Genomic DNA, 72089 nt, shown 5'->3' with positions numbered 1-72089 from the left:
TGCCTCCCAGAGTGCTGGAATTAAAGGTGTTCGTCACCACTGCCCGGCTAAACATATTAAAAATAATTTACTGACAATCAACAGCCAATACCAAATTAAATGGAGACATAATTGAGGCAATCCAAATTAAATCATGGACAAGACAAGGATGCCTACTCTCTTATCTATTAAATATAAGTATATTTATTAAATATAAGTATTCAAAATTCTAGCTAGAAAAATAAGACAACAAAAAGAGATGAAGGGGATAGAAATTGCCAAAGGAAAAAAACAAAGGTATCACTGTTCACACATGATATGATAGTATAAACAAGAAACCCCAAAAATTACACTAGAGAACATCTCCAGCTGATAAACAACTTCAGCCAAGTCGCTGGATTTAAAATGTGACTCAAACCAAACAAGTGAAAAACCTGTGTGACAAGAACTTCAAGTCTCTCATGAAAGAAATTGAAGAATATTTCAGCAAATGGAGAGATCTTCAATGATCTTGGATTGGCCGAATTAACATAGTACAAATGGCCATAACATGAAAGTCAATCTATATATTCAATGAAATCTCCATAAAATCATAACACGATTCTTCAAATACATGGAAAGATTAATTCTCAAATTGATATGGAAAGGCAAAAACTCAGAATAGTGAAAACAATTCTTAACAATAAAAGAACTTCAGGGGGAATCACCATCCCTGACATTACTACAGAACAATAGTGATAAAAACTACATGGCATTGGTATAGAGACAGACACAAACCACACACTTACAGACATTTGATCTTTGAAAAAATGCCGAAACTATACATTGGAAAACAAAAGCAGCTTCAATAAATGGTTCTGGTCTATCTCATTGTTTATATAAAAATGAAAATAGACCCATATCTGTCAGTTTGCACAAAGGTCAAGTCCAAGTTGATCAAGGACCTCACCATGAATCCAGATACACTGAATCAAATAGAATAGACAGTAAGAAAGAGCTTTGAACTCATTGGCATGGGAGAATATTCCTGAACAGAAATTTAATGGCTCAGGCTCTAATACAAAAAAAATGAAAAATGGGACCTAATGAAATTGGAATTTTTCTGTAAGCTAAAAGACATAATCAATAAGACAAATCAGCAACCTATAGATTGGGGAAAAAATCTTCACCCACCCCACATCCAATAGAGTGCTATTATCCAAAATATATAAAGAACACAAGAAACTAATCACCAAAAAACAAACAACCCAACCAAAAAGTGGTGCATAGCACTAAATCGAAATTTCACAACTGAGGAACCTCGAATGGCTGAGAAGTACCTAAAGAAATGTTCAAAATCCTTAGTCATAATGAAAATTCAAATCAAATCAAGCCCGAGATTCCACTTTTCACCAATCATAATTGCTAAGATCAAAACCACAGGTTACACAAATATTGGAGACGGTGTGGAGAAAAAGGAACACTCCTCCATTGCTGGTGGGATTGCAAGCATTATATTACTCAGTTACAATCTATAATATATGTGTAGAGTGAGAATCTTTTCCTTAAATCTTGAAGAGAATTTCTCTCTGACCTTAACAAAATTGCAAAGCACATGGTGATAAAGATGCACACTCTCAGGTGTGCATTCAATCCCAATATGTTGAAGACCTCAACTGCCTCCATGTCCTTGACTTGCGTCCTACGGTGGATATTAAGGAATATGCCCAATCAACTGCTGAACGCCAACATGCTTAATGCCATGAAAGTGACTTAATTGAATATGTCATGCAGGTTCCTAGCCTAGAATGCCACAGTGTACATCACTAAGGCAAAGTGGACCTGGTATCCCAAAACATAGACAAGTGCAATAAACTTGGTGCTCACAATTAAAAGTGTACATCAATATCAACAGAGACAATGGAAATCCCTAGCCTGATTGCATAGATAATAATAGTAATGAGGGATAAATGGGTATGATAGAGTTGCGTATCAGTAAAACCAATGTGTGCTTCATTTTTGTTCTAGTGCCTATGATATTGAAAAACATATACTAATTGTTTTGGCCAGCAAAATCTAAACAACAAGAGGATGCATAACACAAAATTATATTTGCTTCAGGCTCCAGTAGCATGAATTTGAATAGACAATTAAAAGTAAGGAGAACAAAACAAATAAAATTTTATTTACATGAGGATGAAATAGCTTAATGAATAGTAATCTTTAATTCACAAGTACCTTGCTGTGGTAATGAAAAAGACCTCGAGACCAAATTGTAAATTTAGACAAAACACAGGTTAATTAAGATAAAGCCATCTCTAAAATATTTTCATGAGTGTGATAGACCACAGTTTTCTGAATGCATATTTCTGCTCTATGTTGTCATACTTATCCACTGGTCACTTCACACACTAACACATATGTGATGTAGAAAGGAAAGTATTGCTAATTCAGGTTTAGCTTGACAGTCCATGGTACATTAGTGTGTTGAAGAAGCCTTCATATATATTGTATACACATTTATATATACTCAGAAACACATATGTAACATATATAAGCATATGTATACCATTCATATATTCAGATATTAAACTATCAGACAAGTATGTAATACAAAGACACAGCAAGGATCAAGTTTCCTGATGCTCATCATCTTCATATTTAATCAAATGAATCCATGATTTCTTTGTCTATTCCACTGTATTTTGATGATGACATCACTCATTATGTTTCAGAAATGAAATATTTTAGTACATTAATGAAGCTACTATGAATTTTCCTAGATTGGCAATCTCACAGGATCTAATATCATGCTTAATGTATTTTAATGTTACAGTTTATGTGCATTCAATGCCTCCAAAGTTATTCAATTTTTTTTATGAATGCTATCCCTATGAGAGTTGTAAATTCTGTATTTTAGTGGGACAAATACGAATAGGTTGCACAATCTGAATTCATGTACCCAAACACACTGACATATAAGGTAATACTAAATGGAATCTGAAGGGTTTGTGTATGTGTGTGTGTGTGTGTGTGTGTGTGTGTGTGTATGTGTGTGTGTGTGTATGTGTATGCATGTGTGTTTCTATCTATGCATGTAAATGTAATAAAAGTGATCATAAATTAGGGAGATTAGGGAGTTATCGTGGTTTATGTGTACAGGATGAGTACAGAGTGAGAGATGAATATTGTAAAATTAAGTATTAGTATTTAAAGACTTCAAAATCTAGAAATAATATGCACTCGGCTACATCTTCATGTGACAGGAGGGACACAGAACTCTTGAGTAGTTTTAATAAGTAGCAGTAACCCTATCTCTAAATTTAGAAAATTCGGTTCCATTTATTCTTTCTTTTTTATTGATTATTTTGCTTATTTACATTTCACATATTATTCCCCTTGCAGGTTACTCCTCAAAGCACCCATTTCACGCCCACCCATCCCCTCCACCTCACAGGTACTCCCCCATCCACCAACACACCCACCCAATTTTACCTTAGAAAACCCTACATTCTGATTCCACTGGTTTTAGAATTAGTCATGTACTTTTTCGTTCACAAATTCGAATCTCTGTGAGACCTAAATTTTACTGCAGAAAAGTAAAGGCATTAATAAATAAGCACATCAAGAAAAACCAACAACAAGCCATCAAGAGTGCTAAAATGGAATGTATGTATTCAGGAATCTAACCCCATTTCTTAGATGTAATCATCACTGTAACAAGTTTAAGAAATGTTCCAAAAGACCCAGCAAGCAGCTGAAAGAGTCAGATGCAGATATTTACACCCAACAAATGGACAGAAACTGCTGACTCCGGTGGTTGAATTAGGTAAAAGCTGGAAAAAGCTGATGAGACCGCTCATCCTGTAGTAGGACCAGCATTCTCAAGTAATCTGGAAACCCAATATCTCTCAGGCACGGGACCACCAAACAAGCAGCATACACCAGCTGATATGAGACCCCCATCAAACATACAGCAGAGGCCTGTCTGGTCTGACTCAGTCAGAGAAGATATACCTAGCCCTCAAGAGACTAGAGGCCACAGGGAGTGGAGAAGTCTGGTGGGCTACTAGGTGTGAAAGGTGGAGCCAACATCATGTGGACAGGGGAGTAGGTATGGGATGTAGAAGAGTAGATGGTGGGACAGGAAGGGAATAAAATCTAGACTGTAAATATAGGTTAAATAAAAAATTTAAACAATATTAAAAAAGAAAATAAAACATTATTGCAGTTGCAGTGATTTATGCAATATTTACAGAGTGTGATGATGTGCTTCCAGGATTTCACTTACTTTTATCTATAACAATGCAATTATGGAAAGCAATTATTAGTTAATGTTTTTGTAAGCCTGGGAATTTGGGTCAACAATGAAGAGAATGTACTGGCCATGTTGAATATTGGAGTTCTGTTTCTCTATCCATATCTGGTTTTCACAGGTATCTCTGTGTTTAACTCTAGGGTCACTGGAGGCCTTTTACTTTCAGCTGCACTTGTATTTGCAGGCAAGCACCTGCGTACCTACTGCACACACATATACATAAGTAAAATAATAAAAATGATTTAGCTTTTATTGCATGTATTGTTTTAAGTAAGGTTGGTTCATATTTGTTTTATTAGAAATAGTTTTATAATACTTTGTATAATAATTTTGAGTATGAGGGGAGAATATATGTATTTTTAACACACCTTCTAGGATTAGGCTGTATCATTTTATTAAATAATATTGTGGATGAACTCATTTGGTCATATTTAGTTTTAGGGGATTTATCTGCTTTGATATCATACAGGCCACAAAGGTCTTTAAGGCATTCATTTCCTTATAAGTGTTTAAAAGCTAAAGCTACATGTCTCACATTTATGTGTAGCAAACACTAAACAAATAATCTTTTGAGTAATTTGGGTTCTGTATTTGATAGCACAATTTGAATAATTGTGGCTACGTGTGCAATAACATTTTTAACCCATAATATTGCAGTAAAATATACTGGGTGTTTATAAAAATTTAAAATACAAGATTCCTCATATACTATACATTATGAATCAAAAAGTTGGTAGATATAAGATCATGTGAATTTTTGAAATGGGAGTGTCTAGATCATGAATAAAGATAATTTTCTTAGCAATTTTTTGAATGTTAAAAGTAATCATTTGTCTTCTTCATTAATGTGACAGAGACTTTGAACTTTGAATACCAACATCCAACTAGTACAGTCCAGTTGTCCTTTTGCCATTTTCTGTTCTCCACTGGCTCTTGCAATTGCATGGTGACCAAAAACAGAGGGATACATAATTAAATATAAAAAGAATAAGTAAATATTATTAAAATTCATGAATGGAATATAATATAAATGCAATTTTAGAGAACAGTTATTCTAATAAATTTGTGTAGAATTCCCTTAAACCAGTTTTAATATATTTTTTTTTCCTTTGGGAAATGATATTTTCCAAGAATTTTCAATGAATACAATGTGGATGTTCATGAAGAATGTGTTCCTTAAAGGGACATTGTTAATGATCATATATATATGAAGACTTTCTTAGGAAAGGGATAGTTATTGTTAGTGTTGATACATTTTAGACCCATTCTGTATCCCATTAGTGGAGGAGAATTAGTGAAAGTGATGAATTTACTACAGTCACAAACACTCAATTGTCTTTTTGGAAATATCATTTTTTTTGGAAGCAGCATAGTAAAAGCATCTGGCTCCAATTCCATCCTTAGAACTTTTTGAGTCAAGGACCTCAGTCAGAACTCCATACCAAGGGCAGACTCTGAGAAAAGTTAGCTACATGCCTGTATCAGTAGTTTTACCCATTGATTTTGTAACTAACTTATAATAGTATGTGCACACACACACACACACACACACACACAGATATGTATATAAACACCTTTATTTTATTCTGCTTATTAAATTCTTTAATCTTTATTTTTTTATACTTACATAGATCTGCCCCTCCCCATCTTCCCCCTGACTCTTCCTCTTCCCATAAATCCTCCCCCATCTCCAAGAGGATATACACACCTCCCAAATCCCAGACCTTCCCAATCCCTGGGGCCTCACATCTCTTAGGGACTTAGCTATGTCTTCTCCCACTGAGGCCACACCAGGCCATCCTATACCATATATGTGTTGAGGGCCTCATATCAGTTAGTGGCATAGTGTCTGATGGAAATTGGTTGTCCAGGGTAGTTGAGACTGTTGGCCTTCCTATTGGTCACCATCTTCCTCAGCTTATTAAAACTATTCCCTAATTCAAATACTGGCTTCCACAGCCTCTACCCATTGTTGGATATAGTGTTTTTGTATTTAAGAACAGAAAAAGATCATTTCTACCTCGGACTACTGGCCAATATATTGAAGATTAGGTGAAAAACAGGCAGTACTCTGACATAAATGTGCTTCTACAGGAAATAAGAAAATACGATCTGATTTCGTCTTTGTAAATTGCTTAGTTAATTTGTTTGACTTGATAGATGGTTTCTATGTGTAGCCATGTCTGTTCAGGAACTCACTTCTATGTGAGGTCATAGATTCAACTGTCTTATCAAATTTTGTTGGAAGTTACCAGGAGAGAAATGTCCACAAAAGCAAAATGATGAATACATTTTTAATAAGGATTTGAGAAATTTATTTCCTCCAGAGTAAACAAAGCAAGTGAATGAGTTAAGATTTTATGCAGAAAATTCACAAGATGGGCAGATATGATACTTCTAGCCACCACTAAAGGAGCCAGTGAGAGTGATTTCAAAACTACCTACATACACTGTAATCAAGAATTGACAGATATGTGCCAACGTTTGACAGAAATCTTTAAATATTTCTTCAGAAATATGATTTCTCCCTCATCTTTTGGATGTAATTTCTGTCTGGTCTTAATAAAATGATGTAGATCTTGGGCAAAAAGATGCATCCAAGCATCCCTGCACTGGATGCTAAGATGGAGAAGATCTCCACAGCAACCATGACCTTGCCCTTGGTGCTATGGTAGACATGGAAGAAGGTGACCCAGACACTGCAGAACACTAGCATGCTGAAAGTTAAGAACTTGGCTTCATTGAATGTGTCTGGCATATTATTTGCAAAGAATGCAACAGTGACTCTTCCAGTGGCCAGGCAGGCTAAGTATACAAGGACAGTGTAGAATGCAGTAACTTAGCCCTTGTTGCACACAATGATGATGTGGCCATGCTCAGAGTGTTCATCTATATCAACAAAGGGAGGAGAAACAGCTAGCCATATTGCACACAGAATACATTGGAATAGAGAACATATGGGGATAATGTAGTTGGCTGTCCCAGATACTAGGAAGTTTCTCTGCTTTCTTCCTGGGTCTGTGACTTTGAAAGCCAGAACCACAGTGATTGTTTTAGTCAGAACTGTGGAAACAGACACAGTGAACACAATTCCAAATGCGATTTACTGTTAGATACAAGTTACTTTGTTCAGATGGCCAATGAAGAAAAAGGATCACAGAAAACAGAACATAAGTGACACGAGTAATAGGTAGCTGAGGATTCTGTTATTGGCCTTCACAATAGGAGTGTCATGGTGCTTGACAAAGACACAGAGTACCATAGCTGTGAATGTAGAGAAACAGAAGGCTTTTAAGGCAAGAGCCATACCCAAGGGGTCTTCATAGCTTGGAAACATCACACCTTTGTGAATGAATTTGTTGTGTTCTTTGTTGGCATACTGGTATTTTGTCCTACCACAATGTCCCACTGTCCCATCACTGTGCTCCACTGTCCAATCACAATGTCCCACTGTCCTATCACAATGCCTCACTGTCCCATCACAATGCCCCATGGTCCCATCACAATGTCCCACTCTCTGATCTTCGTGCCCCACTATCCCATCACAATGTGCCACTGTCCCATCACAGTGCCTCAATGTCCCATCGCAATGCCACGCTATCCCATCACAGGGCCCCACTGTCCTATCACAATTATCCACTGTCCCATCACAGTGACCTACTGTCCCATCATAATGCCCCATTGTCCCATCACAATGACACACTGTCACATCACAATGCCCCATTGTCCCATCACAATGACACACTCTCCCATCACAATGCCCCATTATCCCAGCACAATGCCCCATTGTCCCAGCACAGTGCCCCATTGATTCATCACAGTGACCCACTGTCCCATCACAATGCCCCATTTTCCCATCACAGTGCCCCATTGTCCAATCACAATGCCCCATTGTCCCATCACAATGCCCCATTGTTCCATCACAATGCCCCATTGTCACATCACAGTGCCCCACTCTCCTATCACAATGCCCCATTGTCACATCACAGTGCCCCACTCTCCCATCACAATGCCCCATTGTCCCATCACAATGACACATTGTCACATCACTATGCCCCACTGTCCCATCACAATGACAATGTGATGTGCTCAATGTGCTCAATTTCCACTAAGACGGAATAGCAGGCTAAGACCTGTCTTTAAAATGGAAAATGGTTGGATTGATGCAATGATGATAGAGCATTGGTCCAATATTCAAAACATACGGTTCACAATAAGGGCCCGACAAAGGCTCCAAACAACATTCCTAACTGACAATAAAACTGGTAGGGCAGCTTGCACAGCAGCCTGGTCCTGTTACTGTGCCTTCTATGTTTAGACCACAACAGAAAGCTAGAAGCTTTCTGGGCTCCTTGGTATACTGGCAGGGGTAACAAATCCAAGTGAGGAGTGTGGTGTCTCCAGAGTCCTGATAAGCACACTACCTGTTGTGCTTCTTTCATTGGGGTTGGAGTGGCCAAGTGCAATGACTTATCTTTCACCTTCTAATTAATGTTCCTGTGTACCCTACACCACTATATTCTTAAGCATTTTACTCAATTAGAAGATTGCTAAATTTTAGTTGGATTTTTTTTTTTTACTTTTGATGCACTTATTCATTTCCAATGAATCCAAATTAATCAACACCTCATGCTCGCTAGGTAATTTCTACTTTAGATCACTAATATATTTATTGGAAGGAATAGATGATCAAGATCCCTCTTACCTTAGTTATGACTCAGGGCTGCAAACATAATATATCTTCAAGACAAAACTGTAAAGTTATTCTAATGGCAATGCCATATAAAGCAAATTGTTTCTGGTGATGTTAATGGGGATATAGTGGCAAAAAGGCATTTACTAGATGAGTAACTGCATACCAAGTATCAAGAGATGTGTTCATCTTCAAAAGTAAGGATGGCACTAAGTCACCTTTTTACCTAGTTGCCTCCTCTCTTAACTATTCACCACCTTGCTGGCATCTCATCTATGAACTGCTGTACAGGCTTCTAATGCCTTTCTCATATTCAGATGTTTTTGTTCCAGCTCTCAATCTCTGCTTTCACCTTACTAAGCTTTTCTTCTGAGAAGCAAAGTCAGTGTCTTGTTCTGAAGCAGGCTTTGCTGCTGCTTAATGAGAAAACTAAAATTCTCCTGGTGGCCATTGTGTGATTTATCTTTTATAATGCAGATTTTCTTGGCATTCTCCTACTAGAGACCCTCCAGATCCATGTGTGACTTCTGCAGCTGGACCACAAATGTGTATTTAGTAAATATTGTTTTAAAAATCCATAGGGATAAAAATGAAATTATAACACACTCTAGGCCACTCAGGTTGTGTAGACTATTTGTCACAGTTTGTGCCTTTGATTAAACTGTACAAGGAATCCATGCTTGATACAGAAAATGAATAAATACAGATCAAAAAGCGAAAACACAAAAGGAAAACTTAAATTCTCCCATTGAAATTTATTTTAATATTCTGTTATTGATTATAATTATTTTTCCAATGGTGTTATACAAATAGAAAAACAAATGGTAGAAAGGGATATGTTTGAATGTATGTATTCATGTGACATTTTTTCTATCTACTCTTGGTGAAAATATTTGAGGTGGAAGTGAGACATAGTTTAATTTATCTTAGGCTAGCCTCAAATTCATAAGATAGCTGAGCTGGTTCTTTGCCTTATGATCTTCTTGCCTTATCTGTAGAGTTCTGAGGATTTAGGCATGCACCACCACAGGGAGCAGCAGGCTGCCTTTCAAATTCCACATCTAATAATGGGTTACAGAAACAATCCCTCCCCTTTGTCTTCTTAAGAAAAAGTTGTGTGAAAGCATAATGTGACATTTTCTAGAAAGAACAAGAGCAGGACTACTGTGCATCCTCTGATATCTTATTTTTCAATCCATTTCAATCATTTGACAGAAACACTAACTAAAGCCACTTTTGTGGTAAATATTATATTTTATTTATTTTTTTACCACAATTGAATCATAAAGGTACCCCACAAAAGACTTGGTATTTATCATAAGACTTAAAAACTAGAGTTGGACAGGCTATTTTGTATACTTCCTGCTAATGACTGTGAGATATCACTTGCCATGTTCTACCTAGGCTGCTCATACACCCAGGCCAGTCCTCTTGGCTAATCCACCTACTCCATGGTCCATTCTTCTTTCTTCCTCTACTCTCTCCTTCACAGCCTCAACCCCAGACACCAAGCCTGGGATCTGAAGCACCATCTACTTTTCTTCTTCCCTGCATTAGGCTTTATTAAGTAATCATGAAAGGCAGGAAAGAAATGATGTAACTATATTCCCAATATCACTGTAAATTATTCCAGGCTTCATGGCCATTTGTCCAGAGTCTATGATCATGTATTAGGGCACATAAATTTTGCTTGGAATTTTTCTCTCAGGCTGCACAATTTAAATCTAGAAAATAATAGTTTTAGATAGGGCCACATCATGATAACCGGATTTCCTATTTTTGTTTTACTAGTGTAACCACAGAATTTGGTTTAACATAAGTTCAGGTTTGTGTGTGTGTGTGTGTGTGTTGCTTTTATTTTTATCCAGATTCTTGATTTCCTAGTGTGTGGATCAAAGAAATGTCCAGTCAGGACATTTATTGATCAGCGAAAATTGATTTCCTCTCAACTCCTTGCTAATACCAATTACAGTCAAAGCAGGGAAGCTATTACCATTTTTGCAACCCTTTTCTACTGTGATTAACCCTGCTTCACAGCTGGTATTAGAAATTGATTCTTGTACAGGCACCTCTACATTTTAAGCCCCAAGAAAAGCCAGAGAGGTTGGAGGAAATCCACTTGATGTTTTATTTTTTATTTTTACTGAACTGTCAAGGAACACTCTGGAAGAGTTGCAAGACACAAGTTCAAGCACTGAGCAGCAGAGAAATGATGACCTGCTTAAAGCAATTCTCAGTTACCTAAAAAGAGGAAGCCTCAGCTACAGGCAATATTTCTGTGTACAGAAATAAATAATCAATAGAACTTGAAAAAATATGAAGGAATTCTTAATGATCTGTAACTGAGGGGAATAAATTCAAACAAGAGATTAGAGCAGTGATACATTGGAAATCAATAATTGACTTTTTAAACAAATAAAGATAGAACGAATTAGGTAGTTTTCATTCTGTTTCTATCATGGTTCCTTAGGTGGGACCCAAAATAAATTCCATTGTATGGAAACAAACTATAGTAAATCAAGTTCGTTCCCATGAAACTGAGATTCTCACTTCAAAAAGTCATAACAGAATTCAATTTCATGATATTTACACTCATTGGAGTCTGTTAATTACTGAAAGGCTTGAACACAAGTATTGTAGAAATTACAGATGCCCAGAATTTTGTATGTAAAAAAAAATTAATCAACACAAATGGAAAAGTAAGATAGTCCATGACAAAATCAAATTTGGATAATATCTGTCTACAAATAAATTAGATGATGTATTTAGTGAGCCCATCATTTCTCAAATATCCAGTTAAAAAAGACTAAGTAACAAAAGAGATATATAGGTCAATATTGCAAAAACACAAATGCAAAAAAAGTAATAAAACAAAAAACCCAAATAAAATGAAATTAAATAAAATAGAAAATTCATCAAAAGGTCATTCACCATGATTAATGAGGTGATTAAAGAGATGCCGCAATGCTTCAAAATAATGTGCTTAAAGTGTAACGAGTAAATAAGTGATCATCTCATTAGGTGATGAAAATTCTCTGACACTATCCCACTCCTGTTTATGAAAAAAATCTTGGAGCAAATAAGAACACAAGGATATACCTAAATACACTAACATCACAATACAGCAAGCCTATAGCCAACATTAAATTAAATGGGGAGATTTTCCAATCAATACCACTAATTTACAAACAAGAAAAGGTGGTTCATTCTCTATATATATATATTCAAAGTTCTATCTAAAATTGTAACTGGAACAATATAATGAAGGGGATGGAAACAATATGAAATAGAAAGAAGTAAAATTACATTTATTTGAAGATGACATGGTTGTATGCATAAGTGAACCAAATTTTTCCAAAGGCAATTCCTGAGCTGATAAACACTTTCAGAAATGTTGTTCCACACATGACTAACAAAAAATACATATAAAAATCAATTGCTAAGCTTCTCAGTATATTTTTGTGGTCCTGATTAATGAGTAGAAAGTTGACTACAAAAAAAATCTTGTCATTTGAAGTGTCCTGGTGTTTGTTTCGTGTTGGAACTCAGGGATGCCATAACATAAAGTCTTAACCACATTGCTAACATTCACAAAGTTTCTCTCCAGTATGAATAGTTTCATAATGATGAAGAGTATAGAGGTTTGCAAAGGCTTCATTATACAAAACCCATTCATAAGGATTTTATCCAGCATGTATTCTTTCATGAACATGAAGACTAAAGAATTGTTTTGTTGTCTTCATATTACATGTATTAGTCAAGGATACCTGGAGATGCTTCCTTCTTATGGAGAGTTGAGTATACCTTTTTTTTAATGGTCTGGAAATGAACTTATTTTTCTATTTTCTTGGTCTTCATGGATTCCTGTGGTGTGAATGTGTTCTTACAACTCAACCATCCCTTTACCTGATCATTTTATCCAAGGAATTTTACAAGCTCTTAATCTAAATATATGTTCTTCATAAAATATATCTATATATTCATATATATATATATATATATATATATATATATATATGAATGAATGATGGAAATCTTGGTAGGTCTTGTGAGGAGACTGGGACTAGAGTGAATTAAGTCGCTATGCATACAGTCCTTTCTGAAAGGTCTTGGAGTAGGATTGAACCTAGGGCATTGTACATGACATCCAAATAGTCTACCAATGACTTGCAGGTCTGGAATCTCATTTATCTTCTACAAATTTACAGGGCAGATTCAATGAAGGCATGTAGCTTGGAATTTTACCATCCATAGATTTGTCATCATAGAGGATGGCTGAAACTATGCTGTCAAGATTGGCTATGATTAGCTACCTCATAGCGATGCTAGACTCCACAGTGTGTAATAAGGACATTTCAGTCGGGGAAAGTCTGATCTGATATGAAACTATTCTATACTAGTTTAACTAGAGAAATATAACTGAAGGGATGAAAGCAATATGAATTAGGAAGGAGTAAGTAAAATTACATTTATTTGAAGATGACATGGTTGTATGCATAAGTGAATCAATATTTCCCAAAGGCAATTCCTGAACTAATAAACACTTTTAAGCATGGGTGATTTTATGTCTTTGGAGTTGACTGGGTCTTGAAAAGGCTTTAATACATTGATTTCACTCATAGATTTTCTCTCCATTATGACTTCTTACATGCATGCAAAGATAATTAGCTTATGTGAAATCATTACCACATTCATTACTCTGATCAATCAGGTAATCAGTTTGAATTAAGTTTATAATTTTATCTAATAGTAAAGAAGGAACAGATCTTAATGTTTTATCATTTTGTATGTTCATGGTGTTCTCTCTCATTATGATTTGCTCAAGACACCTGTGATGGTTATTACATAGCTCATACTTATGACATCCCCTTTTAATTGGGATTTTTATATGATATATCTCAGCTATCTGAAGAAAGGTTGAACAATTCTGATTTTTATTACACTGATTGCATTCATAATTTTTCCTGTATTGTGAATACAAGATTTTTGACTTTGAACCAGGATACACTGAAGAATTTCCAATGTTCTAGTACCCATAAAGATATTCTACACTATGAGTTTGGGAACATTACCCATAAAATTAGAAAGCCAATTAATTGCAAATGTCTATCATATTCCTAATGTCTACCAATGGCATAATACTACATATCTTCTCATCATTTCAGAACAAAAATTTTCTGTTGTTTCTTTCATATCCCTATGCTTATATGGCTTTTATCCATTGTGACACATGATATACCTAATAAAAAATGAAAGACAAGTGAAAGGAGTACACATTGCATTCATACTGTTTGAATATTTTTCTCATAACATATGCAATATAGATTAATGTTTCTCCACAACAATATACTTGATTCTCATAAAAAGCCCTCTCACCAAACTGAACAATATTACTACAAGAATATGAGTATCAGAAATTTTACTATTGATTATTTGGTTATTAAAATGTTTAGGATATAAATTTATCACTACTCAAAGTGAAATATCTAAGTACTATGAGACTATACATATTGGCAGGTCCACAGCATAGCATTAATAGAGCTACAGATCAAATGGAAACATTAATCAGATATCAGATCTTGAGGTACCTGGTTTTGTAAGAATATTATAATCATAGCTACACTTAAAGGACTGTTATTTTACACCCTTGCTTTTCGTTAGAGATTCCAGAAGATATTAAAATTTTCTCACAGGCAAATATGTAACAGTTTGCACATGAAAATTACCTTTCAGGTCTTCTTCTACTTTGACAATGTTCTTCAAGATTATGGTCTTCCCAATTATAGCCTAAAATACAGTCCATGAAAATGAATGATATACTATTGGAAATTAGGCAAAATTCAAGGTACTGTGAATTTTCACTGCATTGTAAATGTTACGGAGAACATTCAGTGAAACTGAATTATTCAGCTCAATCTTCATAATTCACAATTAAATAGTAGAAGATCATCAATAACTAAGAAACATTTTTTTCCTTTAGAAAAAATAACAGTCTTACCTATAGCTTTGAGGTTCACGTAAGTTTCCAACATCACATCTTTGTAAAGTTTATTCTGGGAAAGATCCAGCAAATTCCACTCTTCCTCAGTGAGGTTCACATGAACATCATCAAAAGTCACTGCATCCTAAATATCACATACATGTGTACCACACAAAGCATCAGACTAATATCACTTTAAATGAAATATATGCTTCCTTGAAAACATATTTATAAAAATTTGGCACTTGCTCCACTTATTTTCTGACTCAGAAGTTATAATAACTATATCATTATAGAAGGAACTTGAATTCCAATATTCCCCTGTGTTACTTTTGAACACTTTGAATAGAATACAGCCATGTCAGAGAAATGCCAATTCAGCAGGTGATGTAGGGGAGACAGATCCACAATACTGAGCACACTTCTGAAAAATAGTATGAACAATTACTAACTACAATCATGATGGGTAAGATGGGTGTATTTGATCATGTTGTTAATTACAGAGACACAGGCAGGTTTATGTCATTTAGATTGACACTGGCATGGCCTATGTAATATATTCTTGTAGATCAAAAGTTATATATTGAAACCATAAATCCCTACAAAAATCAACCAAGGAAACAAAAATTAAAGAAAACTCACAGTTCTTTACTAAATGTTCATATAAGGAATTATGCATTCACTTCAGATCTATATTCATCTTGGAGAAACAAAAAGTGCAACATTCTAAACTATGACATTATAATATTTTTTTTCTAAAAGGGAATGAATGCTTAAAAAGTTACAAATGAAAAGATGAAAATATACTAATATAAATTTTGATCATAAATAAGCAATGTAAGGAAAAAGAGAGAATGCTTAGCTGTGGAAAGCTCTAGCTGTTTTTCCACATTGTGTTTGTCAATTTCTCACATACACATGGTGAATAACAACTGCTCATTACTTCAAGATCAAGAGTTCTCAGGCCATCTTCTGACAATAGTATAAATAAGATACACATGATATCCATATTCATACTCACAGGCAAAATACTATTTTTCAAACATTTCAGAACAATCACAAGAGTGATGAAGAACATCATACACCTGGAATCCAAGGACTCTGAAGTCTCAGGTTGTATTGATGTCATGAAAATATACAAACTTGAGAAATAGAATATAACCTATATATTTGGCCAATTTTCAAAATTAAACATGAGGATTAAAAGTTTCACAAAACATATCCTTATTGTAGAAAACCATGTCAGGGGCTTATGTGGTTTTTATATTGACTATCAGGGCAGGAAGGATTTCACGGAGAGATTTTGTCTTGAAAAACAAAAACAAAGGAATAAAATTAAAAATATATATATTAAAGTACCAGGCTTGCAAAATAACTTAGCATTAAATGACAAGTGTGTCTAAAGCATCTTATGTGATTTAGGGACAGAGTCCAAATTGTGACTGTATGAGATCATAAGAAGAAATCTGAAGGATCACTTTCAACTATAACACAGTATACACCCAGAACAAAATTTGTCCCATCTAAAAGAAAAGCAGGGACACACCTGGAGCAGAGGCTGAAGGACTGCCCAATGAAAACTTGCCCAACTGGAGACCACACTCCTGTTGGGTTGCTAAGATCATAAGCTTCCTGCCTGCCACATATTCCAGCTTTCAACCTTAGCAAGCATTCACTCTTGAACATACCCACCAAACAGGTCAGTAAAATGGGCAACACTCAGCCAACATTCTCTAAAAATACAGACAGCAAACAGTAACTCAGGAATAAAATTACCACCAAATTGAGACAAACCCAGAGACCAGTACCTAGACCTATTATCACCTAGATATTAGCATAGGAATATAAAGAAGTTATGCCAGGGAAATATGTCACCAAGAAATCCAAGGTATCCTATCACAGCAGGTCCTCAACAATCAAACATGTAAGAGATCTGATACAAAAGAGGTTGTTTTGTGGAAAGGTCAGGAGTGAGAACTGGGGAAGGGATAGAGGCACACAAGAGGACCTGCAGACTGGAACACATATAGGGAGCAGAGAGAGTGGGATGAGAGTAGAGAAAGACTATAGAGGGGGCTTGTGTAGAGAACAGAAACAGGGAACAAATACATAGTGCAGCTGAAGCTAGTGTTCCATGTTTATAAAGCACACCTGACAACAGCAGCAGTTGATGTAGGCAGGTAATGATTTAAGCAGCTGCTAAGTCCCTGAGTGCAGGCCATTGAAATTGCTAACACATGGACAACTACAGAGGCAAGGTTCACACACCTAACAGGGAAAGGAAGATAAATACAATAACTGTACACATTGATCAAAATTTATTTGGAGTCTAAAAGTTTCCTGGCACAAAATAGCCAGGAACACTGCAACAAACCAAAAGCAAATAGTACAATGGACTGTAATAGAAGAAGAATATCAGCTCAAAGGACAAGAAAAATAGTTTTAATGAAATCATAAATAATTTCTAAACTAAAGACACAGATTGCTATTAAGTTAAATGAAGCTTCCAAAATATCAAATAGATTGAAACAAAAAACCCCTTGACACACAATATGCAAAACACTATACATGTAAAGAAATAGGAATTGTGCAAAAAAAAAAAAACCATAACAAAACAATACAAACCCCAGTCACATGTTAAAATAGACCTATTAGATTCATATCAGCTCACTCAGTGTAGTGTAAAACACAACATATTTTGGTATCGTGCTGCAGAATTAAAAAAAAAAAGCAGCCATGATATTTCTAAAAGCAAACCAATGGTCCAAATGATTTGGGAAGATTCAGCCTTGATAGGGAAGATATTCAGAGGTCACTGACTGATTTAGCAAGTAAGAAGCACCACTAGAAACCTCACACATAATGATATCTAGCTGACGTTTCCTATCTAACCCCTTATAGGACCCTCCACCCCAGCACCCACTGCTCAGCCACCTGTTCCTCCCCATTGTGGGCAGATATCCTGTGCTTACCATTTCTTGATTTCAGGGCTTCCCTGAGGTCCCCTCACAGCACAGCACGGAACAGCAGTGCTCAGAGCAGGAAACAATGAACTATCCTGGCCTGCACAGCCACAGGGAATTTCAAGAAAGGTACTCGGAATATCCTGCCTCTTTCTTTGAATGGCAGGTCTTCCTGGAGTTCTAGATTGACCAGTAAGCCTTACCACTCCTCAAGGTTACAGTGTGTTTCTAGTCTAGGGCCAATTTTTTTTCCAGATCTTAGGAGTGGTTTGCACTCCCTTAGAATTTGTGCCTGCCTTGCAAGAGGGCTTTCACACCAACCAGCCTCATGGGAGGACCCACTATTCCAGCTCAGGCTATTCAACTGCTTGCTCCTCCCCTTGTTAGCAACAACCCTGCAATTAACAGGACATAAATTCAGACCTTGCCTGAACTTTCCTCACAGCACTTGCCTTCCTCTTCCTGCAATCAAGGTGAATAGCTTGCATAGCCCATTCCTCAGGTGAAGTGGAGCTGTCAATCTGACCCACAAGGAGAAGAGTGCTCTGGCTATTAACTTTAAGGGGTGACATTAGGAAACAAGATTTTTGTTTTCTGGCTTCATGCTGGACTCAGGGAAATTGCAGCTCCCTTTCACCAGAAGATAAGTCCTAGATTTTTAAGTTTCTCTTGGCAGACAGCCATTATTGGATGAAGAGGACAAATGTCTCTCAGACATTATAATAAATCTTCTTTCTACATACACAGAAAAAATCACTCTCTATTTGAGATATGTTGATATAGAAAACATGTGCTAACACAACTGTGGGTGTTTCCCCACCTTGCCATAGAAAAAGATTTGCTAACTAACAACAGTGGTCCACAGTGTTTGCCATCTGTTTCCTGGTTTTCTCCCGGGGTTGTTTCATGCCTATCATCTGGTGGAAGGGAATTGTATGAAGCCTCAAAGCAAAACACGTGTTTCCTAAAATCCCTCTTTAATGTTAAAAGCCTGGGAATCCTTCTCCTGATGGGCCAGCTTTATATCGATCATGCAAGTCAAGTAACAGGTTATCCTCCTGGATTTCAAGAAGAAGAAGAAGGTAAAGTGTTATGAGGAATTCTTAAGCAAGCTATGAAGTCTTGTCATGATGAGTGCAGGATCACTACCCACAAAGGGAGGAGAAAGCAACTGAACAGTCTCAGTTGCAATGGTATGTCCTCCTCCTGTTCTGGGTGAGTGTGTAGATGGATGAGGTTCTTGGAGGACAGGCACAAATGCTATGGGAGTGCAAAACTGACCCGAGATATGTGAAAGTTCTGGAACAGGACTGGAAGCACATTCTAACTTTGAGGAGAGGTAAGACTCACTGGCCAATCAAGGACACCAGGCAAACATGCTTGTCAGAAAAAGAGGAGGGTTCTTCCTGGTGCCTTGTTGAAGTTTGTTTTGGCTACACTGGCTTGAACGGCTCTCTGTGTCCTGCTTTGAGTGCTGCTCTTGGGTGCTTTGTAGCGACCTCAAGTAAGTTCTGTTTTTGAGACATGATGAGCACAAGGTCTCTGCCCATAATGAGGAGAATATGGATGAGCAGTGGAACTGGGGTGGTGGGTCCTCCCTGGTGCTGAATGGGAAACATCAGTCGGATGTAGCCAGATATGGTCACCTGTGAGGTACCTTGTGGTGTTCCTCATTTGGCACATCAGGTGGTGACCTCTGAATAACTTCACTACCAGGGCTGAATCTGCTGAAAACCTTTGGACCAGTGGCTTGCTTGTAGAAATGTCATGGGCAGGATGCCAAACATGGACAGCCCTAGTTTCTCTTGATTCTTATACAAGTTCTGCCCTCAACATTTATTATTTATTTGTAAGATCCACCTGCAGTTAATTTTGTAGAGCTGTTAAAAGGCATATCATATATTGGGGAGCACTAGCATATTAATCTGTGATGTAGAAGAGTAGAACTTATAATGGAAAGGACTTACCAACCATAGGAAATAGTTTTAGTAAGTAGCATTTATTTGATAGTGACTGCCTCAAAAACACCCCACAGATGAGTGGTATGCTAAGCAGGCATGCTAGAGACTAGGATGCTAGGATTCACATATTTGTTCACCAGGTTTGACTAGATATATGGCTGCAAACCATAAAAGGTGAGGGAACTGTAATGTACAGCACAAATGTCCATCTCCTTGGTACATGCCTATAGCAAAAATCAGGACTGTAATAAGCATTTCCATGGGTCATTACAACATCATAACCAACATTAAGGCCTGGTGTGCCTCAAGGTCCCATTTTCTAATTGGGAAAAGCATAGTTCTGCCTCATTGTAAAGACTTCACTAGCTGACAGCCATTTGAGAGGCAAAAACACCTATGTGCTTGCAGGCTGGAGCTGAACATGACTGTCTTCTGAAAGGCTCTAACAACAACTGAGACAGATGCAAATACTTACAGGCAATCATTGGACTCAGGTCAGAGTTAGGGGAAGACTTAGGAGAAGGAATGAAGAGGTTCTGAGAGATGCCAATCCCTTAAGAAGACCAACAGTGCCTAGTAACCCAGATCCCTGGGAGCTCACAGAGACTAAGCAATCCACCAAAGAGCATGTATGGAGAGGTGCATGGCCCCAAGAGCATATATAGCAGAGGACAGCATTGTCTGTACTCAGTGGGAGACTATACACCTAATCCTGTAGAGACTTGATGCCATCAAGGAGAATGGCAGATGTGAGATGGTTATGGGAGCGTGGATAGCAGGAGTGGAGATGGGGTGATGGAGCACTCTCTCAAAGTAAAAGGGGAGGGGGAATGGGGTAAAGAATGCTGGGAGGTGGAACAGGAGAGTTGGGCAACATTTATAATGTAAGTAAAAACCAACAAATTGGGAAAAGATCTTCACCAATCCTACATCAGATAGAGGGCTAATATCCAATATATATAAAGAACTCAAGAAGTTAGACTCCAGAAAACCGAACAACCCTATTAAAAAATGGGGTACAGTGTTAAACAAAGAATTCTCACCTGAAGAACTTCGGATGGCGGAGAAGCATCTTAAAAAAATGCTCAACTTCATTAGTCACTAGGGAAATGCAAATCAAAACAACACTAAGATTTCATCTTACACCAGTCAGAATGGCTAAGATTAAAAATTCAGGAGACAGCAGGTGTTGGAGAGGGTGTGGAGAAAGAGGAACACTCCTCCGTTGCTGGTGGGGTTGCAAATTGGTACAACCACTCTGGAAAGCAGTCTGGCGGTTCCTCCGAAAACTGGGCACCTCACTTCCAGAAGATCCTGCTATACCACTCCTGGGCATATACCCAGAGGATTCCCCACCATGTAATAAGGATACATGCTCTACTATGTTCATAGCAGCCCTATTTATAATTGCCAGATGCTGGAAAGAACCCAGGTATCCCTCAACAGAAGAGTGGATGCAAAAAATGTGGTATATCTACACAATGGAGTACTATTCAGCCATTAGAAACAATGAATTCATGAAATTCTTAGGCAAATGGATGGAGCTAGAGAACATCATACTAAGTGAGGTAACCCAGACTCAAAAGGTGAATCATGGTATGCACTCACTAATAAGTGGTTATTAACCTAGAAAACTGGAATACCCAAAACATAATCCACACATCAAATGAGATACAAGAAGAAAGGAGGAGTGGCCCCTGGTTCTGGAAAGACTCAGTGAAACAGTATTCGGCAAATCAGAACGGGGAACTGGGAAGGGGTGGGAGGGAGGACAGGGGAAGAGAAGGGGGCTTACAGGACTATCGAGGACTGGGGGGGGCTAGAAAAGGGGAAATCATTTGAAATGTAAATAAATTATATCGAATAAAAAAAAAGATATACCTTTTTCACAAAAAAAAAATACATTTTAGAGGGGCCTTGGAGAGAGAGGAGAGAGAGAGAGAGAGAGAGAGAGAGAGAGAGAGAGAGAGAGAGAGAGAGACTGACTATTTTATGGAGAGCTAGCCTTATCCAGCATGTTTTCCATAAGGTCCTCATGTATGTAGACTGACATAGCTCTTCTCAAATCCAGGAATATATATGCCAGAGCCAATAACTGGCTGGGGCCTAGGCCTTGGAAACTTTTCCTGAGGCCCCAATATACTGAGAAAAAAATAGAGCTCCTTTTCTAAAGCCAGGAATATGCTTGGGAGAGCTGGTAATGGTCTGGGGCCAGGGCCTTCAGGACATTTTACATCCTCAGAACCCAACTCTGTCCACCATATGGGGCTGCAATTAACAGTCCTAAGGCCACTGTTGGCTTGGGCAGTAATGTTCTTGAGATAAGGTGTATTCTCTTTCTGAAGCATTGTTTATGAGACCCCCCCCCCAAGTTTGTCCTATTGTGTCATAGTTTCTGGTGGCTTCATAGAAGTCTCCAATTTCTTTCCATTTTCCCTCTGTATGTAGTTCACAAGATGCTATTCTTAAGAGCTTTACATAGTAGCATAAGGCATGGCTTCTCTAAGAACTTCCCACCACAACATTTATATATCTTACCTTGTACTATTTCTCTTTTCCATCATCTGAAATCTCTGACTTATAAGCCTGTCACTGAAGAATGACCCTTTGTATTAGGGTACTCATGTAATTTGGAAATAATTTCTGGAATATCTTTTCTGTGTGAATCTTCCGTCTTCCTAATTGACTACACTTGCAATCTCCTGTCCCTTTTCAATTTTCTGAAGTATAACATGGGTCCTAAAACTAAAAGGGCATTAGCCAGAGCCAAATTCATGCTGTCGTTAAAGACATTTTTAAGTAATATTTAATTTTATGTATAGTGATTTCTCCATGTGAAATTATGTTAATTCTAAGACAGCTGTATCTTCAACCTTTTAAGAAAATGTTTCCAAAAAACATTATGATGATTGAGGTCACCTCGGTATCAGTATGGTGCACCCCAGGGAAATCACCTTGTTTTCCTCTTTATTAAACTTCCTGCATTCTTTAGGTACAAGCTTGTGTACCACAACAGAGTTTTAAAATTTACCATTGGAATCAAGTAGTGAATTGTCCATTGCAGCAACAAAAATGGATTTGCAAGTCAAACATGGCTTTTAACTTCAGAACAGGAAATGAGAATCAGTTTTCTCTGTACACTGCTTCGTGAAATAGGATAGGCAATAGCTACATCACTGTTTAAAGTTTAAGAAAGTCAGCTGTTGTGGTGGAAAACAGTAAATATTTTGGGGGTGTACAATTTGGGTAGGTTAGCTTGAGCCAGTGGATATTGAATTACGAATTCGGGGACTCTCCTGTTGAGATATACGGAATGCTCACTGATATAGTTAAGACAGCTCAGAAATTGAGACACAAACCATTGGCTGTGCTGTGTTTGTCTGCAGTAACATTTTACATGGGGACAAGATCAAATACTGTCTTATTCATGTCATTCCTTCTAACAGGGAATGTCTGTTCTATTTCAAAGTTAGTTTACCTATGTATTTTTTAAAATATATTTATTTTCTTTTATAGTCAATTGTTGGTATTAATTTTTTATTCTGTTTTCTCTATGTTTCACTCCTCTAATCTCTTATTTGTTTCTATTCACCAATGTTTCTTCATCAATAAGAACTTAATTTCTTTTACTCAGAGGCTTTAATATTTGAAAACGGGGGTCCCCCCACGATGATATCACAGGGTCAGGCACTGGCAGGGAGCTGATGGGCAGTGCTCAGGCAGGGTGATGGGGTTAGGGGTTGCAAGGTCAGGAGTCACAAGGTCAGGGATTGCAGAGGGATCAGCTAATGAAATAACCATGTATTGAATAATGTACACTGAATGATTAAAAGTCCTAAAAATTCTTGTATGGACGAAGCAACAAAATTATTTGTTTACATACTGCAAGGCTATTAGGAGAGAGATTATTAGCTTGGAGAGAGATTCTAAGGAAGAGGTGTCTGATAGTAGAAAAACAAATGGTACAATTAATTAAAAAAGTATTGGTCAGATTGTTTCTAAGGCATTGATCATGTTAGAGAAACATTCTACCACTAAGGTAAACTTCATGACTCCATCTGCATTCTAAAAAAATTGCAGGGCAGGCTGTATGAAAACACTCATTTGCTATCTTGATCATCCCAAAACTGGTCCTTAGGAATGGCTGATAGAATATTATGAATACTAGGATTGTTTTGCCATCTGACAGAAAATAAATATGCCTCAGGCCACAGTTTCTATTACGGAGGGTTTAGTCTGGGAATTACTGATATCAAACTGTTCTCTACCAGAAGATGGTGCTAGTAGAGAAAGCTAGGTTAGTCTATCCATCTGGTATTATTTTCCAAAGCAACTAAACACTATACAGAGGACCCCAGGTGAGTAAGGCACAGCTAGGAGCAGGTTATTTACAGGTACTAAGATAGAGAGTGACACCTACTCAGTATAGAAATTACTTAGTTCTGGGTCCTAGTGCTAGTCTCACCTAGTTACAGTGTGTCTACAGATGGCACTATCTCTGTCTGGGTCAGTTTACAGATACCAGGTGACCTATGGCAGAATGTCAGCAAAGAATCAACCATACTTCTCTGGATGCTGACCTTTTAAAAATTCCTGATTTGACAGCATAAATGGCATCGTCATCTGTCCCTCATATATTCTAAACTTGTGCAGGCATGCAGTCCACCATAAATACTTTTCCTCTACTGTTCTCTATGCATTGGCCCTCTATGCAGAAGAACTTTAAGTTCTTCTCAACAAGCCTTCATTATTATGAATCCTACGTCCTAGGAAATTATGGCGATTCTAAAGCACATTATCCAGACAGAGGCCATCAAAGGTTATGCGTTCAGGTGGATGGTGCTCTGCCTGCATGGACTCACACAGAAGGACTCAGGGTGCAGTCTATTCTATTATGTTGGCAGGAGTTGATGCTACAGGTCTTGGCTCACACAAAACTACATTTTTTTCTCCAGTTTTCAAAACAGGATTCTAGAAATCTGGGTATCTGTTACTGCAGAGTTAGATAATGTCCATATTCTCGGAATGAGCTGAAATAGTAGAACAGCTTCAAATATAGCAAAGGGATTACAAAGTGTCTCCAAGCTGAGCACACAAACCAAAAGTTGTGCTGTTTAAAATGTGGCTCTGACACCTCAGCCCTATAAGAACATCGAAAGTGTGAAACAGAAAAATTTGTAGGACATAAATCAGAACCCTGGCTTTCACATTCTGGGAGAATGGGAAAGAATGTAAATGTTTATGCAAAAACCAAAAGGGAGAGAAGGTGACAGTAAGATAGCTACACACACACACACACACACACACACACACACACAATTAGAGAAAGAGTGAGATCACGGTGGGATGCAGGACAAATGTATGGAGGAAGATTGTCACAGAATGCAAGGCACAATGAACAGCAATAAGTGTACAGACCCAAGGCTTTGAAGTAGAGCACTGCTTTAAAAAATAAAGTGGATTTCATGAACGGCAAGCTTATATCCAGAGTATCCAGAAATCAGTTACATGCCAAAACATTGAAACGCCTCACCACAAACTCCCAGCAGCTTGAATGTCACAAAGGCAACAGGTTCCAAGCCATTTCTCAATTCCTGCTGAGAACACACACTTCACCGCTTCAAACCATAAATTCTTTCACTCAGAACACAGTCCTACGTTTCATTTGAATGAAGCATAGGGGATCATTTTACATCCCATTCCTACCCAAGTTTTTCTGGTTTAGCCTCACCTAGAATATCATTTGGGGACATGTGGTTAGTCACAGGACATCCTAAGGGTACAGACTCATAAAACAAATACCTTAAAACTACAAGATGAGGACATTGCAGACCAAAAACTGACACCATGGAGTTTGAAACAATATATAGCTATAGTCAACGGATCTTTCAGTGATGACTCTCAGGGGATGCCACAGCTCATTTCTCTCACTGGAAATCAAGTGTGTGGTTAGAATGTCTGCCCTCTTTTCTTACTTCTTAGTGAGGGCAGTAGTGGGTAGGGTTCATGGCTGTCTGCCAACTTCCTTAAGTAGAAGAACACAAGTAAAGTTGTGTAGTGAGACAGCATAGAGAAAGGGCAAACCATGCTGAGGCCCAAAGAGTTTACCTGGAAACCAGTGGAATGCTAATGCTTTGGCCCAGGCTGAAGGTGACTGCTCTAGGGATCTCAGCTCTCCCATAATCTTATAGAATGTTGGATATCTAAGTAGCCAGGCATTTCCTCTACCTCCATACACATGCTTATAATGACCACAAAGATGGCCTCTCCAGGCTTATTTACAATGACATAGGGTGCTGTGAATGGATGGAGAGAAAGCAAGTTGGTTGCAAAGGCTAGAGATATCCACTTCCTTCCTGTGATTTAGCCCAAAATCCTTGTTAGAAACATGTTCTAGGATCACCTTCAACTGAGAAGTAGGTGTATAAAACAAGGATTGCAATTTGGTGTCCAAATATGGAAAGCCACACTGGGCCAACACAAATTATTAACACAAGATTGGTAATCTGGTAGGCATCCAACCTATACACAGGATCAAATGTTTCTCACTGATTCACACAGCACGTTTGATCAAGTCTTCAGAAAGATATAGTGCTGGCATAGATACTGAATGGATTTCTAATAGATTCTAAAATTCAATCTGTAATTTTGTCTAATATTTCTCCCTAAGCAAATTTGTATATGAGATATTCATGGAGAAGGGACCATGACCTAGAACAGTTTGAGGAATCTCTGAGAAGCCATCTTCGCTGCGCGACTCCGCTGCCCTGGGTGACGAGCAGAGGTTGCTGAAGCCCTCACCATACTGAACAGCTTTGCAGGCATCAGGAGTCTCACTTGTGCTCTTCTTCTATTTTCCATGGCCCTTCTCAATCTCTTCATTTTTAAATGCCAGTCAGACAAAATTAACTGATAATATCAGGCAAAAATTAAGTAAACAGAAAAAAAAGAATGAGAATATGTTTTCAATCACAAGGAAGATGTGGTCCTGGTAAAGGCTCAGTGAGTCATGGAACAGTGATGGCTGTTCTTCACAATAGTGGGTAACAGAAACGGTGCCACTGTGAATTTAATGAACTTTCCAGCTTATAATAATTTGCGAAAGGTACATTAGTATGTTCATCACAAAAGACAGGAGCTAGCTAGCCCAAAGATATTCTGCTGTGAATTTTTATATTTCCTTTTATTGGCCATGAGGGTGTATTGGCCATGAATGCCACCTGGGGATATAAGGAGGCCATAAAGGGTCTGAGAGGAAATGTTATTTTTCAATTTATATCAGTTCAACACTATACCCTCAGTTTGTTTTTCTAGGTACAGTGGATATCAGACTACAGTAACTTAGAGCAAAATATTCTTATGAGACACTATATTCTCAGACCTCCTCTGAAAACCTGTAAATGTCCCTCAATCAGTAGATCCATTCTTATCTCCTTGTACTAACCTGAAGCCAAAGTGGATTGAGGACTGCCACATAAAACTAGACACACTGAAACTAATAGAAAAGAAACAGGGAAAGACCCTTGATCACATGGGCACAGGGGAAAATTTCCTGAACAGAAATCCAATAGCTTATACTCTAAGACCAAGAATGACAAATGGGACCTCATAAAATCACAGACATATCTCTAATGCAGCCAAAAACTGTCAGAATCATAGACTGGATACATTTTTGATCTCTAAACCATTTTATTCTTTCAGTTGGATGCCTTTTTCAGGCTTTTGGTGATGGTTTGGCATACATGATTATTTAATCCAGTCATAAGCCTAGAATCCATGGTAGTTTATCTGATTAGGAACACTGCATATTGGTGCTTGGAGACTGTGCCATATTTTTCTGGTTTCCATAGCTACATGTTTGGGGACTCTGAAGCCAACTTATAACCTGTGTGGTTGTTAGAAAGCTGGGAGAGACCATCTCTTTGGTCATCATAAGCATTTGTAGGGAGGCAGACAAAATACTTGGCTGCTTAAAAACCCAAATCTCTACAGGATAATGGGAGAGCTGAGATACACAGAGAAGGCATTTCAAGCCTGTGCCAGTCTTTGGTGTCTCACTGGATTCCAGGTGTGCTTTCTTTCTGTTTGTTCTGTGCATTCTCTATGCCTTCTCATTATGCAAGTTCACTTGTGTTCCTTTTACTACAGAGGCTGGGATATGCCACCCCTTCCAACAACTATTGTCATCAAGAAGCAGGAAAAGAAAATGGAAAATCTGTTCATTCTCCTGATGACCAGTGAGAGAAATGAGCTGTATGTTTGCCTAGCAGTCATCACCGATGGATCCATGGACTGAACATATTCATCATTTCAAATCCCATTGCCTGCTCTCTGCAAGCAAATCCAGGCTGAGAAGAGAGAACACAGTTCACCTGAATCTCTCTAGGGCTGAAGCGGGATGGGGAGTGTCACGGCTCAGATCTCCTGCTGTCTGGAGTCTATCAAAGCAGGAACTCATTTTTTGTACCAGTCTTTTTTTTATATAGATTTGGGGAAGTAGGTGGGGATTTCTGGTGGTTTGAGATGACATAGGTGGTAGGGAAGGGTGACAGAGTTTATGGGGTGATTTACAGGGCCAATAAAGTTATTCATATTCAGCTTTAGGGTGGCCAAGGCAGGATTAAACAGGCCATACTGAGTCACTCCAATATGGAAGTGACAGAGCCATGTCTCTAAACTACAGTAAAAGCTCAGGTTCACTCACCTGGCCGCAGTATCTGGCTGAAAAAGGTCAAAAATACCCTGGTGTCATTCTTGAGTCTGCAATGCCCCACTCATCTTACATTTTTCAGGACTTTTGTTCTAGGTGGCTGCACCACCTGGATGTCACTATGCCCTATCTCATCTCCATAAGTGCTTCTCCAACTAAGAGTTCCATGGTACACTTTGGAGAACCTTAGCAGTTTATAAAGTTGTTATGTTCTTGGTTCTCATGCCCACAATAACTTAAAATTTCTGACTGACTTTGCTTCTAAGAACATAGTGGGATAGACTTCATTCCCAATCCTACTGACTGGCCTCATGCAACCCGGGAATCCTCCAGTTGGATACATAGCCGTTGTCTGCCTAGTGTCAGAATAACATGGTTTATAATCACCATAATTTGACACTATATAGGATGAAGGATATCACACCTCATGGTGTATGTCTTTGAGGACCACCCTATGTTGATGTGAGGTTTCAAGCTAGTGTTCATGAGAGTCTACATTCCTAGGGACATATATGAGAAAATAAAGTTAGGTCATGAGCAGGTAATTTTTCACCTGCAAAGATTAGAGAATGAGAACAATGAAGCCTCGGAGAACTTAAACAAAGAATTCACACCTGAAGAACTTCGGATGGCAGAGAAACATTTTAAAAAATGCTCACCTTCATTAGTCATTAGGGAAATGCAAATCAAAACAACCCTGAGATTTCACCTTACACCAGTCAGAATGGCTAAGATTAAAAATTCAGGAGAGAGCAGGTGTTGGCGAGAATGTGGAGAAAGAGGAACACTCCTCCACTGCTGGTGGAGTTGCAAATTGGTACAAGCACTCTGGAAATCAGTCTGGTGGTTCCTCCAAAAACTGGGCACCTCACTTCCAGAAGATCCTGCTATACAACTCCTGGGCATTTACCCAAAAGATTCCCCAGCATGTAATAAGGATACATGTTCCACTATGTTCATAGCGGCCCTATTTATAATTGCCAGAAGTTGGAAAGAACCCATGTATCCCTCAACAGAAGAGTAGATGCAAAAAAAATGTGGTATATCTACACAATGGAGTACTATTCAGCCATTAGAAATGAAGAATTCATGAAATTCTTAGGCAAATGGATGGAGCTGGAGAACATCATACTAAGTGAGGTAAACCAGACTCAAAAGAGAAAACATGGTATGCACTCACTAATAAGTGGATATTAACCTAGAAAACTGGAATACCCAAAACATAATCCACACATCAAATGAGGTACAAGAAGAACGGAGGAGTGGCCCCTTGTTCTGAAAAGACTCAGTGAAGCAGTATAGAGCAAAATCAGAACAGGGAAGCGGGAAGGGTTGGGTGGGAAAACAGGAGGAGGGAAGCGGACTGATGGGACTTTCGGGGAGTGGGGGTCCAGAAAAGGGGAAATCATTTGAAATGTAAATAAATATATCAATAAATTAAAAAAAAAAAGAAAAAAAAAGAAAAAAAAAAAAGAAGCTCAAGAGGAAGAAATGCTTCTACTGCTAAGTGCCTCTAAGGGAGCCCACCACTTGTGGAATGGTTATTTCTGATTTTGTTTTTGACTGAAGATTCCAGAGCCCTTATTTTATTCTTTCTGCCTCTTCCCCATCAGACAAACTTGTGGGATTCCGTCTTAGTTTTACTACATATCAAAGAGACTGTTATCTCTCACAGCATGGTCTTGCAAGTCTCGTTAGCCTTGAGAATAAAAAAAAGATGTATGGAAGCTCTGTGTTCAAACAGGGCTTACAAATCTGATGGTTACGAAACAGGTATACAGAGTATCCTCCATTGGGTCTTCTGTAATAACTTGAGAATATTTATCCTTTATACAACTTTTGTTGTTTTCCCATTATCTTTGCCAATCAGTGACAACTGGAGATCCCTCTTTGTTTTGGAGAGTTGTGTAAAGCTACTGTTTACAATCTAGGGATAAGTTCTCTCAGGGCTTATTTTACCCTATTCTAGAATTTCATGCGTTCCTGTGGCCTGGATGTGTTGTTAAAACTGAACCATACCTTTACCTGATCATTTTATTTAAGGAATTTTACAAGCTCTTAATCAATATTTATGTTTTTTGTAAAAATATATCTATGTATTTATCTACATATATATTCATTATAAATATGTCTGTTTAAATATGTATGTATATTTGTATATATGTATGTATGTATGTATAAATCCTGTGTGGAGGCAGGACATTAGAGTGAATTAATGTCTTTAAGGAGACACCCCTTTTCTTGAAGCTTACACCTCACATGTAAATTGGGCTGTTCATTATCCTTTGCTTGAAGGCTCTTGGGATAAGATTGATCCTAGACCATTATACATGCCATCCAAATATTCTACCAATGAGTTGCAGGTCTAGAATTATATACAAAATTAAAGAGTATATTGAATAAATGCATTTGCCTTGGAATTTGCCCATCCAAATATTGGCTAACATAGAGAATGGCTGACAGAATGCTCTCAAGATTGGTAAATATTTAGCTACCTGATAGACTATGCATTGTGTAATAAGGACATTTCATTCTGGGAAAGTGTGATATGAAACTATAACTGCACATGTGCCAGTAGAAGTTGATAGGTTATTCTATTAATCTAGGAGCATTGTCAAAGCAACCACGCATTTTCCTGAGGACCCACAGATGAATAAGTTATAGCCAGGCCCAGGCTCCTTCCACGTACTAGTATGGACATGAACACCTACTTAGTGTATGAGTTCCTTGGTAGTGTGTCTTAAACTTAGTCTCACAAAGTTTCTAGTCTGTCCATTTTTTGTCAGGGTCAGCTCAAAAAGTCAAGGTGACTTAAGGCCAAGAGGTACAAAATCTTCTGCCCAGATTCTCTGGATGTTGATCTTTGAAAATCCCTTGTATGCCAGAACTGTCTGGGGGCCCATTAGATAACTTCCTTCACTTTTTACTCTCTGGCTTACATCCTGTCTCAGTAAGATGTTGATTGGAATGAATATTCTGAGTGAGGTATGGATTATATGCAGATCTATTGACCATGCTGGGGAATGAGACACTCTGTTGTAAATATCATCCTCTGTGACTCTGATATATCTCTCCCTTTAGTATCCCTTGGTCTATCACATTATGTAAAGGAAGAATATAAAATTCCCAAGCACAGGCATCCCCAAGTGCATACACACACACACACACACACACACACACACACATTCACACACACACACACATGCAAAATGACACATGCAAATATACACATATACACTTACACATAAACCCTGATACATGCAAACACACATACACACACACAAACTAACACACATTCACACATACTCTCTCACACACACAAACACACACCCTGAGGCACACACTGACACATAAACACATACACCCTGACACACCCTGACACATACAAAAATACATACTGACACACCCAGACACATACAAACACACACACTCTCTCTCATACTCAAACACACACTCACAAACAAACCATCACACACACATAGCCTGAAACATCCAAACACACACAGAAATACACACTCAGATTGAGCATATACACACATACAAACACACACACACAGAGAACACAAAAACATACAGAGAGAGAGGGAGGGAGGGAGAGAGAAAGAGAGAGAGAGAGAGAGAGAGAGAGAGAGAGAGAGAGAGAGAGAGAGAGAGAGAGAGAGAGAGAGAGAATACAGGAACACATTCAAATCAGACACAGAAATAAAAGTTCTTACCACATCAGGAAACATCAGGAATTTGTCTTTATTCTGGTGCTTTATCAATTCTTGCTCTTAGAACATACGCTATTGGTGTTCTGTTCAGAAACTTTCTCCCTGTACCGATGTCCTCAAGGGTCTTCCCCAGTTTCTTTTCTATTAGCTTCAGAGTGTCTGGCTTTATGTGGAGGTCCTTGATCCATTTGGATTTGAGCTTAGTACAAGGAGACAAGGATGGATCAATTCGCATTCTTCTGCATGCTGGCCTCCAGTTGAACCAGCACCATTTGTTGAAAAGGCTATCTTTTTTCCATTGGATGTTTTCAGCCTTTGTCGAGGATCAAGTGGCCATAGGTGTGTGGGTTCATTTCTGGATCTTCAATCCTGTTCCATTGATCCTCCTGCTTGTCACTGTACCAATACCATGCAGTTTTTAACCCTATTGCTCTGTAGTATTGCTTGAGGTCAGGGATACTGATTCCCCCAGATTTTCTTTTGTTGCTGAGAATAGTTTTAGCTATCCTGGGTTTTTTGTTGTTCCAGATGAATTTGATAATTGCTCTTTCTAACTCTGTGAAGAATTGAGTTGGGATTTTGATGGGTATTGCATTGAATCTGTATATTGCTTTTGGCAAAATGGCTATTTTAACTATATTGATTCTACCGATCCATGAGCATGGGAGGTTTTCCCATTTTTTGAGGTCTTCTTTCATTTCCTTCTTCAGAGTCTTGAAGTTCTTGTCATACAAATCTTTCACATGTTTGGTAAGAGTCACCCCAAGATACTTTATACTGTTTGTGGGTATTGTGAAGGGGGTCATTTCCCTAATTTCTTTCTCAGCCTGCTTATCCTTTGAGTATAGGAAGGCCACTGATTTGCTTGTGTTGATTTTATAACCTGCCACTTTGCTGAAGTTGTTTATCAGCTGTAGGAGCTCTCTAGTGGAGTTTTTTGGGTCACTTAGGTAGACTATCATGTCGTCTGCAAATAATGAAAGTTTGACTTCTTCCTTTCCAATTTGTATCCCTTTGACCTCCTTATGTTGTCGAATTGCCCGAGCTAGTACCTTAAGTACAATATTGAAAAGATAAGGAGAAAGGGGGCAGCCTTGTCTGGTCCCTGATTTCAGTGGGATTGCTTCAAGTTTCTCTCCATTTAGTTTGATGCTGGCTACCGGTTTGCTGTATATTGCTTTTACTATGTTTAGGTATGGGCCTTGAATTCCTGTTCTCTCCAAGACTTTAAGCATGAAAGGATGCTGAATTTTGTCAAATGCTTTTTCAGCATCCAATGAAATGACCATGTGGTTTTGTTCTTTGAGTTTGTTTATGTAGTGGATTGCATTGATGGATTTCCGTATATTGAACCAACCCTGCATTCCCGGGATAAAGCCTACTTGATCATGGTGGATGATCGTTTTGATGTGTTCTTGGATTCGGTTGGCAAGGATTTTATTGAGTATTTTTGCATCGATGTTCATAAGGGAAATTGGTCTGAAGTTCTCTTTCTTTGTTGGATCTTTGTGTGGCTTTGGTATCAGCGTAATTGTGGCTTCGTAGAAGGAATTGGGTAGTGTTCCTTCTGTTTCTATTTTGTGGAACAGTTTGAAGAGTATTGGTGTTAACTCTTCTTTGAAGGTCTGATAGAATTCTGCACTGAAACCATCTGGTCCTGTGCTTCAAACTACCTTGAGATGTGCACTAAACCACAATATCAAAAAATGTTCTCTCCTTCTGTTTAAATTAATGAAGTTTATAGAGTAGTAGCAAATTGCTTGATATCAGAATAAGTATAAAAAATTGTATGTTAACACCACAAAGTTTAGGGTATTTGAAAAATACTATCATTAAACAATATTCAAAGCCAGCCTAGGTTGAAAAGAAGGAAAGAGGACCGTGGAGAAGCTATGTGACAAGTGTTACTATTTCATGCCGGGAAAGACCTGTGTGCTGTTCACACTATATTTAATTAGTGATGCACTGTGATCCAGGATGATTTCAAATTCATTGTGTCCTGTCTGGAGATATTATTCAATGTTTTTCGTTCTGCTCCAACTCCTGGGTGCTGGGATTATAAGTATGGGCACTAGGTCCAGTTGAATAGTACTTGTGAAGCAGACCACGTATTTGCACACATTAAACAAAAACTAGACAGGCAATGGTGATGCAATCCGTTAACCCAATCACTTGGGAGGCAAAGGAAGGTGGATTTCTGAGTTTGAGGCCATCCTTGTCTACAGAGTGAGTTTCTGGACAACTAGGGCTATACAGAGAAGCCTTATCTCATAAAACAAAACAACAACAACAAAAAAACAACCACAAAAACAAACAAAAATCCTCTACAAATTATCATTCCTATCAATATGTATTTGAATTAAGTCGGAGTTCAAGTGTCTCGTGAGGAGCAGTGCACATGATAAAATCTACACTGGCAATGTAGACATCAATAAACACTTACATAGGACAATTAAAATGATAACATTTTCAATAAGAAAATTTTATAACACATGTGTGTTCTGACTGCTGAATGTCTTTGTACCACATGCATACCATTCTCACAGAGTCCAGAAGCAGGCATCCGATTCCACCAGAATTGAAATTAAAGAGATTATCAATAAAAAAAAAGAAATTAAAGAGGTTTGCAGCTGTCACGTGAGTCCTCGGAGACCCCAACAAATATTCTTAATGGAGAATAGATCTCTCCAGCACACACTACACTTGACTTTTGCCCTTCCAGCCAAGTGTGCTGAATCATTCCCAATCAAAGAGCAAAAATTCTGGAAACCTGTAGTAACAGGAACATGAGGTAAGCGTGCTAATTGTGTTAGGCTGTTACACATCCATGTTAGGATCTTTTGAGTTCAGGAATCAGCCACAGGATCACTGATTGTCAGTTTGCATTAGATTTGATACCTCTCATCTAGGATATCAGTGAAGATTAGGCCCCTCAGATGACATATACAGTTGAAAAGACCCTCCTGGTAGTTAATATTGGTAATAGAATGGTGAATGTTTGGGTAAGCAAAAGTGGGAGGAACCTTACTACCAGCTGAAGTGGATAGAACCTGCCTCAGGGTCCACATGCACCTGGTGGAGAGTGTGTCTCTGCAAGGATAAAAATGGAAAGGGTTAGTTAGTGCTGCTCTTTTACTGCAGGAGATCTCGGAGCATGCTGAGGAAGTGTTTCTTGCAGTGCTCTGTTCTTGTGAAGATCCTTGAAAGAATCTGATTCCTGAGACTGGCAGTGAATCAGAGAGTCAAAGTGTGGGACAAGGGACCTTGAGGGTCTTCAGACTGGTTTTGTAAAATTACAGATAAAACAAATCTACTATTACCTGATCTTCATGTGATTGGGATGCCAGGTCTTGGCATAGAAAAGAGCAAACATCTGGTTTTCCATTCCTCACTGAAAGGCCAAATCTTTAAAAATTCAGACTTCGTTATAGATAACCTAATCTAAGTTTGAACTCAGGTAAGTGAAAAGGCTGGTAACTAGTATTAGTTTCCAACTAATACTTTGTTTCTCTCCAACAGTTGGATCTGAAAAAATGGAAGACACTGCTGTGAGCTTTGAGATGAATAGGGTTAAGTTCTAGCTTCCATGTGATGACATCTGCAGGAGGGGTTTGAGGGGTAGGGAGGCTAAAATAAAGGAAAAGGGAAAAAGTCATGCAGAGGAAGCACATGCCCTATAGACCAATCAATGCACACCACTAAATAACATAATCAACACAGAGGTTGCCAAAAGGATGAAGGGTCGATTTTTGGTTCATTATTAGTGATAGTTGATTGGCTCTATTAGAGAAACAGCGAAATCCTTGTGGTATCTTTTTTAAAAATTGGATATTTTATTTATTTGCATTTCAAATGTTATCCCATTACCTGATATCGCCCCTATGTTTCCCACTCCTCCTCCTGCTTCTATGAGGCTGTGTCCCCCAAAAAAACACTCCTGCCTCCTTGCCCTGACATTCTCCTACACTGGGGCATTGAGCTTCCATTGGACCAAGGACCTCTTCTTCCATTGATTCCCAAGGGCATCCTCTGCTACATATAATGCTTGAGCCATGGGTCCCTCCATGTGTACTCCTTGGTTGGTGGTTTAGCCACTAGGAGCTCTGGTTTGTTGATATTGTTGCTCTTCCTATAGGGTTAGAAACCCTTTCTGCTCCTTCAGTCCCTTCTCTTACTCCTCCATTTGGGAAACTGTGATCAGTTCAATGATTGGCTGCCAGCATCCAGTTCTGTATATGTCAGGCTCTGGAAGAGGATCTCAGGAGAGAGCTATATCAGGCTCCTGTCAGCATGCACTTCTTGGGATCCACAATAGGGTCTGAGTTTGGAGACTGCATATGAGGTGGGGCAGTCTCTGGATGGCCTTTGCTTCAGTCTCTGCTCCACCTTTTTCTCTGTATTTCCCCCTTCTAAGAAAAACCAACACACACACACACACACACACACACACACACACACACACACACAGGTTTTCCTTCTTCTTGGGCTACATGTGGTCCGTGAGTAGTATTTTGGGTATTCTGAAATATGGCCTAAATTCCACTTATCAGTGAGTGCATCTGAGCCAGTGCCCTGAGCAGACTTGGGTGCTAGCTCTTTCTTGGTAGTTCAATCATAAATAAACTTTTAAAATAACAAAAGTGATTCTTGTAAACCATACATGAAAGCAAGTCTGATTAATCATTGATTATTTAGACATGAACTTTAATGTCTCCTTTTTTTTCATTCATTTGGTGAGCATTAGATTTTAGGAAATGATTTCTACATATAGGATGCCATCCTGGAGAACTTCATGAAGGGATTGATGCCAAGGTATGGTGTCATCCTTAATGTCATAGAGCATTTTATTTGATTCATCACAGGAATGGAGTGGTAGAACGTTCACTGATGAACTTATCTTTTATCTCTTACTTTTCTATTATTGATCATATTATTTCATATTATATTCTGATTACCTCTCTCCTTACCCAACTGTTTCCAGATCTTCCTGCCCCATGCAACTTTTTTCAAATCTAAAACCTTTCTTTTTTCATGTTATACACTAAACATATAAATTATTATTATTATTATTATTATTATTATTATTATTACAATAGGTTTATATATTTGTTATAAATATATAAACAAAATCTATAAGGGGACAAAATAAAAAATAAATACAGAAAAATTCAAGAAAATCTCTAGGAATCCTAAACATACACCAACTCAAATTCACAAAAATAATTTACACAAAACCACAAAAGTATAAGCCACAATATACTTAAAAATGAACTTTGACGTAAAAACAAAAAACAGTACACATGAAAACAAATGAACACAAAAGCCAAACAAATATAAAAGTCCTGGAAAGCATTAAGAGAAAAGAACCGCCAACAATATCCTTGAGTTTGTTTTGTGTTACCCATCTTATGCTGGGCAAGAGGTTTGCCCTTCAGATAGTTTGAATAACCCATGAATGTCCTATTTTTAAGCACACCTATTGAAAAAAAAGAGATTCTTGTAAATCATACCTTAAATCAAGTCTGTTAAACATTAATACATACAGGCATTTTAATGTCTCCTTTTTCATTCATCTTGTGGCCATTATATTTCTAGAAAGTTATTTCTACATAAAAGATGGCATCCTCAACAACAGCATGTGATAGATGCCAAAGTACACTGTCATACTTCACTCATAAAACACTTTATTATAGAAACATTAACACTGATTTTTGTAAATGACTATTAACTGCATTTGAATAGGGATGTAGTTCCATTCCCCTCTCAATGATGAGACCCCACTTTTGAACAGAACCATGCAGGCCCTGTGCATGCTGCCACATTCTCTGTAATTTCATACGTGCATGCATCTTTCTTGTTTTAGAAGTCCTGTTTTCAACGGTCGGTGTCCTCAATCCCCTCTGGCACATATAATACTTCTACCTACAATTCCACAGTGTTTCCTGAGTCCTAAGACAAGCGATTTTATAGAGACATCCCATTTATGAATGTGTGTTCAAAATTCTTTCACATCCTAAAAAATGTCTGCCTATGGGTTTTGAATTTGATCCAATCTACTACAGAAGGAAAACTTTCTGATATTGGCTGATCAAGACCCTGATATTTAAGCAGAATGTATTTAACAGCTATTTTACTGCTTTGTAACCATATCAGAAGATAAATATATGCAATTTTACACAGTCTCTCTCTCTCTCTCTCTCTCTCTCTATATATATATATATATATATATATATATATATCAATATATGTGTATATATACAAATATATACACACCAATATATGTTGCATATATATGCAAATATATACACATTCTGTAAGAATTAATGAGATAAGAGGCCATGTGAATTTTAGGAGTGCAGGAAGTACTACAAAGGGTGTTTTGGAGACAGGAAATATAAAGAAAAAGCAATCAAATGACAATGTCAAAAATAAACAACCAAATAATTCTTAAAAGTGAAGCAGCAAACAGTACTTTGAAAGAAAAATGAGAGTGACCTTCATCAGCTGATGTAAAGAAATAATAATGTATATGTGTTTATATGTGCATGTTTGTGTGTGTAATATTAAACTGAAATAATCTTTAGTACTCATATTTTCATAAAACTTATGATAAGACCCTTCATCTAGAGTGATTTATGTGTCCATCAAATTCACTGACCTTATTAGAGTAAAGGTCTTGTGTGGGACATTTCCATTAGTGATTTTACTCACTTAGAGAAACATTTTCTTTTCATAATGAATTAGTTTCTTTCACATTAATTGACAGAGCCTTATATTGCAGGCACAATCTGATCCCCATTTTCCTTTCCACAAAATGTTCCCTTCTTTATATATTATCTGATATTTTTAACATCTTCCTAGTGTATTTTAAAGTGACTCCTAATCCAGCGCTTCTTTGCTGTCGTATCCAATATTTGTCAATCTGCTACCACTCTGTTAACATTTAGTTTCACTTTTCAAATTAGTGCCTTTTACTGCATCAGCAAGCTATGATATTTTAAATCCCAAAGAGACATTTTAAAATTAAAGTCATGACTTAGATTGTGTTGCTCTAAAAAAAAAATAACATGATCAAAAGAAACATGTAAGGAAATTATTTATTTTCTTATGTACCCTGGCCACAGTATATTGAATGTAGCCAAGCCATGAAATTTGATGCAGGCACTCCATGAATGCATGTGGAATAGTGTTGATTTCTGGCTTCTTGTCCATGTTGTCTGCAGTCTTCTTATAACTTCAAGAACAACTCACCTAGCTGGGGTACTGCCCACATTCAGAACTGTCACCTTATATTAATTATTTAGTAAGTACATGGCTTACGCCCAAACCACAGGTCAAATTGATGGTAGCCATTCCTCAATTGAGATTCCTTCTTCTCCATATATTCAGGATTGTGGACATATTTATGAAATCATTTTCCATTAAATTTAGCAAATTGGTATCACAATGGAGGATGCTGACCTATTTGCAAGTTCAAATTTTTTATTCCTTAAAATTTTTATATCTTTAAGTATAATTTTGGTTAAGACAAAGAAAAATATGTTGAGTATCATCTAACATTTTCCTACTATGAAACATTCAATGAAGCAATTTATCTCTGTATTTTTTTTACAAAATTTGAATTTGGTCTAACTAAAATAACATAACACTTTGGGACAAAGATATACCCTAGCAACCCTGCACTAGAAGCCAAGATGGAGAAGACCTCCACAACCATGATGATCTTCCCCCTGGTACTGTGGTAGACAGGGAGGAAGGTGATCCAGACACTGCAGAACACCAGCATGCTGAAAGTTAGGAACTTGGCTTCATTGAATCTGTCAGGAAGGTTTCTAGCCAGGAAAGCCACAGTGAAGCTCCCCTGAGCCAAGGAACACAAATATCCCAGGACAATATGGAAGGCAATTAGTGAGCCTTTGTTGCAAATAATGACAATCTTTCCATGTTCAGATTGTGTATCCCTGTCAATAAAGGGAGGAGATGTTACCAACCAGATGCCACAGAGAACAAGTTGGATCAGGGTACAAATGGGAATGACCAAGTTAGGTGTCCCCGATGTCAGCATCCCTCTCATCCTCCTTCCTGGAATAGTGAGCTTGAAAGCCATGACCACAGTTATTGTTTTGGCCAACACTGTAGAAACAGCGACTGTGAAAAACACTCCAAATGTGGTCTGCTGCAGGATGCAGGTGGCCTGGTTGGGATGTCCAAAAAAGAGCAATGAGCAGAAAAAACAGAAGACTAGTGAGATGAGCAGGATGTAGTTGAGAATGAGATTATTTGCCTTCACAATAGGAGTATCCTTGTCCTTCACAAAAGTGATGAGTACTAGAATTGTGAAGGCTGAGAAGGATAGAGCAGTGGAACCTAGAGCCATCCCCAGTGGATCTTCATAAGACAGAAATGACACAGCTCTTTGGAGGCAGTGGGTTTGCTCCAAGTTGGCATACTTATCATCTGGACACCTCACACACTGTTCCATATCTGCTGGCAAAAAAACAATAAAACCAAAAAATATCATAATTGTTTAGTTAATAATTATGTATTTCTATTATTCAGAGGATATATCAATAAATATTTAGGTATTGAGCATCTCATCCATTCCTTCTTACTGCAGAGACCACTGAATTAAGATTGTTCTCTATTAACCTGTCTTGTGATGAAATAAAACACCATGACAGAAAATGGAATGGAAAATATGTATTAAACAAAAAGAACAAAAATATGATAAATAATAATATGCATGATCAAAGATTTTTTCAATCTTCAAACCATAAATTCACTATTCACAGAAAAGGGTAGTGTGAATATATAGTTATTGATCTCAGTTGAAGAAATGCTTTATGTACTTTTTTTGCTTTTCGGGTGTGCTATTTTTCTGTATCTCCTATAGAAACCAGAACATACAGTTCCTCATGCAAGTACTATTTGCCAAAAGGAATATTTTCATTCTTGATGCTCTATGCCTTATAGTTTGTCTTTAAAAACTGGTATACATGTATGTCCTCCTAAATATTTTCTGCATAGTATAAAATCAGTAGGCCACATATTGTGAGAGAACAATTTATTGTTTTTAGAAGATACTGCAAGTTATTTGCTAGGTGCAAAAGAAGTTGCCATTATTTAACTGATTAAGTTCTGAAACATGGAGATTTTAGAACTTCATGTTCCATGTAGGTCATACCATAGTTCTAATTTGGAAGGAGAATGATTCAAAATCAGCATTTCTTTCTACACGCAAGTATGTACCTGTTTCATTGGAAACCTCATTTTCTGGGCACTGAACACAATCAAAGCAGCAGTCTGCTGTTTCTTTCTGATGAATTTTCCTAAATCCAGCAGTACATGGCACACTACACAAGGAGGAGGGAACCTGAGGCAATATATAAATATTATATAATGTGTGTGAGAGAGAGCATGTGTGTCTGTATGTGTGGTTCATTTGTACATAATATGTATAATATCCCATAGATTTTTCTATATGGGTCATTAACAGATATGGCTGTAAATACTCCTCTGTTAATCAGTATTTCTTAACAATTTCAGTCCCATTATTATTTTGTATCTTCCTACAGTACACCAAATGTCATACAATATTTTCTGCATCATGTATTATTATATATGTGACTTTCAAGTTGTAGCAATTTAAATCTTTTACTTTCTAAACTGATAAATCCAAAAGGTAGCTGGGTGGTGGTGGCTCACCCCTTTAATCCCAGCACATGGGAGGCAGAGGCAGGCGGATTTCTGAGTTTGAGGCCAGCCTGGTCTACAGAGTGATTTCCAGGACAGCCAGGACTATACAGAGAAACCCTGTCTCGAAAAACCAAAGAAATAAAAAATAAATAAATAAATAAATAAATCCAAAAGGAATGATTCTGTGGTATCAGTTTTCTTTTCTCATGATTTATAATTAAAAAAATAAAATCAGAATACTAAGGTTTGTGGAGAAAGAATGTAGGGTAAATCAAGAAAAAAGTTCTTTGATTAATATGAACAAAATATGTTATATAAGACTGTCCTAAAATTAATGAAGTTTAAAACGATAACTAGACAATAACACTCTCTTATCCCTCCTCCGCCCTTTCCCTGCTGTTATGAGACTCATCACTCTAGCATACCCCTATCCTGGGGCATTGAGCCTGCACAGGAGAAAGGGTCTCCCTTTCCACTGATGCCAGATAAGGCAATACCTCACAGAAGAAGGGACACTGGGAAGTAGGATAACATGTGAAATTTAAGTAAATGAATTGACCAATAAATATACATAAATAAAAAGAAACCTTGAAAACCTTGAATCAGGAGAAAGATTTCTGTTAATGAATACATGCTATATTTAATTAGGCTCTAAATATGTTGTTACAGAATTAGAAAATTCCATGGTATACATATAGTTTCAAATTTTTCTATATATATAGATATAGATACATTTAATAAATACATTCCTGTAGCATGTGGAGAATCAGCATATGGGTGCAACTGAACATTGGATCCAATCCAGATGGTTTTTATCTTTATGATGAAATTTACATGGAGTTGAGAGGTATCAGATTTTGGTGCTAGTAACTGAGCACGGTCTTTTGCAAAAGTAGAAATTATGTTTTAACCACAGAGATAAAACCTTTCAGTGCCTCATATTTAAAAATGTAGATATCTTGAAAACAAATAATATTTGTGGTATACGCACCAAAGTTCCCCCTGTCGCCCACTCCGTGTCTTCAAATATATGAAGTTGTTGCATCTGTGGGAAACACGGAAAATAGCTTCCTATTTTCCCTTTTAATCCAAGGCCTTGTGGAAAATTCCAAATGATGAAAATGCTGTACTCTGCACACTGATTTTCCTTATGGCTCATGTTCACTAGTTCTCCAACAGGATTAGTAAACACCCTGGTCTTCAGCAAGGAAGAAACCTAAATGAGATCCATCATTAGATGCTTACATATGCATATTAATAAGCAGAAAGCAAAATTGAGAATGTTACCTAATTCCTTAGTGTTTTTCACAAAAAACAGCTATATTGAAGTAATCCTGTGTAGTCCAATAGAATATACCTCATCGATACTGAAAATTTATAAAATGTTCCATGTTATTGTTTGATGGTAAAATGTGCTAGAAAATGATTAGCATATTACAAGTAACATGGTGTGTGTGAATGTATGTGTGTGTGCGTGTGTTCATATTACTCCAAAATATTTTTTTTGAAAATGTAGCCACGTATGTGCAAATGAAGGGGAATTCTGAATGTGTGAAAATAAAGAATATCTGTTGGTCTTTAATGTACAGACAATAAAAAATATGTGATAAACTGTAACTTAATAACATATGTAATCTTAATCATTTTTGGTTTTGTTAATCATTGTTAATTTAAATGAGTAACTATTAGGTACAGCAAATGTACTGATTGACATATTACTCTTTAGAAAATTATTCTAGTCTAGTCATCACTTAAGGCTTTTATTATAAAACCGTTGGCTCCTATTTTAACTTTTGAAATAATTTGGTGAAATGTTGAGATATATTTTCACAAAACTTACTGATATCATCAAAAATTGTTTCCTATTAAATGTCTTCCTTGAGCATGATGTTCATTATTGTAAAATATTAATTAAGGGGTTTTGCAGTGTAGAAATGTGTCCACTGAGAGAATAATCTCTTACAAATGTACAAGTGTTTGTCTGTATCCATTTAAAAGTTTATATTGATATGTCTAAGCAAAATGAAATGTAAGAAACTTCACCTGCTGACAGTCAGTAAATATTTCTTTGTATCCTGTTGGTATCTGAGCCTCTACTTGTTGAAGAATCATTTCATGGTAGGTGTGGGCCACAGCATACACAGCATTATACAAATTGTAACCTTCTTCACTCAGGGCCATGTCATATTTGTTCAGTGCTGTCCATTCCAATGTATTGTTAAATTTAAAGTGTTCCATTTTAGTGCTGTTCTTAGAGATTGAACAATTAAAATAATTCCACCCCAGTATAGAGTCAGAAATGTTTACTGGATATTTGCCAGTGTCCGTAGTTTGCAGAAAATTCCGAAATTTAGCAATCTGACCTCTGTGGTGTGCAAAAGTGACAATACCATGGAAGAAATCAAAGCTGAATCCCTTTTTATTTGTGATAACATCCCATTGTGAATTTGTGATCCAGATTCTCCGAGCACATAAATATTCCCACCTTCTAAAACTGACTTCTAAAGTGGAGTTCATTTCACCATAAATGATAACAACCTTTGCTGAAGATGTCATAATTTGTTTATCATATATCGTAGCCTTTGTCATGTATGTCTGCATGGTTTCTGGGATCACATTCACAAAAGCTAAACAGATCCCATACCTTTGCATTTCTTCTCTTAAATCAGAGAGAAACTGAATTCCCTGGTCATCATCTGAGATGACCACGCCTATCCAAGTCCATCTAAAATGAAGCAGCAAGGAGACCATGCCATGGGACAAATGTGTGTTCTTGGTGGCTATCTGATGGACATAGGGCAACTGGTCATAGTCACTCAGGTTAGGATTAAATGGTCCAAAGAAAACCTAAAGAATGTAGAAGAGAGGATGAAACATCCACATGAGGAATATGATATTTAGGATATTTGAACTCATATATAAGTAACACTACTCAAGTTCCAGAAATCCTATTAAAGATAGTAAGATTATAGCAGAGATATCATGTAATATTCTTTTTCAATTCTAGACTATTTCTAACAAGTCTGAATGTCCTAGAGAAAAATTTTGCCTGTTTGCCCAGAATATCTATGACCTGGTTATTTATTTGTTATATCTATATAAATAATTATTAATGTGTAATTATTATATATATTATCATGTGGCGTGTGTCTGTGTGTGTGCCTGTGTCTCTGTGTGTGTGTGTGTGTGTGTGTGTGTCTTTGTGTGTGTATCATGTAGCAATGCACTCATAAAGCATGCTGTCCAGGTTTTTCCTCTAAGAACATGTAAATAGAATTTAAAAGTTGTTAACTCATTCAGTGCCACGCATTCTTACCTTTGGATTCCTGGAATTAATCACTAGTTTTAAGGTTGTTTTCCATGATGGTCCTATAAGGCCTACATCACAAATACCCTCTCCACAGTTATAATTAATAAAAGCCACACTTTGTTTTATTTGCATAGAATGTATAAAGTCAAGAACTCTTAATGTATCTTGGCACTAGCCAAAATCAATGGAGAATATCAAAGTCATGTTGGGTAAAAGATAAGGATTTTTGTTAATCTCATCAGTAGCAAAAAACATTACAAGAAAAAATTCATGTTTTCTTGTGCGTGTTCTAAAATAAAGGATAATGATTATTAAGGGAAATGTTTGATATATAAAATTTCAATAACAATAAATGTAATCTGAGACATGCTAAATTTAGGTCTAAATATCTTGAAATAAGTCTCATAAATTAGAGATCCGAAGAGCTCTATACAACATAAGAATCCATAGACATAGGACACTATGATAAGATAAATTTTGTATTCGTGAAAATCAATAAAGATTGTTTTATCTCAGAATGTCATCCTTGTATTAGATTTTAGTCTTGTTGAGTAAGATTTTTCTAAAATAACCTGGGAGTTGTAATTCCACTGTTAAATAAAAAAAAATTGCATGACTTAAACCACCTCTGAACAACATAACACCCTCTTAATTTTTATTATTTAAATGCATTTTATACATCAAACATAAATGTATTGAATCTTTTGAAAATCAAGTCCTCTTCCAGGTACCATCTGCACATGGGAGCTGGGCCTGTCACACATCCCTCTATGCACTGGCACTACAAGGTGAGAGCTGGTCTCCAGGAAGTGCTCTGACTCCTGGGCTTTGAAGTGAGACAGGCATTTTCCGTCCTATGACTGTCCAAGACAGAGCACATAGGGCACAGGAATGGCAGAGCAGCTATGACAGGGTTCTTCCAGCTGCTAGGGCTGTCCCATAACCTTCAGTGAATGGGTCCTGCCAAGGGAGAGCAGGTCTTCTGGGAGTCCTGACAGAGGCTTACAGGCACACAGGAGGGAGCAGCTCCAGCCAGACACAGCAAGATGAACTAACACCAGAGATAATCATATGGCAAAAGGCAAGTGCAAGAACCATAGCAAGAGAAGCCAAGCATACATGGCATCATCAGAACCCAGTTCTCCAGAACAGCAAGTCCTGGATAGCGCAACACACTGGAAAAACCATTCTCAGTTTTAAAATCACATCTCATAATGCAGATAGAGGACTTCAAGAAGAACACAAGTAACTCCCTTAAAGAAATACAGGAGAACACAGGTAAACAGGTAGATACCCTTAAAAATGAAACACAAAAATCCCTTAAAGAATTACAGGAAAACAAAACTAACAGCTAAAGGTATAGAACAAAACCACCAAAGATCTAAAAATGGAAGTAGAAACAAAGAAATCACAAATGGAAACAATTCTTGAGATAGAAAACCTAGGAAAGAGATTGGGAGTCATAGGTGCATCACCAACAGAATAAAAGGGATAGAAGACAGAATCAGAGTTACAGAAGATACCATAGAAAATATTGACACAACAATCAAAGAAAATGCAAAATGCAAAAAAGGTCCTATCCCAAATTATCCAGGAAGTCCAGAACACAATGAAAAGACCAAACCTATGGATTATAGGTACATAAGAGTATGAAGATTTCCAGGTTTAAGTGCCATTAAATATATTCAGCCAAATTATAGAAGAAAATTTCTCTAAGCTAAAGAAAGAAATGCTCATGAATGTACAAGAAGCCTACAGAACTCCAAATAAACTGGACCAGAAGAGAAATTTCTCCCATCAATAATAATCAGAACACCAAATGCACAAAATAAAGAATATTAAAAGCAGTCAGGGAAAAGAGTCAAGATATATATATATATATATATATATATATATATATATATATATATATATATATATATATATATGAATTACACAAGACTTCTCACCAGAGTGTATGAAAACTAGAAGATGCTGAGCACATCTCATACAGATCTTTAGAGAACACAAATGTCAGCCCAGGCTACTGTACCCTGAAAAACACTCAATTACCATAGATGGAGAAAACAAGATATTCCATTTCAAAACCAATTTCTCACAATACCTGTCCAAAATTGAGCCCTTCAAAGGATAATAAATGGAAATCTCCAACAAAAAAGAAAACTACACTCTAGAAAAAGCATGGCAATAAACTTTTATTAACAAAAAGAAGATCATCTCATAAACATAATTCTACACCCAATAACAAAAATAACAGGGAGCAATAACCACTTTTCCTTAATAACTTTTAATATCATTGCATTCAATTCACCAAAAAAAGACATAGAATAACAGACTGGATATATAAACAGGACCAAGAATTTTGCTGCTTACATGAAACTCACCTCAGGCACAAAGACAGACACTAGCTCAGAGTAAGAGCTGGGAAACAATTGTCCAAGCAAATCGTCCCAAGAAACAAACTGCAGTTGTCATTTTAATATCAAGTAAAATCAACATTCAACTTAAAGTTATCAAAAAGAAGGAAAGAAACTTCATACTCATCAGAGGGTAAACCTACCAAGAACTCTCATTTCTGAACTTCTACACTCTAACTTCAATTATCAGATCTCCATGGACTAAGGCTAGTCTTCAGAACAACAACAACAAAAATAGAAATCCCACATACATGTGGAGGATAAAGAACCCTCCACTCAATGACAACTTGATCATGGAAGAAATAAAGAAATTAAAAACTTTTTAGGATTTAACGAAAATAAAGTCAGAACACACCCAATATTATAGGACAAAATGAATTCATTGCTAGGCAGAAAACTCATAGCTCTGAGAACCTGCAATAAAAAACTGGAGAGAGCATACACTAGTCACATAAGTCGCCTGAAAGCTCTAGAACAAAAAGAAGCAAATACAGCAAAGAGGAGTAGATTGCTGGAAATAATCAAACTCAGGGCTGAAAACAACAAAATAGAAACAAAGGGAACTAAGTATAGACAGAATCAACAAAATCAGGAGCTGGTTCTTGGAGAAAACCAACAAAATAGATAAATCCTTAGACACACTTACCAGAGGGTACAGAGACAGCATCCAAATCAGCAAAATCAGAAATTAAAAGTGAGACATAGCAATAGAAAGTGAAGAAATCCAAAAAAAATTCATCAGGTCCTACCACAAAAGCATATACTCAATGAAACTGGAAAATCTGGATGAATTGGACAATTTCCTAGACAGATAGCAAGTAGTCAATTTAAGTCAGGATCTGATAAACCATCTAAACAGTACCATAACTTCTAAAAAAATATAAGCAGTCATTAAAAAGCTCTCAACCAAAAATGCCCAGGAACAGATGGGTTTAATTCAGAGTTCCATCAGACCTTCAAAGAATACCTAACACCAATACTCTTCAAAATATTCCACAAAATAGAAGCAGAAGGAACACTACCCAATTTCTTCTATGAAGCCACAATTATTCTGATAATTAAACCACACAAGAACCCAACAAAGAAAGAGAACCTCCAAGCAATTTCTCTGATGAAAACTGATGCAAAATTACTCAATATAATTCTTGCAAATCGAATCCAAGAACACATCAAAATGATAAACCATCATGATCAATTAAGCTTCATCCCAGGGATGCAGGGAAGGTGCCATATATGGAAATCCGTCACTATTATCCACTATATAAACAAATGCTAATTTAAAGCACAGAGAGACAAATTATCAATAATTTTCCCATGGTGTTGGTAGAATATGATTTTTATATTTCCAACCGTTAATATTTAACAAACAGAATCGTTATTTTAAGATATATTTAAATTTGCTTATCAATTTCAAAATATAAAAAATGATACAATATACCACATAACCAGAATATTATCCTTTAGGCTCTTTTACATATCTATTTAATATTACTTTTTAGTTTATTGTTACTAAGTCAATTTTGTAAGCATTTGTCAGATTTCTCTTAATTCAACAGTGTTTCTAATTCTCTGAGATCCTTTAAGTGGTGTCTGAGCACAGAATTCTTCTCTCCATATGAAATTTGCTCATCCACCCCAGTACAGTTGGCAGTTCAGGTTTTTTTTAATATTATCAATTACCTAACATTAGGAGTATATACACCAAACATGCTCATGTGCTGAAGTTTGCATTTTTCAATTGAGAGTTTGGAACAAAGTTTTCTTTCTAAATCTGAAAGGTATTGAGAAAGTTTATATATTTGTAATTTTAAATCTTAATATGCCTTAAAATTGTCAAAAATGAGAATTTCCTGTATTTTTCAATGACATGGGGATAATACAAACTACATCAGAAATGAAATTCCTACTGATCTAACATAGAAGTATAATAAGGTGAAGCCAATATCACATCAAAGTGTATATAGTGTATTGAGGCGAACAACTGGAAAACATTCTATAAATGCCAAAGACAAGAAAATTGAATATGAGATGAGATGACCGTTAGAGACAGAAATGTACAGAAAACCTCGGTTCATAAAAGAAAAATGTCCCAGGCACATTGATTAGCTAAAAGGTTAGTGATTTCAACACACCTTCCCTCATGATCTGCAGGCACAAATGACAACATCTTACAACTGGGATCTTAGAACTATGTAGTCACAATAAGTACAGCTTCTTATCCACAAGAAGAACATTTATTCTCTTAGATTTTCCCTAATGTGATATTTATTCAATTATAAATAGAAATTTTATTGAATATCTGATACTGATAGTAAGCCTAATATGTGACTGGACATTTGCATGATTGGACCAAATGATTATTCTGGTAACAGAATATGAAGCCTGGCAGTCTTTTTCCACATTCAGTATCAATTCCAGAAGGAAAGGTGGGGCTAATTTAAAGATTATATTAAAAAGCAAAGTACATGTACATTCACATGTATATAAGTAATATTATACATGTAATCAGGAACAATTGACCCACACATCCACAAGTATTTCAATATATAAATGAATACTCAACATTTAGAGACCAAAATTAGATAACATTTTTAGGAAGGCATTTAGATGAATGCTCATAGAGGAATTGTTGGCAGATAATTGTATATATGCAGCTATGCAGTCTCTTCATATTGAGCTCTTGTTAAAGGTGGAAATTGTAATTTCAAGGCGGATGAAAAGGCATTTTTGACATATTATATCCAAAGAGAGTCAACGGATAGAATCCACTCTCTGTCATTGCCTAGGTTTGTGAACTGGAGACCAACTTAGTAAAGCTAAACTAAACTGTGACACATTTGAAAATATTAAAATAGTGACTGATGTAATCATTAATTGTCAGTGGCTCATCAAGTTACAGGAGAAAGAACAAGACAGAACCCCACAATTTGAGTACATAGCTACATATTAATAATTCATATCACTGAAACAGGAAACAAAGTTAATGACTTACCTAAAACCAAAAGTTTCATTATACAAATCATCTTCAACAGGTCCCTCTATTGCAAAAATGGAAAAACCACAGTCACTTCTCAAATCTCCGTTATCTTCACTATTCTTTATCCTCCAAAAGCAAATGGGTTCAATCAAACAACACAAAGTGAGAGAAAACATCAGGAGCAAAAAGAAAATATTAAAAGAACAAAGATTCTTCATGTCTGCAATAATCTAAGATGCAGTTGTGAAATCCGTTTCCTATGCACACAATCATCACCCCCCACACACATCCACACACACGTTTATACCTATTTGTCTGTTTTAAGTCTACTGCCCTCTGGAGGACCATTTAATTATATTCAACATTTCCCTTCAATTTGTCCTATGTCCTGTTCCCTGGATACATCAGGAAAATTCTGGCCTCAAGCTCTACATCTGAGGTCTGAAAACTTGATCAAACATTTATGAAAACTTGTTTTGGAGATCATGCTCTCCATCCTCCGGTATAATGATTTCATTCACATGCATGGAATAATTCCCAAGGACAATCTTCTTCTGGACAGCTTTGGCCAGACCATGTGTCAACAGCCATATGTATGGACACAATAGATTTCATCAGAATTTCCATAGTAAGACAAAAGTGGAGAAAGTCATAAATGTTATATATCATTCAGAAGTTCACTTTAATATAGGACATTATAGCTTCTATTGTCTAGTGGAGGGAAGGGAAGTCTCACCGGCAACACTGAGTCTGGAGTTGAGCATTCTCTCTGTTGTTCATAAACTATTGTGTGCTTATGTTTACAAAATCTTTTCAAACATCCTGTGATTCTTGTTACCTGGAGAACATGTCCTTCTGCTAAATCCAATAATGTCTGGATTGCTACAGATTCAAAATTCATCCTGTTTAATATCAGTACCTGTGCAGACAATTGATGATATAAAATGCTGATCTTAGCTGGGCGGTGGTGGCACATGCCTGTAATCCCAGCATTCTGGGAGTCAGGGGCAGGCAGATTTCTGAGTTCGAGAATGGTCTATAGAGTGAGTTCCAGGACAGCCAGGGCTATACAGAGAAACCCTGTCTAGAAAAAACCAAATCCCAAAATAAAAAAAAAAAAATAATAATAATAAAATGCTGATCTCTTGGCTGACAATCAGTCCCTGGCAGTCAATGACATTTGATGAAACATTGCTGATTGATGATTGAGAATAATTTCATTTTACTCAAAGGAATGAAATAATTTAGGTGGCATTTATGAGAGAGAATTTTATTGCTAATATTGGTATATAAATCCTATTTTCCATTCATGTGTAGTTGGTATTTGTTTTAAAACAGTATTGTCTTCAATTAAATTAAAACAACACAGATGTATGTCTGTTATGCATACATACAGTTATATATGTATGTAACTTGGTTAGATTACAATGAGTGACACAGATGGAGCATTGTATTTGATTTGTAATTTTTTGAACTACCTTATGTTTTTTTTCCCGGAATATCGACAGTGAGTGCAATGGACTATCTTTTTCTTCTTCTTCTTTTTTAAATGCATTCTTTAATCACTTTTTACAGTCCAGTTTTTATTCCCCTCATGATACACTCTTGACTGTTCCATATTCCACACCTCCCCTGCAGCAACCCATTGCCAAGAGGATTTCCCCAACCACCACCCCGACAGATATGCCCACACACTGGGGTCCAAAGTCTCTTGATGAATAAGCACATCTTCTGTGATTGTCTTCAGACACAACAATCCTCTGCTGTATGGTATTGTGGGCCTCATATCCGCTGTTGAATGCTGGCTGGTTGGTGGCTCAATTTATGAGTGATCACATGGATCCTGGTTAATTGAGCCTGCTAGTATTCCTATGGATTCACCCTTGTCCTCAGTTTCCTCCAGCTTTCCCCTTATTCAGCCACAGGGTTCACCTACTTCTTTCTATTGGTTGGGTGCAAAATTTAACATTGCTACAAGAATATCAGTATCGCCAATTTTACTATGGACTATTTGCTTATTAGAATGTTTAGTATGTGAATTTATCACTACTGAATATGCAATATCTAAGTAATATGAGACTATACAAATTGGCAGGTCTGTAGCATAGCTCTAATGGAGCTACATACCAAATGGATACACAAATCAGATATTGGATCTTGAGGTATGTGGTTTTGTAATAATATTATAATCATAGCTACACTTAAAGGACTATCATTTTCGACTCTTGCTTTTCATTGGAGATTGCAGAAGACATTAAAATTTACTCAGAGTCAAATTTGTATCAGCTTGCACATGAAATTTACCTTTCATGTCTTCTAGTACTTTGACAATGTTCTTCAAGATGATCTTCTTTCCAATTATAACTTAAAACACAGTACCAGAAAATGAATATATAAAATGATATACTATTGGAAATTAGGGAAAATTCAAGGTACTGTAAATGTTCACTGCACTCTGAAAGTTACAGTGAAAATTCAGTGAAACTGAATTATCCAGATCAATCTTCATTATTCACAATAAAATAATAGAAGATCATCAATAACCAAGAAATATTTATATCCTTTACAAGAAAAAAAAATAACAGTGTTACCTACCGCTTTGAGGTTCGTGTAGATTTCCAACATCACATCTTTGTAGAGATTGTTCTGGGAAGGATCCAGCAAATTCCACTCTTCCTCAGTGAAGTTCACATGCATATCATCAAAAGTCATGGCATCCTAAATACCCCATACTGTGTACAACACACAGCATGATATTGACATTACTCTAAAGGAAATATATGCTTCCTTGACATCATATTCATATAATTTTGGCACTTGTTTCACTTACATTCTGACTCAGAATTTATAGCCACTGTGTCATTTTAGACAGAGCTTGAATTATAAAATTTACATGTGTCATTTTTGAACACATTGAACAGGATACATCCTTGCCAGAGAAATGCCAGTTGAGAGGGAGATGCAGGGGAAACAGATGCACAGTACTAAGCACACATAAGAAAAATTGTATGAACAATTACTAACTATAAAACTGATAGGCAAATTGGTATTTGCTCATGCCTTTAATCTCAGAGGCACAGGCAGGTGTATGTCATTTAGCCTGATGCCAGCATGGCCTATGTAATGTGTTCTAGGATACCAAAGTAATATATTAAGAAACTCAATCCCCTACAAAAATCACCAAGGAAACAAAAATGATAGAGAACTCACAGTTCTTTGCTAAAGGTTCCTACAAAGAATTACACATCCAGATCAGGTCTGTATTCATCTTGCAGAAACATGAATTGCAACAGTCTAAACTATAACATTATAATAAAATTCTACTAAAAGGGAATGCACGCTTAAGTAGTTACAAATGAACAGATGAAAGTAATAGTAATATAAATGCTGATCATAAATAAGCAATGTAGGGCAGGAGAGAGAGGTCAGCATTGGAGAGCTCCTGCTGGTCTTCTACATAATGTGGTCAATGTTGGGCAAACACATGGGGGCCAACAACTACTCATTACTTCTAGATCCGGAGTTCTGAGGCCATTTTGTGACAACAGTAAAGATGAGGCATGAGATGTTATTAGTCATGCACACAGGCAAAACGCCCCTATTCATTCAAATATTTCAGAAAAAAAACCAACACAAGACTGCGGCACAACGTCATATACTTGGCACCCAATGAATCTAATACCTCAGTTAATATTGATGTCATGAACATATACCATCCTGAGAAATAGAATATAACTTTTATATTTGGCCAAATTTCAAAATTAACGATGTGGATGTAAAACCACACAAAATCGTATGCTTACTTTACAAAAACATGCCATGTAGCTTTTGCAGTTTCTCTACCTACTATAAGGACAGGCAAAGTGTCACAGAGAATTTTTTTGAAAAGAAAAGCAAAAAATAAAATAAATTTAAACACATAAAACCACCGCACTGGTAAATTAGATCATTATTATTGAATAGCAAATGTGTCTATTGCAACTTATTTAACTTAGGGAAAGGGTTTTTAGTGAATATATGGGAGCATGAGAAGAAACCCAAATCATTTCCAACCACAACAAAGTAGAAACTAAGAACAAAATGTTTCTCCTGTAAAAAGAAATTCAGGGGTAAATCTGGATCAGAGACTGAGGGAATGGCCAATGAAAATTTGACCCACTTGAGTGCCATTGTATGGACAAGCACCACTCCATGACATTATTAACGATACTACCTACTATAGGAGCCTTGAGTAATTGTCCTTGGAGAGGCTCTACCACCAACTGACTGAAAAAGCTGCAGAGATCCAAAGTCAAACCTTGCATAAGCCTTGGGGATTCTTATGGAAGAGTTGGTGGGAAGATTAAAATCCCTGAAGAAGATACTCCATAGGAAGACCAACAGACTCAACTAACCAGGACCCTTGAGGACACTCAGGGACTGAGCCACAAACCAGATATCATACAGTCTGGACTAAGGCCACCGGCATAGTAGAAGCGGATACACAGCTCACTCTTCATGAAGGTCATTCAACAACTGAAGCAGCTTTCCCTATAGCTGTGAGCTATCTTTGGAATCTGTTCTCCCAACTGGGCTGCCATATCTGGACTCAGTGGAAATGGATGCACTTAACTCATAAGAGACTTGATGCACCATTTTTGGGGGATACCTGGGAGTACAACAACTTCTCAAAAAGAAACAGGAGACTGGGGAGAACGACTGTGTGATATCAATGGACCTATTATGAGAAGAGTTATCAGGGTGATAACGAATATATAAATTATTAGAGAAACAAAAAATAAAAGAGAAAAAGAAAAAGAAAATTTTTCAGTCTATAAACACTATCCTCTTCTCCAAAAAAGGATGTGGAAAGGCTCCTCCTTCATGATCTTCCACAAGCACCACAAAGAATGCCAGACAGGAGAGACAAGTAGCCAAACACATCATCTTATCTAGAAGCTTTTGATTCAATCAACTGCATCCTGATCCTAGACACTATAGCCTCGTGCCCATCATGCGATGAAAATGCACTCAGTCTACAGTGATCCCGATAGACTGTAGGGGCTCCTACACTGTTCAGATGTCTAAAGTCTCTCCTGACACTCAGGACAAAATCTTGAAAGCCACATCTTGAAACATCAGACAGCAAGTTATATCTTTCCAACTTACAATGGCACAGAATACTCCTTCCCATTCCCAGGGATGGGGATGTGCACATAGGAAGAGAAGATTGGATCAAGGCATGAAACAGAGCTGGGTAAACATCAAATCCTATTGCTTTATCTGAGACATATTGGAACTCACTTTCTAAAGACTTAAATGGCCCTATTCTCATAATTTCTCATACATCTCTCAGTTTGGGTAGAGCCTCTCCCTGTATGAATCTCTCCATAGCAAATTTCTCAATGCCTCGGGTATCTAAACAAGTTGTAATTGCAAAATGGAACTCAAGCATCATTCTCATAACTTCACTGCAATAAACTCTCATGGAGTCTTCCCTGTGGCTCTGCATCTACCAAAAGATGGTTGGACTCATGCCAAACTGAAACCATAGAAGAATTCGTGACCTTGAATTATTAATCTATCACTTTTCAGAAGCAGCACCATATGAATGATCCTCTCAAGTTTGGCTTCTTAGTTGATGGACACTGCCTCACTTGGATCATAGTTGCAGCAGGTTTTATTCAAAGTTCCTTCTTGGAACTAGGAAAAACTTTACCTACTCCTTCCATTAATATAGGAATTATCAGGAGGAAGTGTTACACTTAGGGGATATCCTTAAGGCATCTATCCATTAGAGCATGTGCTTCATTAAGTTCATATCTGTTTTATTTTTAACAGCTAGAAATTGAAAAAAAAACCAAGATGTCCCTCAACCAAAATCTCGATACAAAATCTATGGATCATTTAAAAAATGGAATAATATTTAGTCTTTAAAAACAAGGACATTATGAATTTTGAAGCCAAATGGATACATCTAGATATTATAATCTGGAATGAGGTATGCCAGACCCAAAGGACATACTTGTATGTACTCACTTTCAAATGGATAATAACCATAATGTGTAGGATTTCCATACTACATTTCTTGGCACTGAAGAAACTAAACAAGAAGGGAGGCTAAGGGGCTGAATAGATGGCTTAGCTGGTAAGGGACTGCTCTTGTGAAGGTCTTGAGATCAAATCCAAGCAAGCACAATGTGGCTCACAACCTCCCACAAGGAGATTCAACACCCTCTTCTGGGGTGTCTGAAGACAGCTACAGTGTGCTCATATATAATAAATAAATAAATAAATAAATAAATAAATAAATAAATCTTTAAAAAGAAGAAGGAAGGCTAAAATGAGCATGGGTGAATCTCAATCATAAATGGAAATAAAACAATCATAGGAGGTAGATGAAAGAGAGAGAATTGGAAGGGCAAGTAGTTACAAAAAGGGAAGAGAGGTAAGGAGCATGTGTGATGAGAGAAAAGGAAAGGGACTAGGGTGAGGAAAATGAATTGAACTCTGCAGTTGTCAGGGGTGTATAGAGGGGTGTAGGCACTTTAGGATGTTCCACAAGCCATGAATGGGAGGGCAAGAAAGAGTCTATGGGGGTGATCTTAACTGAGATGCATAGCAGTGAGATATGGACCCTGAGGAGGCCACATCCTGCAGCCAGGCAGGATGACCCATGGAGAGTTAAGGACACAATCAGAACCAATAACATTTCCACCCAAAATTTAACCTTTCTACAAGAAATGCTGGCAAAGAAAATATGGAGCAGAGAATGACAGAATGGCCAAATTATAGCCTGCCCTACTTGGGACCCATACCATGGGCAAGCAACAATCCCTGATATTATTGAGGATATATTTTGTTATATTTTCCAAGAGTAACTTAGCATAATTGACCTCTGAGAGTCTCCAACAAGCACCTGACAGAAACAGATGCAGCGACCCACAATCTGACATAGGATAGAACCCAGGGAGTCTTTTGGATGCACTGGGGAAAGGATTGAAGGCCTCTGAAGGAACAGGAAGTCCATAGAAAAACACTCAGTGTCAACTAACCTGGACACTAAGAGACTCTCAGAGTCAACAACTAAAAAGCATGCTCAGGGTGGACTGAGTCCCCTAACATATATGTAGTATGTGAGCTACTCAGTCTTCATGTGCTTCTGCCAACAAAAGGAGTGGGAGATGTCCCTTCAGCTATGGACTGTCTGTCAAAACTGTTCCCCTAACTTGACTGACCTCAGTAAGAGAGATATGCCTAACCATACAGAGACTTGAAATGCCATGGTTGGTAGATACAGCACTGATCTCCATGCTACTTGGAGAGATAATAGGTTTTAGGGATGAAGGGCAGTGTAAGGTGGGATGGAGAGATTGGAGAAAGTAGAATTTAAATTAAATGAATAAATGATAAATAAATAATTGGGAATAATGAACAAATACATATAAATAGAATGAAAATATAGCAGTAAGCCCATCATTTTTAAATTTTACCCCACCCAATATTTTGGGATGTAAGCAAAGGAGAAAAGATTTTTTGCCAAAATTTCACACAAAGGACCTCTTACTAAAATTTACAGTGTCTATTTTCCCCTGAAATGCTATGATATCAGTTTCTCTGGCTGCGTACTGTCAAGACTCTCATTTCCCAAGTAGTATTAGAACAACCGATTAAGCTCCAAGAACATCTTCCTGTGCCTTCTGCCATCTCAATTTTTGATATTTTCCACATTCCTTCAAAATAGAACAGAGATTCTGTACAGTAGCAAAATCACATATTGATAATGCTTTTGTGGTTGTTTTTGTTGTTCTAACTAGTTACTTTGCTGCTGTGATGGAGTCCTCTGAGGAAAAGTATCTCAGGTAATAAACCATTGTTGTGAATGCTTTTTTTTTCAGATCACAGTTCATCATTTTGGGAAGTTTGAGTAGAAACTGAAGCTACAAACTGAAGGTTAAAGTTTGGACAAATATTGCATCCTGACTTGCTCTCCCTTTTGGACAGTGTCCCATGCTCAGGTAGCTCTCTCATCCAGCCCAGGCCCACTTGCTTATGAATATTGTCACCCTCAGTGGAAGAGCCTTCCCATATTAATCATCAACACTATCTCACACAGACATTGAAACCTGCCATTCTGATGAGAGAACATCCTCAACTGAGGATCCTTCAGATGACTGTAGCTATGAAATGTTGATATGTTGGCAGCTTCATCTCTGTCCTAACTATGTCTCCTTGTGCATTGCTAAGATTATCTTATCCTGCCCACTTCCTCTCCTAGATTTCAACATTAACCAGCAATCTCTATTGAACCTAACAAACAGGTCAATAAAAGAGGAAACACTCAGCCAACACTATGAAAATCTAGAAAGAAAACTGTAACACAAAAATAAAACTCCCAAGCAAACAAGACAAACTTAGAAACCAGTAACTAGGACGTATAAGCACTACAAATGCAGATGTCTAGACACCAGCATAGGAATAATTAATACCAGCCAGGAAAATAAGTCACCATCCACAGGTTCTCAGTCCTCTTCTTTCCCAAAAGCCACCTCTTTTGCATCAGATCTCTTGAGAGTTTTAGAGTCTCAGGACATGATAGAGAAGAAGGGGGGAGGAGGAGGAGCAAGAGGAGGAGGAGGTGATAAATCAGCATAAATGTCTAGAAAAATTTTCCAATGAAATCACAAATGAAAACTTTCCTTAACTAAAGACAGTACCTGTTAATGTTCAAGCATCAAAAATACCAAACAGATTGGGAAAGAGTCTCTTTGCCACATAATGTTCAAAACACTAAACATACAAGTTAAAGAAATATAAAAAAACTACAGCAAAAAATAACAAAACAAACAAAACAAAAACTAATAATGTATGAAATCAGACTTATTGGATTTATATCAGTCTTCTTTTTTTTTTAAAGAATTAATGCATTACTTATACAATGTTCTCCCTGCATGTATTCCTGCAGGACAGAAGGACAGCACCAGATCCCATTACATATAGTTGTAACAAGATATAACCTGTGAGCCATCTATCCAGGCCTATTCCTGCCTTCTTAATGTGCATTATAAAAGACAAAATGGTTTGGACACAGGTGCTGCAGAGTCACAGAAACTACTACAAGACAGCAACTGTTCTAGATGTTTTTTATAGAATTGCAATCAGTCATGATACTGAAGTTATTAAGATGTCATGGCCTGAACTAGCAGGTACAATGCACTACTGGAATCCGCAGAGGAAGTCACATCTGGCTGATGCATCCAATCTAGCCCATTGAGGACCTAGCACCCCAGCATACACTGTTCCTCCCCATTCCTCCCCATTGTGGGCAGATATCCTCTTCTCACCATGTCTTGATTTCAGAGTTTCCCTCAGGTCCCCTAACAGCACCCAACAGCAGAGCTCAGAGCAGGACACAGAGAACCATTCAAGGTGAACAGCCACAGTGAACACACAGAAATGCACCAGGAAGATCCCGCCTCTTTGTCTGAGTGGCAAGTCTGTCTGGATGCATTGATTGGCCATTGAGTCTTACTCCTCCTTAGGTTAAAGCATGTTACCTATCCAGGCCTGGACCTTTTCCAAATCTCAGGAGTGCTTTGCACTCCATTAGCATTTGAAATAAGATTCTAAGAGGAATCTAATTCACCCAGGGCTGGGGGAGGTCACAACATTCCAGCTCAGGCTGGTCAGCTGCCTGTTCCTCCCCTCTGTTGACCCTGATGCTGTGCTTAGCAGGATCTGACTTCTGACCTTGCCTGATCTTTCATCAAAGAACTTGTCTTTTCCCCATAATAAAGATGAATAGCTTGCCTAGATCATTATTTGATGTGCATTGGAGGAACATATTTGACCCAGGAAAGGATGACCTAATTCATGGCCCAGGCTATCAACATTAAAAATGTATTTTACTAAGAAGAGTTTTAGCCTGGCAGTGGTGGTACATGCCTGTAATCCCAGCACTTGGAAGGCAGAGGATGATGGATTTCTGAGTTCCAGGCCAGCCTGGTCTACAGAGTGAGTTCAGGAAAGCCAGGGCTACACAGATAAAACCTGCCTAAAGGATAAAAAATAAAATAAAATAAAAATATAATTAATAAAAACAAAAACCCAAGAATTTTGTTTATGGCTAAATGCTGGGCTCAGGAAAAGTGAAGCTCCCTTCATCAGAAGATAGATATTGAAGAACCCCAGGAGAAAAGCCAGCAACATAATGGAATCTCTGTTGAGCACCATTACCCGTCAGCACATTTTATCAGTGACAAATTAGAGAAAAAACATGGATGGATTAGTACAGATTTTGTAGATAAGCCTATCCCAAATCATAGAGGAAACTAATCTTTCTATGTATATAGTAAAGGTAGTTAATAGAATATCCCAATAAAGCCTGTGAGTCAAGGGAAGTTAGAAAAACCAGGATTTTTGGATTTCATGTTGCAGGATATTACAGCTTATTTTCATTATATTCCAGAATTCTTAAGAAATAAGAAATTCCTAATGCCAGTTTTAAAGTAAAAAATAAATAAATAAATAAATAAATAACCTTTGTTTTGTAAAATACAGTAGTACAAATACAAAAAAAATTGGCCATTCCATATGTACATTTTGAAAAGATTCTATAGCCTAGATCAATGGTGGATCAGAACATCTCAAAAGATCAAGATTAAGAAAGTGTTTCTCACTTCAAAATGCATAATTAAGTAACATCCTCCACAGTAACCAGGGTTACAGTTAGGGGATTAGAGTGTTTTGGTTAGGATAAGGATAAGGGTTGCTAGGATTAGGATGCTTATGAAATTAAAGGGTTAAAATAGGATTAGAGATTTAGTATAAGTCACAGTGGTAAGCACAGGTGTAAGGATAAGGTTGCCACCATTATTCTTGATGGTCCCAGTTAATCAACAGTATCCCTATTACACAAAGGAGAAATGTCAGGGTTAGGGGTAGTCATAGGATTAGGCCAAAGATTTGTTTTTTTTTTTTTGTGCTATGTGAAATCAGCTTCTATCTTTTCTCTCATCTGCCTTCCTAGTCTTCTTTTTCATAATATCAATAACTTCTTTCTTGCTCCAATGAAAGTGGAAAGTAGTTATCCAAAAACCATAATTCCCAGATGGGAAATATCTTTACATTATTATGGGGCCCAGTTCACACACAACAGAAGAGTAAATATGACCCACAACATCAGTTTCCCCAAACTCACAAACACACTGCACCTGAAGAAATTCTTAAGTTTATTAAAGAATGGCAGTAAAATGCCCTTGTTATTAGTTAGTACTTGCTGATCAATTTACCTACTCTGAGGTCAAGACACATCCCATCCATCCCCAGGCTCTGAAGAACTTCTTTAAAAGCATAAGCCTAGCCAGGTGAGGCATGTATACACTGCCACCACCACACATATCACTGGGCACTTGTCAAACAGGAGACTGCAGTGAGTTCCAGCCAACCTAGAAGACATAGGGAGTTCTAGGGCAGCCCTAGTCTACACAGCAAGATCTTGTCTCAAAACACTCAAGTTAATAAATATCACACACTGCTCAACAGACTTCACTTTGAGAACAATGGTTTGAGGCAACATTTAGAAATTACATCAAGTTACTTCAACTCAGCAACCTGTAGACATGGAGCTTGAACTCCTTTCTCAGAATGAATATTAAATAACACTGGCAGGCCTTAGTGCTTTACAGTGACAATTGCAAACACAGTAAAAAAAATATGGACCAAAAGTTTTGCCAATGAGCTAACTGCTTGGCGTCTGAAGTTACCACCAATGTAAACCCCTCTAGTAACACTAATGCTGCAACTAAGCAGTATGACAGCAAGAAGAGGTTTTGCACTTAGTAGTTGTCATGTGGTCTCAGGTGGCTCTCACTATTAGTCTATGTCCTCCCACATTTAAAAAGAACGTAGACAACCAATCAGTGGTTTACACACCTTTAATCCCAGCACTTGGTGGCCAGAGGCAGGTGGATCTCTTGTGAATTCGAGGCCGGCCTGGTCTACAGAACAAGATCTAGGGACAGCTATGGCTAATGATGAAACCCTGTCTCAAAAAAAAAAAAAAAAAAAAAAAAAAAAAACAAATAAACAAACAAAAACCCTTGACAAGCATGTAAAATGTCCCACCGGTCTCAAACATGTTCCAAGGCCATCCCCTTAACAATCCATTGAGGACCCATCCAGATCATCTTCCCCACAGCCTCATCTCATCCTGACAAGTCAACAGCACTTTAATTCGCAGCAAGATCACTGCCTGATGCCTTAAGACTGAGCCTCAGGAGTCACACTTCTGCATTTGATTGCAAGGTAAATCCCACCTCCAAATGTTTTTGTTTTTAAATAAAAAAATAATTTAAGGTTTTAGTTTTTGACTCAAATCCTATTCATAGCACATCTATTATGGAGGTGTTTAAGAGGAAACGTGCCAAAACTTATATATATATATATTTGTCTTTTCTAGACATCTGGGAAATTCACCCATTATTATTTTATCTTAGTTCTCAAAGTAAAGAGGAAAAGCTGGCATATTTTCCTGGAAGAAATTTACTTTTAGGGTCTGTCAACATTTTAAATGCACTGCTTTTATTTTTAAAATATATGCACGCATATTGAATAAGGCTCAGCCTAAGCTTCCCATATAACCATTCCCTGGGCACTTGATAACTTATCAGATGCCAGGCTCCCTGCTTAACACATCAACTCCACTATATCATTTGTTGAACAAATAAACTCTCATCATCTCTTCCATGCAAGGCAAAAGCAGCAGCCATGATATTTATCAAAGTGATATCTGTACCAGACACTGATGCTGTACCAAATCCCTCATGCCTAATACACACATGTGATCCACCTCAGCCCATGTTACTGTTAGCATGGTCTCCATCAGCAATGCTGGGGGAGCTGCAGCATCTGCCATCTGTGGTAGCACAACAAGGAAAGCCATTACTAAGTGATGTCAACTCACATTTTTTTCTACAGGTAGATGGACATTATCTTAACCACCCAGATACTTAATTCCCATCATAACTGTAAATTAAATTTCCCAAAACATAATGATCAGCATGTCACCAAAAAAGTGAAATGCCTTTCTCCTGAACTCTTAAGCCTGGTGGTGGTGGCTCAAGTCTTTAGTCCCAGAACTCTGTATGTAGAGACAGGTGGATCTCTTGTGAGGTCAAGGCCAGCATGATCTACAGAGCATGTTCCCGAACAGCCAGGGCTATACAGAAAAACAAAACAAAAAAAATTGTCTTGAAAATCCAAAATAATAATAATGATGATGATGATGATGATGATGATGATGATGATGATGATGATAAAGTGCTGATAGACATTTTCCACTGTTTTGAATTCCAGCCTCAAAAGAAATGCAATTCTAGTTTTGTTTTGCTTTTGTCTGTTTAAGAAAAGCAACAAAGCTCTTCAACAATCTGCTAAGTTTCACCACCACCTTCCAATGGCAAAAATGTGTTTCCAAATTACTCCAAAAGAAGTGAGGGAGACACACACACACACACACACACACACACACACATACACACACAAGCAGGGAAGTCCCTTAGCAAAAGGTCCATTCAGCTGGGCTTCCCACAAATATTCAATGAGAGCAAATTTGCGACACAAACTATTGACTGTGCTTTAATTGTCTGCAGTAACATTGCTGATAGGGACAAAGTAAAAAACTGTCTTCTTTTTTATCAAATATATTATTGATTTACATTTCAAATGATTTCCCCTTTCTTGGATCCTTCCTCCCTGAAAGTCCCATAGGACCCCTTCCCGCTTCCCCGTCCTGGTATTCCCCTACACTGCTGCACTTAGCCTTTCCAGGACCAGGGGCCTCTCCTTCCTTATCCTTGGGCATCATTTGACATGTAAATTGTTTCTTGGCATTCAGAGTTTCTGGGCTAATATCTGTTTATCAGTGAGTGCATGCCATGTGTGTTATTTTGTGATTGGGTTACCACACTTAAGACAACATTCTCAAGTTCCATTCCTATGCTTAAGAATTTCATGAAGTCCTTGTTTTTGATTGCTGAGTAGTATTTCATAGTGTAAATATACCACATTTTTTGTATCCATTCCTCCGTTTTTATTTTATTTTATTTTATTTATTTATTTATTTTTTATTTATTTATTTATTTATTTATTTATTTGTTTGTTTGTTTGTTTGTTTTGCATCTCCTGGCTATTTTCTTAATGTCATTCCCTCTACCAGCAAATGTCTGCTCTTTCTCAAAATTACTATACTTTTAAAAACTCAATTGTTCCTATTACTTTTTGAATTTCATTTTCTCTATGTGTCGCTGCTCTAATCAGTTATTTGTTTATATTTTCCATAGTTTCCTCATCATTAAGAATTCCATTCATTTTTCTCAGAGGGTTTTCTATTTGGAATGTGTTTCTGTTTAGAGCAGTGTCTTCTGAGGCTGAGACTTGGCTTATTATATGTTATTAAGACTGCTTTCAGCTCCTATTCCTGCTTCTGATGTACTGTAGCTTCAAGACACCTTCAATACACCTTCTCTAAGGCTGGGCCCTACTGTTCAGTTTGAATGAAAACACATTAATGAGTGTCCTCTATTCTCCATGTTTTTGTGTGTGTGAGAATTATAAATATTCAGAGCTATGAGTTTTCTTAGCACTGCTTTCATTGTGTGCCAAAGGCTTGGCTATGTTGTGCCTTCATTTTCATTAACATCTAAAAAGTCTATTTTTTTTTTCTTTATTTCTTCATTGACGAGGTTATCATTGAGCAGGGAGTTGTTCAGTTTCCATGTTTAAGTGGAATTTCTGTGGTATTTTTCAACCCAGAGTAAGTCTTTGGTGATGTAATAGGATGCATGAGATTATCTTCAAACTTCTTGTATCTGTTCAGGCCTGTTTTGTGACTGATCATTTGGTCAAATTTAAAGAAGGCACCATGAGGTGCAGAGAAATAGTTATATTCTTTTACTTTAGTATGAAAGATTCTATAAATACCTGATAGTTACATTTGGTTCATAAGTTCAGTTAGTTTTTCTGGGCAGTGGTGGTGCATGCCTTTAATCCCCGCACTTTGGAGGCAGAGGCAGGCGGATTTCTGAGTTCGAGGCCAACATCGTCTACAGAGTGAGTTCCAGGACTGCCAGGAGTATACAGAGAAACCCTGTCTCAGAAAAAAACAACAAACAAGCAAACAAACAATCAAGTTCTGTTAGGTTTACTGTTTCTCCACTTAGTTTTGGTTTCAATGATCTGTCAATTTCTAATAGTACGGTGCTGAAGTCTCCCAATAATATTGTGTGTGTTGTGATGTGTGCTTGAGTTTTAGTAAAGTTTCTTTTATGAGGATGCCCTTGCATTTGGAGCATAGATGTTCAGAATTGAGATTTCATCTTGGTAGATTTTTCTTTTGATCAGTATGAAAGGGTCCTTCCTTATCATTTTTGATAACTTTTGGATGAAAGTCCATTTTATTCTATATTAGAATGTGTACTCCAGCTTGTTTCTTGGTAACGATGGCTTGAAAATTGTTTTCCAACCTTTTACACTGAGTTAATGCCTGTCTTTGACATTGAGGTGCATTTTCCATATGCAGCAAAATACTGGGTCCTGTTTGCATATACAGTCTATCAGTCTCTCTTTCATTTGGCCATTGATGTTAAGAGATATTAAGGAAAGTGATTGTTGCTTCCTGTTATTTTTATGTTTGTATGGTTATCTTGTTTTGGGTTTTTTTGCAAGATTAATTTATTGCTTTTTCTAGGGTATAGTTTCCCTTCAGGTGTTGGCATTTTCAATTTATTATACTTTTTAGGGCTGGATTTGTGCAAAGATATTGTGGAGATTTATTTTTGTCATGGAATATATTGATTTCTCCATATATAGTGACTGAGAGTTTTGCTGGGTATATTAGCCAGGGCTGGTATTTGTTTCCTCTTAGGGCCTGTGTGAGAACTGCTCAGGATCTTCTGGCTTTCATAGTTTCTTATGTGTATTTTGGTGTAATTGTGATAGGCCTGCCTTTATATGTTACTTGGCCATTTTCACTTACTGTTTTAATATTCCTTTTTGAATTGTTTATTTGGTGCTTTGGTTATTTTGTGACAAAAGGAATTTCTTTTCTAATCCAGTTTATTTGGATTTTTCTAGGTTTCTTGAATGTCCATGGGAATCACTTTCCTTAGGTTAGGATAATTTTCCTCTGTAATTTTGTTGAAGATATTTACTGGCCCTTTAGATTTGGGAATGTTTGCTCTCTTCTATACATTTTACCTTAGATTTGGTTTTCTCATTGTGTCCTAGATTTCCTGGATGATTTTGGTTAAGAACATTTTGCTTATTGCATTTTTTTTAACTTTTGGTTCAATGTCTTGTATGTCATCTTTAGCACATGAAATTCTTTCTTCTGTTTCTTGCATTCTGTTGCTGATGTTTGCATCTATGACTCCTGAGTTCTTTCCTATGTTTTCCATCTCCAGGGTTGTCTCCCTTTATGACTTCTTTATTGTATCTATGCCAATTTTTAGATCCTGGGTGGTGTTCAATTCTTTCCCCTTTTTAGTTGTCTTTTTCTGAAAAAACTTTAAGGGATTTTTGTGTTTACTTTTTTAGGAGATTCTGACTGTTTTCCTGTGTTCAGTATTTCTTTAAGGGAGTTATTTATGCCCTTCTAAAAGATCTCTATCATCATCATAAGATGTGATTTTAATTCAGAGTTCTTCTTTTCTTCTGTGTTGGGGTATCCAGGACTTGGTGTGGTGGGAGAACTCAATATTGGTTATACCAATTTGCCTTGCGCTCTGTTGCTTATGTTCTTACACTTGTGTCCTGCTCTCTAGTTATCTCTGGTGTTAGCTGATCTGTGTCTGACTGGGGCTTGTGTCTCCTGCAAGTCTGTGTGTGTGTGTCAGTACTCATGAGAGACCAGTTCACTCCAGGAGGAATTTTGGTATGGAGATAATTGGCACATAATCAGCTAGCTCCACGGTGCAGGGAGGATCCAGAAGGATCCTGATCCCAGCTGTTCCTTGGCTCCTGGGTCCTGTTGGCTCTGTGTGGATTACTCTCTGGCCTGGAATTTGAGTAGAAGTAGAGTTCTTACCTGTGCTTACAGGTGTGGTGATGCTTCTGGGAGATCAGCTCTCTCCCTACAGAATTTGGATATGGAGCACTGTGGCGGAGGATCAGCTCTGGGTGTAGGCAGATCCCTCACTGTCCTGGGATTTGAGCAGAAGTAGAGTCTTACCTGAGCTTACTGATGTGATGGAATTCCTGGGAGATCAGCTCTCTCTCCACAGAATCTGGCTATGGAGCACTGTGGCAGAGGATTAGCTCTGGGTGCAGGTGGAGAATGAAAGGAAAGGATCATGTGCCAGGCTGATCCTCAGTTTTTTTTAAATTGAGTGCTCTGTAAGGGTCCCTTTGTGCAAAAGTGATAGTCTTACCTGTACTCGCAGGCTCGTCAGCACTCCTGGGAGACCATCGTTTTCACTGCAGATTTTGAGTATGGAGAACTGTGGCACAGGATCAGATTTTACATTTTGTGTTTTGAATATTGTGTGCCAAGAATATTTTACTTACGCTCTAAATTGTTTGGGGATTTATAGGCTTGTTATATATTGATGACCATCACATATTTTGCTTTTAGTTTGGGGAAGGGTTTTTTTAATGAGTTTATTGAAGATTAATTCTAATACTTTGAGCTGTGCATTGTAGGATTGAGACATGCTATTGGAAACAGAGGAGAAGAGGAATGGAATGGGGAATTCTCGGATTGTGTACCAGGAGAGTGGTAACAACTGAACTGAAAAAATGGAAGTAATAAAAAGTAAAAGAGTAAATAAAAATAAAACTGAAAGATCTCTAATATATAAAAATATGTAGATTTAACATAATATGGTGACAACAAACCAAAAGCAGCAGTCATCAGATTTAGTACAAGCCCCCTCAAATTCTCAGCTCAATTTTTTGCAGACATTTCAAGGACAAATAATACAGATATCATCAAGGAAAGTGTTCTAACTGCACTGTCGATGTAGATCTCAGATGATCAGCTATATTCTGCTATTCTATCCTTAGAATATGGTAGGTTTTGATTCTAAAGATGGTTCCAAGCATGTCCACAGCTGTGCCTAAATCCAGACCAGAAGGAGTCCATTTTATCTAGCCCTGACTGTGCTGTGTATCAGGGCTAAGTCAGGACTATAGTGAAATCCTTTTTAGTTTCATTTTTTTTTTTAATTTTATGTGCTTGGATGTGTTGCCTGCGTATATCTTTGTGCAGTACCTGCAAGGCAAGAGGAGAATCAGGACCTTTGTGACTGTATTTACAGGAGTGAATAACCTACCATGTTGTTCTGGGAATAAATCGTATTTTCTTTCAGTTCATAATGTTCTTCACTAGCATTCTGCCTGTCTACCTGCACTTTTATTGAGAAATTATTTGACCTTTTAATTAAAGTATATTTTGTTATGTCTCATTGCCTTCACTACATCTTCCAAGTCAATCATTTTAAGTATGTTTTAGAAAGTATGTACAAATATAAAAATAAAATATGCTGAGTACATTTCTGTTGGTTGTGTTTATATGGTCCAGGGATGAACAATTATATGAAGACTTGTGTTGGATAAGCTCTTTGAAAAGTATCTCTGCCTCAGGCTAATTTTCCCACTTGCAAGACACTTGCTGTGTTTCCACTTTCATGGTCAACCCATATTCCTCTGGAATCATAACCCAAATTATACTCTTTCAGATGTAACCTTAGACATTATATTTCATCATAACAACATAAAAGGCACTAGTACACACAATAAGTTTTTACACCTGTGATTGTTCTTTCATGTAACTTAAGAGAATTTGAAATGCAAAAAAGGTTCCTTACTGCTACCTTCATGTGTCTTTTGTCGATACATGTTTACAAGTGCAAATAAAATCAAGAGACACCATAAAGTGTGAATTGATTCTTGACAATCATAGTTTTTGTTAAATAATCTTGAGTAAAACAATGTAAGTGTGTTTGTTCAATCATCCCAAATTCTGTGTAGTCACAGATTACTTTTGATTTTATTGAAAGACTACAAAGACTACTGTAATGTGTAAAGGCTTTAGTAGATTGATTGCATACTAAAAAGTTTACTCTTGTATAAAGATACCAGAAGGTGCAAAACATTAACGCATCATCTATGTGTATGGGGTTTGTCTGAATTATGACTTTTTCTCATGACTTTTTCAAAGTCTTTTTTGAAGAGTTACAGTTACATGCAGAGGCATTAACACATTGCGTATTAACAGCATTTCTCTACAGGATGAGTTCTTTTATATATTCACTCATGAATTTGTTTAGAATTTCTTATCCCATTTATTGCATTTGTAAGATTTCTCATCAATATGTGTTTTGTTATATACTTGAACATAACTATAATATATAAAGGTTGGGAACAAGCAAAATGAATTTGTCCTAAGGATTGCCGTTTTGTTACCAACCTCCATTTAATCATAAGTTTAAAATTAATTTAAGTGTCAGGTGATAGCTGACCTGAGAACTTGAAAATATCTAGCCAGCTTTCATTATTCATGTTTTGTTCCCCAAAACATAACTGTTCATAACCATACTTTCTGTTACTACTGTTTTATTCCTCAAAATATAATATCTTATCCTAACCACAAAAGAACACATGGCTATGATAGGCTAGAACAAAAACTACATTCCGTATCAGTTGACATAGATTAAGAATACAAAAACCTGATGATTGAGGGGAAATGTATAGGTAATTTGGCACTGCTTTTTGTGGTTTTCAAAGTGTAAGGTATATAACTTTCTGGTGTAGTGTGGGTAGTGGTGGAATATTTCAAATAAGCTTTGAAGTGTATTTTTCTGGCACTCATTTATCAGTACTGACTTAAGTAAAATAATTTCTTATCATTTGCATTCTCCTGATCTTTGAGTTGTGTTGGACCTCAGTGGATTTCATAAAATGTTGCTGTAATTCATACAATTTCTCTCCAGCATGCATAATTTCATAATGACAAAGAATACAGAGATGTGCAAAGGCTTCACCATGCAAAACATTCACAAGATTTCTCCACAGTACTAATTCTTACATGATGAAAAAGATTGCTTTACCACCCTTAATTCACTGACTGTACTTCTCAATTAGAATTTCCATTACTAAGAATAGATGAAATGGTCAATGCAACTTTTGTAAAAGCAAACATTTAATTGGGCCCATCTTACAGTTTCAAAAGTTTAGTATATTTTCCTCATAGCAGGGAACATGTTACACATGCAGGCAAAAACTACTGGAGAATATAAGAGTCCTGAATCTTGATCCAAAGAAATTCAGGAAGTGACATCTTCCACGGAGCCAATAGAAGGGTTACATGAGCACTTGGAAAAACCCCAAACCCCACCCCAACAGTGATAAACTTTCTGCAAAAAAAAATCACACCTTCTAGTAGTTCCTTGACCTCCCCCAAATAAATCCTAACTCTCACATTCCACTGCCTAGCCCCATATCATTATTTAAACACTAGAGTGTGTGGGGATCACATTTAAACAAAGCATGATGTAAAACACGTGTACTCCAACTTCAAAAGGCACAACCATTTATAGAAGTCTTAAACATGTTAAAAGTCCAAAGGTCAAAGACTCTTCTGTGATTAATCCTATCATGCAAGAGTAACACCATATACTTTCTAAAACAAAAAGCACATATTATACCTTGAAATTCACAGGATATACATCTTCATTCCTAAAGATAATCATGAGGAAATACTGGACCTAAATAAGACCAAAGCCAACTGAGCAAACTCCAAACTCTGCATCTTCATGTCTGATGTCAAAGTGTGCTTCAGATCCCCAACTACTTTCTGCTTTGTTCACACTGAAGCACAATTCTTTCTCTTTTACTGGTTTTATTTCATTCCTGAGCAGGTATCACAAAGATATAATACCTAAAAATCTTGGGCTCACCAAGATAACTTCAACATTACAGCTTCTTCTTTCAATGTCCAGGATCCACACAGCATCTTTTCTGCTTCTCCAAAGAGATTGGGTCACTTTTCATGCTCTGCCCTCTGTATTACTCTAAGCTCTGTTTGTCTCCACTCTCCCCCTCCTGCTGTTCTAGCTGCTCATCTCATGGTACTTGTATCTTCAGGATGCTGGGTTTTTCCGCTGCAACTAGGCTTGACCAACAGCATCCCTTATGCTTGCTCAATGGTGCCAGTCCTCACCTTTTCTGCATGACAACTTCATGCATTCAAAACCAGTACCACCAGGGTGATTCTTACACATGACCAAGTTCAACTACACAAATAGGTCTAACCTGGGCTATCTATGAAACACAGATTCCTTGTCACTCAGAATACTTTACCGAGAAGATTTCTCATGAGTGATGCTGATTTCTTCTTCATCACCTCTAAATTTT

The 72089-nt window shown here is 37.2% G+C and overlaps 1 pseudogene; it reads right to left on the bottom strand.

The window, feature by feature from the left end:
- Positions 1–39874: 39874 nt before the first annotated feature.
- LOC127671734 (vomeronasal type-2 receptor 116-like) lies at positions 39875–50914 on the bottom strand (annotated as a pseudogene).
- Between the last annotated feature and the right edge of the window lie 21175 nt (positions 50915–72089).

This window comes from Apodemus sylvaticus, chromosome 21, assembly GCF_947179515.1.
Source record: "Apodemus sylvaticus chromosome 21, mApoSyl1.1, whole genome shotgun sequence".
In the NCBI taxonomy this organism is placed as follows: domain Eukaryota; kingdom Metazoa; phylum Chordata; class Mammalia; order Rodentia; family Muridae; genus Apodemus; species Apodemus sylvaticus.
This window is presented reverse-complemented; position numbering and strand designations above follow the sequence as displayed.